The sequence below is a fragment of the Micropterus dolomieu genome, linkage group LG20 (genome assembly GCF_021292245.1).
Source record: "Micropterus dolomieu isolate WLL.071019.BEF.003 ecotype Adirondacks linkage group LG20, ASM2129224v1, whole genome shotgun sequence".
In the NCBI taxonomy this organism is placed as follows: Eukaryota; Metazoa; Chordata; class Actinopteri; order Centrarchiformes; family Centrarchidae; genus Micropterus; species Micropterus dolomieu.
Genome location: NC_060169.1, coordinates 29,519,553 through 29,591,641, shown reverse-complemented (window position 1 = coordinate 29,591,641; position 72,089 = coordinate 29,519,553). Strand labels below are relative to the sequence as shown.

The 72,089-nt window shown below is 40.2% G+C and overlaps 2 protein-coding genes across 4 annotated transcripts; both read left to right on the top strand.

The window, feature by feature from the left end:
• Positions 1-16,285: 16,285 nt before the first annotated feature.
• Positions 16,286-22,316, top strand: nod2 (nucleotide-binding oligomerization domain containing 2). The gene is made up of 11 exons (XM_046031763.1): positions 16,286-16,386; positions 16,659-17,208; positions 18,201-18,321; positions 18,619-20,398; positions 20,499-20,582; positions 20,675-20,758; positions 20,888-20,971; positions 21,059-21,142; positions 21,404-21,487; positions 21,625-21,708; positions 21,937-22,316. Exons 2-11 carry the CDS (start codon positions 16,723-16,725, stop codon positions 22,007-22,009), a joined length of 2,964 nt encoding a protein of 987 aa, XP_045887719.1. The 5' UTR covers positions 16,286-16,386; positions 16,659-16,722; the 3' UTR covers positions 22,010-22,316.
• A 691-nt stretch (positions 22,317-23,007) lies between these two features.
• On the top strand, positions 23,008-44,745 carry cylda (cylindromatosis (turban tumor syndrome), a). 3 transcript variants are annotated; one of them, XM_046032506.1, is made up of 17 exons: positions 23,008-23,352; positions 24,770-25,312; positions 27,042-27,353; positions 30,721-30,826; positions 31,673-31,774; positions 32,122-32,238; positions 36,061-36,449; positions 37,069-37,234; positions 37,327-37,468; positions 38,066-38,188; positions 38,310-38,401; positions 38,627-38,693; positions 39,712-39,844; positions 40,763-40,871; positions 41,112-41,230; positions 41,634-41,850; positions 42,434-44,745. In XM_046032506.1, exons 2-17 carry the CDS (start codon positions 24,821-24,823, stop codon positions 42,616-42,618), a joined length of 2,871 nt encoding a protein of 956 aa, XP_045888462.1. In that variant the 5' UTR covers positions 23,008-23,352; positions 24,770-24,820; the 3' UTR covers positions 42,619-44,745. The 3 variants fall into 3 exon arrangements, with proteins under 3 accessions (XP_045888462.1, XP_045888463.1, XP_045888464.1); XM_046032507.1 differs by lacking the exon at positions 32,122-32,238; XM_046032508.1 differs by lacking the exons at positions 31,673-31,774; positions 32,122-32,238.
• The last annotated feature ends 27,344 nt before the right edge of the window (positions 44,746-72,089 follow it).

The window sequence follows — 72,089 nt, the reverse complement described above, 5'->3', positions numbered from 1 at the left end:
AAAAACACAAGGGAAAAACAGAATCACAAGAAAAAAGGAGAAATAAACAGGACACTCACCGTCAGCTGGGCTGCCACCACAACACATTTCTCTGAAAGGTTTTTCTTAATCAGCTGATGAAGTGGCATGTTCTCTGCTGGGATTTACATTAATCTAGAAGTCAGCAGTCAACAACAAAGCAATCAGAAATACAGCTTTTAAACTATTTTTAGGCATTAGATGCACTTTTAAAGTCACCCCCTATGATGAGACAGACTTACTTGTGCTTATCCTGGAGATTTTTCTTTTTCAAAGACATAAGAGTGGGCATATAGTCCTGGCTTGATTTGTACCAATGCATACAAATTACAAACAATAAAGGTCTGAAGCATTAAGTCTATTAAACAGCACAGGAACTCTTGCAAACGTGTGCTACCCATTAGAAAAATAAGTCAAGAAATCACATAGAGCTTTACAAAGTTTTCCATTTAGTGCTACTTAACTAACTTTGAAGAAAACATCTTTGCACTGCTAGTATCTTACAGTCTAAACAGTTGTATTTTCCTCATTTATTAAAGTTGTTAGAGGAATATTATAGTATAATTTAAGAACGTTACAACTCAGTAAATACCATGTCTGTCGCAACAACATCGCCAGTTCACCAAAGGTTTTTTGTTAGCGTTGTTGAAAGTAGACAGAGGTAGAAAATATGTTTGAAGTGATTTAAAAGACAGCTCAAGTGAGCATCACTCAGTCAAAAAAGAAATAGCACTGTTTCATAAGCTCTTGGCAAGTCTAGTAAATTCCATGGTTGTTCAGCATAAAACTGCTTTGCTATATTTACCTAATGAAAGCCGTGACTGCAGAGTTTCACAGTCTACAGGGAGACAACAATGGTCCCATCTTGATGTATTAAGACGAAGGCATTTCAAGAGATAAACATTCTCAGAGCCCAGCAAACAATGATTAACCCTAAACTATGTTGGAGTTATGACCGTCTTCACTTGATTTTTTTCGTCTGAATCACAGGATTCTGCTGAGTGCATGTTGAACTGATGACACATTGTTTTGTTGTTACCGTGAAATGCAGATTGTGCATTATAAGGCCAGGATTCTCTTTGTCCTCTGCAGCGATCTTTTCTTGCATCTTCATTGCAAGTCTCAGATGCTGTATAGCTGAAGGGGCTATTTCCTACTGTATCCTCCTGCATCCTCTCTTCTCTGTAGCCAGGCATAAAACTTTTTTTTTAAACTTTTTTTTTTGACTTTGACTTTGATCTGTACTCCTTTCAACTCTTCACATATGTTGGTAATAGCCTTGGTGTTCATGGAGATTTTCTTCTCCAGTGCAGAGTAACGGTTGGATAATGCATTCACGCCTTTTGAAATGACAGCGCTGGAGACAGTGTCCTTCCTCTCATCTGTAAGCCTGTCTCTGCTGCTCAAGCTCTTTGGTTCGAGACTCTTCGTAAGTGTGTCAGGTAAAAGAGTAAGGGGTGTAGAACATGTTTTACAAGTTCAAACTAAAGTTTGCTTTGAAGTTTTGAGGAAAGATGGTCTACACTTGCTTACTACATTACATTACATTTAAACTGCTACTTAATAACTACTAACACTTACTGTACAGGCATTGTTTTGGCATCATTGCTTTTTTTTTTGGTGGAAGCACAGCAGACCGTAGCCTAGTCTGTGTAGGCTCCTGTAGGTTAACCTGTGTAAATAAATTATTGGTACAAACAGTGATTCTTTTACCATTTCAGGTTCAGGTCCAGGGACAGGGCTCTCTACAGCACGGCCCGAGCTAAGCTAAAGAGAGGCATCAGAGAGGCCAAATCAGATTACAGGAGGAGGATTGAGGACCACCTTGGCAGTAACAACAGCAGGCAAGTGTTGCAGGGAGTCCATCATCTCATCAACTACAGGGCCAACCTTGGAGCTGCTGAAGGTGACATCTCGTTAGCAGAGGAGTTGAACCTCTTCTTTGCCCGTTTTGAGGTGACACCACCAGAGACAGCCACACCACACCTTACAGCCCACAGCAACTTGAGTTGCACAGTGGAGGAGCACAAGGTGAGGCGCACACTGTGGGCCATCAACCCGAGGAAGGCTACAGGGCCTGATGGCGTTCCTGGACGAGTGCTGAGGGACTGCGCAGACCAGCTGGCTGGAGTCTTCACCAGGATTCAACCAGTCCACTGTAGCACCGTGTCTGAAGTCCTCCACAATAGTCCCCCTGCCCAAGAAACCCCACATTTCCAGCCTCAATGACTACCGACCAGTTTTACTCACACCAGTGTTGATGAAGTGCTTTGAAAAACTGGTCTGGAGGCACATCACAGCACTCCTGCCCTCAGGCCTTGACCCCCACCACTTTGCCTACACCCACCACCAAGTGTCAGACAAGAAAGTACCGTTCTTACAGTAAATAAAAACAAAATTACTGTACATTAAATAAGACTAAACAGACTATGCCTTATACAGTACAGTCTCCTGTGGCATAAATACATACTGGTAATATAAAAGTGTTTTTTCTGTCCCTCTCAGTGATGCTGCAGCTCCAGCAGACCACAGCGTAGAGGATGGCTGACGCCACCACAGAGTCATAAAAAGTCTTTAGGAGGGGCCCTGTCACTCCAAAGGACCTCAGTCTCCTCAGGAAGTACAGCCTGCTCTGACCCCTCTTGTACAGAGCATCTGTGTTGTGAGTCCAGGCCAGTTTGTTGTTCAGGTGAACACCCAGGTACTTATAAGTGGCCACTCTCTCAATGACCATTCCTTGGATGTTCACCGGAGGGGGGAGGGCAGACCGCCGTCTGCGAAAATCGACCACCATCTCCTTGGTCTTCCCCACGTCGATCAGGAGGTGATTTCGCAGACACCAGTCCACAAAGTTCTGTGTAAGTCCTCTGTACTCTGCGTCGTCATCATCAATGATGAGGCTGACAATGGCAGAGTCATCAGAGAGCTTCTGCAGAACACAGCTGTCCGTGTTGTGTCTGAAGTCTGCCGTGTAGAGGGTGAAGAGGAAGGGGGCCAGGACAGTCCCCTGGGGGGCGTACTACACATGAGATAGTCAGACACACCGTCACGTGCTCTCACAAACTGTGGCCGGTTCGTGAGATAGTTCAGGAAAAAGAAAACAAACATTCAACCACTAATCATCAACGGGGACTGTGTGGGGCGGGTGGCAGACTTCCGCTTCCTGGGAGTCCACATTGAGGAGGGTCTAACCTGGAGCAGGAACACCTCTGAACTGCTAAGAAAGGCCCAGCAGAGACTTTACTTCCTGAGAGTACTCAGGAGGAACAACATCACACAGAGCCTCTGTGTGATGTGTCCTTCTACCAAGCCTCCATAGAAAGCATGCTGAATGTGCACATACTGCATGTGCGTGTGGTACACCAGCTGCACAGTGGCTCACAGGAAAGCGCTCCAGAGGGTGATCGACACCGCACAGAAGATCGCTGGCTGCCCTCTCCTCACACTGGAAGAACTACACAGTTCCCGCTGGCCCCATCTAGGCCACCCCCTGTTTGAACTATTACCGTCAGACAGACGGTACAGATCCATAAACAAATACACTCAAAAACAGCTTTTACCGATCAGCAATAACTGTAATCAACGTTGCTAAATTGAACTGAACCGATTGAGGGATTGGTGCAATAAGTGTGACTGTGTATATAAATGCTTGTTCATGCTTTTAGTTTCTATTTATTTACTCTTTTAAGTTATATTTTAGGAATGATGCACTGGCTGGTCTGCACTTTTGACATTTCATTGTACATGTGACAATGACAATAAAGTTTTTCTATTCTATTCTATTTTGTAGCCACAAATGCACATTGGGTTTTGAGTGAAACGTACTTTCTGAGGAAAATGTTTATTATTGCTCACAGGAACTGCAGCTCCGTAAAAGTGGAACCTTAACAAACTTTAGCATAACCTTACTAATAAAAGTAGAGTGGATCATTCCTTCAATGGTGGAGTGTCAGAGTCTGCCGAGACAGGGTGGGGTGGGGATGGCGCTGTGGATGAGACATATTACTTTGGTGTGGGAGACACTGAGCAAGACACTTAACCCCCAGTTGCTTCAGAGGCGTGCAACCTCTGAAGCATAAAAGCTAAATAAGTAAAATGGAATGCCGAGTGACAAACAGGTTCTGGGCCCAAATGCAAGACGCTACAACCGGCAGGAGGAATTCTATAATTTATTTAAGTCCAAACATATTAATCCAACTCAAAACAGTGTCTAGGAGGTGATGGATGAATAGAAGTCCAAACACACACAGGCTGAGAACTAATTGGCAGAGCTGCAGACAGACGAGCAGGATGTGGCGACCCACACACAATGAGAGGAGGCAAAGTTCCAGCGAAGGCAGAACAGAACAGCAGGTAATCAGGGGAGGGAACAAACAGGTGGGACACAGGATAATCAGGGCAGAACACAGACAGGAAGTGAAACACAAAACAAACACCAGGAACAGACGATCACCACACTAAAGCAGGAAATGGAACAACAGGCAGAAACAAGAACCGAACAGACAGAACCCACAGGTCCAGCTAACTAAATGGAAACAATCAGGAAATAACAACCGACACAGACAGTTTGCCAAAATAAACCCAAAACAAACAGGCACATGGACATTTTACAGATCAGATCCTGACAATAGGAGACAAGAAGTTTCATTTTAACCTTACAAATGTGAATGTGACTTACTGTATGTGAATGTGGAAAAAAATAAAGTACATACAGACAGGATTTAGATCTAGATTTAGACTATCAAACCTTTTGCTTTGAAATCATATTATACAAAATACACAAATGTCTTCTACTGCATCCTTTTAACTGACTAACATACTACCCACTGCAAAACTTTGCCTGGGAATATCTAAATATAGGCTCTTACAGTCCGTGAAAATCATTTTGTCAGATTACGTGGCGAATCTGACCTGGTGACAAGCATCTAGGATTGTTAAATAGAAATAGCCAATCTTCTCGCTGATGGTCTCGTTTGCTTACATAGGTCATGTAGAGGCATCAGTATTAAATTGAGGCTATTAAAAACTCCTTGTAGTTGCTTTAAGTATTTAAGCTTTTTAAAAGTTACCTTTAACAGCTAAATGCTCCACTATGTTCACGTGCTAGTCTCTAACAGTGTCTGTCTGCTGTTTGGTGCTGAGCTGGTAGTGTACAGTGGGTTTTAGAGCTTTTTCTCTGAAAACAGCGGCCTGCTGCAGTCAAAAACCAACTTCTACGGTGAACCGTAAAGTTAGGCGCCAGACAACTCAACAATGAGCTGAAACTCACGATGACGCTCCATAGAGCTGCAGATTCAGGTGATAATTTTCTGTAGGTTCAACATTACGAGCGACCTCTTTCACATTGTCATTTAATACATTGTTATTATAAAAATATGGATTCTAGTCTCTGCTTCCACCACTGCTAAATGTAGGGGAATTTACAGTGAAACACCAAACTACAAGGATGTACATAGATATTAACAACTCATAGTTATTCATACTTTGAATGCTAAGCAAAAGAAAATTAGCTCTTTAATGGAGAGCTTACCAAAGAAGTAACTAACAGCACATGCTAAGTATCACAACCTGATTTAATACATTTTCAGCCAAGTGAAAGCTGTTTAACTGCATTGTGACACAATTATTATGTTACAATTTAGTTCATCTGTTATTAAGTGCTACAGTCATAATCAAATCCTTTCCCTTTTGGCCTTCTCCAAATGTACAGTGTGAAACTTCACTTTCCCTGTCTGTTATCTTTTACATATTTATCTCAAAAGCAGGAATACTAATATCCAATGTCCAAAGTCCAATGCCTAAAGCTATCTATCTATATATATATCCATAATCCCAGTGGGCAAAGGATATAGAGGTGTTGTTGGATCCCTTGATTCTCAGCAAAGTCAACAAAGGTCAGCAGCTTATGACACAGTAAGTCATTACCTGAAAAAAGGGTACAAGGTCATTTATGCATGAGTGTTACACACAGCAATTACAGTGAGCAATTACTCTGGGGACCTTCCACTAAAGAAAATAAAATACAGCAATGAGGAGAGTAGTGCTCTCCCGGTACTGCATAGCAGAGGTGTCTAAGACTACAATCCGAAATTTAATTCCCTTGCTTTAATAACTCTGCCAGTGCCCAGGAGGATAGTAATTTGAATTATGGTAAGTACAAACTGTGTAGTGTAATTATAGTTGTCTAACAGGTTAATCAAGGTTTAAGGAGTTCACACGGGACTTTCTTTTGGCAAATCAAAGATTAAATGGCTAGTTTAAGCATTCATCACATTTTTAATTTCATCTAGTTACATTTTTCAGAGAATAATAGCCATGTCTCTGGCTTTTCTAAGTTTAGAGTCATGAACTGTGAGCTTGGTGACTGTCATGGAAAAATTCAACATTAGACGGGACTATAATGGGATAAACCTTTCCTGTGCATGTGTACCGTGTTGTATTTGTGTTGTTGGGAGACACGGGTTACAGGGGAAGGGTCTTTTGGGTAGAAATAAACCCTATCTCTGTGTTGTCACTGGCAAAAAAAAGCAAGGATGTTGACTTAAATGTGAGGAAATGAGAGGCTGCCATAATATGTGCTGTGTGCTTTGTTTCCAGCACATAGGCACAGAGCTTTGAAGTGCGAATTGGCACAGCAGGGTGCTAGCTTCTGTAAAGGCAAGATGCTAAACGCTAAGGGATGAGAAGGACATGAGGTAGTCTATTACCAATACAGGAGCAAAGAGGGAAAAAAGGCAAATCCAATGATAATGTACATCTGTTCCAGTGAATTTATAAGCTTTGAACATTTTTTTCATGTGGGATAAGTGGATCCTTTTTCTTACTGAATCTCAGAACTTCAAAGCAGATTTGCTTTGGATAATGCAAATGATCGGAATATGCCGGTTCCTGCCTACTCAAGAGCATGAAAAGAAAGGGAGAATTAAAGCTAATTGGCATGGCAGTCTTTTATGTGTGGAAAGAGAAGGGCAAAAATAAAACACTTACTTTATTGTCAAGTTCATTCAATTAGGAAACAAGCTGACAAAGTACTAAAGTTCGGTGTCACTGACCCGGCAGCTATTTGCATTAAATGTCACTTTTCACTGTTGGCATTCCTCTTGTTATATCTGATGAAATTATACTTAGCAAGATTAAATCCACCCTATAATCACCAAGCTGGCACTGCAGGCAGTGGCTGCTTTGTTTAGCCCTGATGCTGTGATGACCACGGGGCCTGGGCTCATTCATCTATTGGTCCAATATTTTGCTGTTCATGCACAGAGCTTGTACTATTAATCCCATGACCTCCAAATATGCCTAAAGCATTTTTATATAAAAAGAAATCCCTCTATAAACAAAGCAAATTAATGGAGAAACAGCATGTGACCACCTCCACAGGTGAGAGCTGTAGTCAATATGGAGGTGACTCGACATGCACTGCAAGTACCAAATACAGGCATGTGATTGGCAAAGGGCAAAAAAATATATACTGAGACCCCCCACACCCCGATAAAACTGGTGGCGGCTCTATTATAACATATGGATGGTAAAGCAGTGCCCATGACAACAACTTATTTGGTGGATGTGTTGCAGTGGGAATCAAAGACAAGTGTCTATTCCATTTTTTACCAAACTTCAACAGCTACATGTGCAACATGCAACATGAAATAATTGAGTCTATAACTAAATAATATAACTACTAACTTTCAAATTAGTTTAGCATAAGTTAATAGATTATTTTTAATGAATAAGAGACAGCAGCAAAGGTCGCTGCCTGTTTAAGACCTGGTGGCCTAACTGTTAAAAAAACACTTCTATTATTCAGGAAACTCTGATCAAACAGCTGATCAGTCTCTGTCTATTGATGAACTGTAGGAGAAAGTTTGGTGCGTTCAGTAGGGCAGCCTTAACATGATTAGTAACTGTAATAAAATTACTGTTTTTGGAAACAGTAATCCGTCACACTATTCTTTACTGGGAAAAGTAATATTACAGTATTACTGCCCAACACTTTATGTACCACTGATGCCCAACACGTTACGCAACACACTTCAATACTGGGACGAAAAAGACAAACAATGTTAAGTTGATTGCTTTTAGATAGCCTAGATTGGCATGTGCATATGTCAGGGTGAGTGTGATCTATTCTGAAACCAAAGAAAATGTGACTACTTCCTCATATACTGTATCTCTAACAGATTTTGATTGCACTTCCTTGTTTTTAATTAAAGTCAGGTGATATTCGATTTTTTTTCTTATTGTAAGACATCAAGGAATTGATCCTATTTTTGTCTATTACTCTCTTTATATCCAAATCCTGATTTATCTTATTCCTCTGTGCCACAGAGCTCCACTGTTGTCCATAAACTATCAAGAAACATCAGTGAGTTACACTGTTGCACCTGCTGACATGTTCATGCGTCATAACACAGCAGCTGTAGTTTATCTTTAGTCAATCCTACATACGCTGTCCTGCTGCTGTAAATACAAACTTGCATCTAATGTGTATTTATCTGCTGCTAAAAATAGTCCCCAACAAATGTGCCAAACCCTTTCCCCCTTCTAATGATTTACATATAGAGTAGGAATAAATGCACATGGGGCTGAGACCCCCCAGACAGGTGAGGGAAATAGGATAGCATTTAGAGATGGTTTGGTCTTTGATGAGATTTATTCACTTTCACAAAACTGAAGAGTAACACCAGTCTTATCCTGGTGGCAGAGTGGCAGAGTAACATTTAAACAATTCTCAAAGTTTAAGCCAAGCACTGTCATTTTCAAGGGTGCTATGTAAGTTAAACCTTTAACCTGGGATACTTAAAACTTGTATTTAAAACAAAGACATTGAGGATATTGTTATTAATGTACTTGACTATGTAATATAAATTAGGATATTATATTAAAGGTCCAGTGTGTAATATTTCTGAGGCTCTATTGACAGAAATGCAATATAAGATCCATAACTATGTTTTCAGTGGTGTGTAAAGACCTTACATAATGAACCATTATGTTTTTATTACCTTAGAATGAGACATTTATATCTATATAACCGGGGGCACCCCCTTCAATGGAGGTCGCTGTATTTTGTCGTCATGTTTAAACCATAGCCATCAACAAACAGCACAGCGTTCTTCTTCTGCTTGTGTAATTCCGGTAGTTTAGATGCCCGTCACTACATTGAATACTTACAAAGAAGAAAAAGAGGGAATAATAATAATAATAATAGTAATATACAGTCTCCAAGTAGTCTTATGGTTTATTGGAAGTAAGAAGAGAAGTGACATTTGGACAACTGAAGGAACAAACACCTGTTATTTAGCACAAGACCGACAGCCAGACAGAGTTGGGACACACAGCTGATGGCAGAAATCAAGGATTTTGTGGACTATAATGTGGGATGGATGGTTTCTAAGTGGTGCTGAAGTTGTCTGTTTTCTGCTGGACAGGTAATTAACTTTGTTTGTCAGACATTAGCGATGCAAATGAAAACTGTTGTTTGATAGCTATTAGCTGGCCGTAATCACAGAGAATCGTGACATGTTTCCCCTGTCAGTGGTGTAAAATATGGATTAATTTCATGGTGCCTACTTATTCTCCAGCATGTGGTTTGGCTTTGCCGGTTACTTAGCTAGACAATCAGCTGATCAGTAGTTAATTGGCAATAAAACCTTAAGGTTAGCTTAGAGCATGGAAGGATCAGCCAGCTAAACTTTTACTGACTGGTAGAAAAACATTTATTGTTAGTTGGATTGGTTTATTCTCCAGCGCTGTGCTTTGGCTTGTGGTGTTATGTCAGTTGGATTCATTTCATGTAGTTACTCTCTCTCTGTCTCTCTCTCTCTCTCTCTACAGCGCTCTGTTTTGGCTTTGTATGTTACTTCATGAGGATCAGCTGATCGCTAATTGGCAATAAAAGGGCAGCTTCCAGCATTGAAGCTCAGATCAGCCAGCTAAACTTTGAAAAAATATGTAGTTGAATTGTAACTTCATGTAGTTCTTCTCCAGCGCTCTGTTATGGCTTTGTTACCTGGACAGACCTTCCTGAGACAAACAGATGATGAATGTTATTGGTAATGAAAGGTAACAGCAGGGAATCTGCTTCTTTCACCACCCTGACAACGAGTTTTTTTGATGTAATTATGTTGTTTTTTTTGTGCTAAACTGCAAAATGGTCAAAATTCATACAGATTGTTCATAAATTGAAGAAACATAAATAAAAGTTGTTTTCCTGCGCAAAATGTGTGTCACTTTACTTAAAGCAAACAATTACATGTTATAAGGTCTTAAAATTAGCTCATATGGTATTATGTCCACCTGTAATATCTTATACAGGGATAGATATTTTAACACTTTACTTAAAGCAAACAAAGACGTGCTATACAACTTTAAACATTACTATAAGCTATTATTCCATTTTATATCACTAATTGTAAATGGTGACTAAAGTGTATTCATAACGAGGCAGAGTCGGTGGTTATAATGTGTTATGGAACATCGTTGGAGATTCTTGCCCACATTGATATAAACTGGTATTACTATTAGTTATAAAACATTAAATCAAAAGGTCATAATACATTATGAACTTTGCTATGGCGCCTAATGCATGTTTGTAAGTGATTATAACAACTGTTATAATGTCTTATGGATGCATTATATCGTGTTATAAATATATGCATAAGTCATTGTAGCGATGACCTTCATAGAAAGTGTTACCACAAATACTTTACGAATTTGCATTAAAAAATGTTAATGGATATTGCTTCCCACTGTGCACACAAATATGTAATTTGTACTTTCACATGCTAAATGTCCATTAAAACGTTGCACCGTTTTAACAAAAGCTGAAATTATGGCTGTCAGTACTACTTTGTGTTTCTGTTGTATTTCAAAAAATTCAAAAGAAATTTTGGTAATATTTGCATGCTTATCTAATTAAGCAAAGTCAGAGGAGCCTTGATCCTCCCCAGCCAATGCCTTTGTAAACTTCATGTATTATGTGGTTTATGTGGTGCAGAAACAGAACCAGTGAGATAGTGTTTGAGAATTTCTTCATTTACTTTGGTACGTTAGTCCAGATGAGCCAACCCTCCCAAGATGTAAAATACTGTATTACAGGAGACATCATGTAGCACTTCATTTCTTCATGTGGCTGTTGTTTATTAATGAAAAAGTAACAATAATATTCAAAAAAACATTTGGTTTTACATAATTTATATATTTTCTTAACACATCTATCTAAAGAAACCTAATTTCTTGAATGGCAATCTCTTTTATCTCATAGATAACATCTTTGTTCTATCTCAGGCACCATAGCTATACTGCTCGCTTGGGTAGTGGAGGGGGGGAGCAATTCACAACCCTCACCACTAGATGCCACTAGAACTTACACACCTTTAAGAAGAAGTTACAGTCTTAAAACAAATATGATTACTGTAAAACTTTGATTAATAGCCCAGGCTAAAATCATTGTAGTGACCCTGCCTATATTTGGGACAGGCGTACACATGGGAGAGACCTTTAATTTTTCTTGCACAAAACTGAAATAGGCTAGTATGAAACAGTTTATTTTTTTTCAAAAGAATATTTCTTGTATAAAGATTATCAAATTATATCAAATACATGTCATTCATTTGATCTAGCTCCAACAGACTGAAAACAACAGGGTGCAGCGATGGACATGACAGGATTCATAGCTTGGATTCATTTTTATGAAAAGCTGTTTGATTCTTTTGATCGGTGGACACTTAAAGACTAAAGGAATATAAATAATCAAGGAACGGACACATTCGGACTTAAGGAGTCCTTCAAAGGTAACACGAGTTGGCACTTTCTTGTACCATGCCGGTTACACTGGTAAATCTATAAGAATTAGACTTTAGGGCTTGTTGTTTCCGTTAAATGAACTGAACGATTGAATTGTGGAAAATCTAACTGATCTAACGATGTGTAGTATGTTCATATTGACATATTGATCATACTTTTAAACATTAGTATTTGTATTAACAATCAGCTTAGAAGCAGCTAAAGCGGGCGACCATGCAGGGTTTAAGAGGTTTTATACATCCAAAGAACTTATATTAAAACCAGACCAGGCGTTTAATGGAGACCTGCATTTATTTGTCAAAATGTGTTCCCACACCAGGCCAGTAAATGGGGTAGGCGGCTATTTGGGACTCGGCTAATTGAAGTTTTCCGGTATTAGTGATCATTTGCTGGAATCAGAAAATGTCCCCAGTCAAGGGTGTCACAGTCATGTTTTCATTTTCATCCATTAATGCGCCCATCAAAATGAAACTCTTTATAAAGGGACATGTTGACCCATGTTCTTATGGACGTTTGCCTTTTAAACCTGAAACTCAGTGTCCCTTTCACCTGTATAACATATGCTGCTCACCATAGGAAATGTAATGCTGAAATCACAAACCCCACCGTGGCAATATAAAAGGTCGTAGACTGTCTTTTCACCAGTTCACTTCATTTTGAAAAGAGCACTATTCAACTTCTCCAAATTACAAGTCTGCTGTCTGGACTTCTAGAGACTTACTCCAGACTTCTAGAGATAGTAAATGAATAAATCAAGGCTCCAGAAAGTTGCATTGGTTTTTAGTAGATCATTGGAGCTCTTTCTTTTTACAACATCAAAGGCAGCCGCAGCTCTTTGATGTGGCAGCATGCTGTTTAAGGTACAGAGTGAATGGAGAGATGTCAAGCTGCAAGGTGCCTCTGTAGTTTACGTTGAGTGCTGCAGAGAGCTGCAGATGAAAGGAGCAAACAGAGTTTGATAATGAATGTCCAACAAGTAGGACCCATCTCAGACAGCGCAGACTCAGCGGGGTGCCTGCGCTAACCTTGAGCGCAGCACCCCAAACTTTGGGCAGATGCTGGAGACCAGACTCCTTCAACTTGGCTGCTCCTGAAAAAGGGGGCTCTCAGATGTGAGCTTTAATCTTCCTGTCAATTAAATCCCGATTGAAACACACACACACACACACACATACTGTCATGCACACATGCTCCCCCAAAAGAGATGCCATCCACTTCCTCTTGCTTGGTGAGGAATTTTCTAATTATACACTAATCCTTCTAATGTATGTGTTCATGGCTTGAACATCTGCATTGCTATAGTATTGCTCTACATAGCGATCCTTTTACTGTTAATGTCTCCATTAATCAAATAAATTAAAAACCTGACTTTATGTGTCACCCCTCTGTCTCAGAGGAATATGAGATCACCGGTTGTTAATGTATGACACAGCATTTTATACTTGACACCATTAATAAAGTGGCTGTCATTGTTCTCTGCATTAACACCCTGGTAGTAAACATTAAGCTCTTTATGTTGTGTAAAGGACTGTGTAAATAAATGCACTGGACAGAGAGGACTGGGAATCCTCATATGAGGACTTATCTCTGAAACCAAACACTTCCGGACAAACACCAAGAGGAAAATTCTTGCTAAAAAGACTGCTCTGAATAAAGACCGTGGAGTTTGTCCCCAATCTCTGACACAGGAATGAAAGGATATAGGACAGCACCCAATAACTAACTAAATAATTTGTAAATCTTACTGTTGCACATTCTTTCATAGTATCAAAAAACAAAGGATTATTCCTGAACATGTGGACAGTTGGTCATGTATAACAACTTGCATGTGGAGTTACTCCATAACATAGAATTCACAGAGGATGAGACGTGCGGATTTGCTTCTGGGAGTTCTGTGTCTCTGGCAAACCAATCGGTACACATACAGTACATCAGTGCACCTGGCCTAACACTGAGCTCACCACATGTGCTTTTGATATCTGCAACAGAAAGAATGCACAGCGATGAAAGTATTCCATCTCTGCTATGAGAGACGGGTGGGTCCAGCACTGAACCACACTGTTATTCATTGACGTACAGTTTAAAACTGACTTGGGTGGACAAGGTTATTTAGTGCCGGGCAGCAGTTTCACTAGAGTACACAGAGCTGAACTGACTCCATATGGAGCAAGACTTTCATGCCCAGTAAACTGCAAGCTGAGGAGTAGATCCTCCAGGCCAAATTTAAGTCAATCTGTCTGTGTGTCAATGGTGGAAAAATGAGTATGATCTCTTTGCTATAACAATGCAAAAACCTTGTTTTGCGCGAAAAACAATGTTACCTCAATATATATGATGTATAGCAGTCTGACCCCCTTTTATATTTACAACAAGATGACAGACTATCCAAACTAATATATAATATAAATATATAAATATAAGTCAGACTTTATCAATGCTTTTTTAGTTAGAGATCCAAAGTTAATGAGTTACAGCCTTTGGCCACAAAGCATGTGTTTCTTGGCTAGTCCAGTCTGACAGGTCCAAAGATCTCTTCATTAATAACGAAGAAAGCTATATACTCCTAATGGATGAGATTGGAGCCACATATGTTCCTTGCTTGACACAAGGTGTTAAGAATTCTGAATTCAGAAATGCTCAGAGATGTCTTTTGGGATTAGATCTGTATTTTTTTTATTGACAATTTTTTTTTACCTTCTTTCTTACCTGTCTGGACCCCCTGCTGTGATTTGGATGACAGAAATCCACATTAGAGATTCATGTCGGATGCCTGAGAGAGAGAGTACTCTGCATTACACTCCTCTTGGTGGAGTTGCCAGTTTCTTAGACAAGAAGAAGAATGGAAAAAAAAAACTCACTTTATAAAGTTTTATTACAGTCTGTATTTGATTACTCCTGCCTTTGTGTTTGAGGATTTTCTCCTACAGGGCACAGTGAAGAAACTCTGTAAACTAATCACGGTACTCTGGAGGGGGCTATAATAACAATAAAGAGAAATGACCTGACTGGCCATCCAAAATGTAATTCTTGCATCATTTTAACATCTTGACATCAAATGATATGAGGACAATAAGAGACAATCATAATATGAACCGTTTCCTGCTGATGTGTTTTATATGCACTTTTTGAAATGTACATCACATACACAGCACGCTGGCCACGCTGCAGTGGCTACAATATTATTAGTATTATAATAATGTTGAATTATTACCTTACTAAGGATATCATCGGGTGGTGATGGAACAGTGGATAAGACGCGTCCACCAATATGTGCCTGAGCAAGATACTTAACCCCTAGTTGCTCCAGAGGTGTACAACCTCTGTCATATACAACAATTGTAAGTCACGGATAAAAGCGTCAGCTAAATGAATAAATGTAAATGTAATGTAATGTGCAAAAACCATCAAGACCCATCCATAACAGCGAAGGATTCCCAATGAAAATTAGCTTTACATTGTACACAATGATGATGATGGTCAGCCTCTGAGATTTAAAGAGGAATAAATAAATACAAAAAAGGAGAATACAGAAATGTGTCAGAAGGGGAAGAGATGTCCAAACCTCTTCAAGAAGGCAGGTACGTTTATTTATGCAGTAGTTCCACCAAGTGGTTACATGACCAAATTGCAACCGGTAAGGAACCACCCACTTGAAACTGAAGATTTCCCCTGGAGTCTATTTCAATCTAAGGAACTAGGTTTATCTGAAACCAGCTACCCTTATATGCAGCAAAACTTTACAAGCACCCAATTATACTGTATTACGAGCTGGTTACAAGCTGGAAAAAAAAAATTGCTCCAATGCAAACACTTTACAAACACACTCTCAAGGCACTGGACAAAAATCTGTCAAGCGAGCATTATTTTAAAATCGATCTGAAGTATCATCTCCTGACCTTTGGCAGCTTTGTGTGTTCTGACTCCTCCCCCATTAAAAGGGTTCACGTCACTGCACTCAGATGTGAGTGGTGATGGTGTGATACAGCACAGATCTGCTGAGTTTGTGTTAGAGTAATACACTTTTGGAGCTTAGTACCAAGTTGTACAAGAGAGTCTGCAGCTTTACTCATTTTAATATCAAGATGAAATTGTGACTAAAATCAGCCCAATCATGTACCCATCATGTATAAAAGCAAACACTTCTTGCAACCACAATCTTGTTGTCAATGTATAGTGAATATGTACTGTCTTGTAATCATGCTTTTATACTGCATCATATTGCAACCCAGGGACAGGGGTTGCAAACTATATCTAAATAGGCCTATCAAGCAACCAACTGTGAAACATCACTTTTTTTTATCTTTAGAAAATCAAGGAAGTGAATTAGCATAACTGTTGCATTGTGATGTGTGAACATGTATTACAGTGTGCTGCAGGCCTGTCCTGTTGATGTGGAAGTCTCATTTCATTTGCCAGCATGGTTTAGCTCACAGGATTGACTGGGAAGGAGATGAAGTTTCGCTTTCAGCTGTGGAATGAGGAAGAAGTAAGTCCAAAGTAGTGCAGCGTCTGTGCCCTAATGACAGGATGGAGGGAAGAAAGCTCTTTGTTGTGGAGACTAACGTAAGTTGTAATCTTACAATGGCATTACTGTGTGTTACTTGTCTTTGAAGTCCTTTAGATTATTGGTTTGTGTTTGTACATGTGTTAAATGACTGTGTAATATTTACATACTCAAAAAGCCAGTGTCAGTGTGTGTGAATCAACAAAACAAAAAAGCTATTGTGTTAGAAAGGATACTTATCCTGTGGTTTCTGATGAGAATGTCCAAAATGAGAATGAAACTTGTGTTGCCCAGAAGTAGCATGATATTATGTGCGTGTTTATTGTGCCAGATTGTGAAAGCAGCAAAGCTACACGCTGGATATTCCTAAGTATGGACACTGACATGCAAAAAGCATGTTTGTTCAGGAGCTTGTGCTGAAACAACGGGCAGAGATACTGCATGCACTGTGCAGCAGCGGGTCAGCTGAACATCTGGAGCGGGTTCTTGACATACTGCTGGCCCAGGAGGCGCTCATATGGGAGGACTACCAGAACATACAGGTACCGGGTAGGGCACTATATACCAACGCCAGGCAGTTGCTTGATCTGGTTTATACAAAGGGTGTGGACTCGTGTGGGCTCCTCCTTGCTGCTCTCAAACAGGTCCTGCCTGAAGAGCAGGGAACTGGACTATCATTTTCAGGATGGTGTTCAAATCTAGAAGAAAAAGAAGAATATCAGAGCTCATCTACTCAGACTCTCGTGACTCAAAGACCAAGCCTGGTCAGCAAGTTACAAGGCTGCATTGATGGTGCTCTAAAAACTCTTGTTGGATCAGGACACTTCACCTCAGCAGAGTGTGATGAAGTGCGACTACCTATACACACCCCCTCTCAGCAGGTACTGAAAATTTTTAAATATACACCTTTTAAAAACTTTGGTTTGCTTTACATATTCAGTTATCTTGGAAAGTTCTTTATGTAAGTCCGTGTTATATGAAACTTGGGATGTTTTACAGGAACTGAAGCTAATTCTGGCTTTATTTTAATATTGCTCATTATACCTTCAACCTTTTTTTGTTGCTCAAAATAGATACGATACTATCATGCCTTTTACAAGCTCTCATTTCAAAGGAATAGTTTGAAGTGAGCTTATTAATTTTATTGTCGAGAGCTACACTATTAGTCAAAAGTTTTACAACACCCCCATTTTCCTAGTTTGTAGCATTGAAATATTAGTAGTTCAATTCCCAGTGACAAACCTTTAATGGTGCAAAAGTATGCAGCAAACTGCCAAAGTTAAAAACAACATTTACGTCACCAAAACCTGAAAATTGTATAGCCTATCTTTGAAATGTACATTATTCCTTAGTTTTGCTGACCTAAACTTTGTTGGATAAAACTTTGGCAATGGATGTAAATAAGGCAGCCTGTTAGCTTAGCTTAGAACAAAGACATTGGGAAATACTAGCTCTCTACAAAAGGAACAAAATCGACCTACCAGCACTTCTAAAGGTCACGTCTTTTCCTGACTGCAACTTGCCTAGAAATAGTCCACCACATAACCCCCTGTTAACACCACAGTGTGTTTAACTTCAGAGTTTACATGTGTTCAACAAATGAGATATATAACATGTTAATTAGTGAACTTTAGAGGTGCTGGTATGTGGATTTCTCTACCTTTGGAAAGAGCCAGGCTCACTATTTCCCTGTTCCAGTCTTTGTGCTAAGCTAAGCTAAGCTAAGTGTCTGCTGGTGCTAGCTTCATACTTTATACTAGTGTACAGACAGCAAAGCAGTATCAATCTTCTCATCTAACTCTTGGCAAGAAAGTGAATCATTGTATTTCCCAAAATGTTGAGTTTAATCAGTTGCCATTCACATGTCAATCAGGCAAGACGTTTGCTTGACCATGTCAGATCCAAAGGAGAATCAGCTGCAAAACTTCTACTGCAGTACATTCAGCAAGAACAGGAATCTGCACTGAACCAGGAGAAACTGACTCCTCCCAAAGGTATTTCATTATTATAATCATGCTCAGAACTATTACCAGAATTATTCAAGCAACTTAGATTCTGTGTGCAAGCTAAAACCTATAGCAGTTGCACCTCCTTGTTTAAACTTGTGCCTGACTTGTCTGAAATATAAAAAAAATTACGGCAGGTGGAGTTCCAAAAAAAATTGGTTGAAAAGTGACTCATGCAAAAAAGACAAATTGTCAGCACGCCACATTTGAAATATATGGTATTTATCATTTTGTAGTGTTATGTATTTATTGTAGTTTGTCTAATTTGTATGCTTTCGGTCACAGAGTTCCTAAAGTATCAGAAGAAGCTCAGCAGTTCTGTGTCTGCCCAGTCCTGCTTTCTCAGTACTTATGGAGGGACCAGCCACATGTCTCTGGATGACATATACACTGAAGGCCAGCTGGAACTTGCTCAGGAGTGTGTTGATTTCCATGGACCTTTGGGCCTGGAGCACATAGTTGGTACGGCGGGTATGGTGAATGAGGAGGCTGACACAGTGCTAGTTTCTGGGGAGGCAGGCAGTGGGAAGAGCACCATACTCCAGAGGCTCCACTTGCTTTGGGCTAGGGGGGCAGCCCTCCAGGACTTCCTACTTCTGTTTCCATTCAGCTGTCGCAGGTTGAACTCTGAGCAAAGGGAACTGTCTGTCCAAGAATTGCTGTTTCAGCACTGCTGCTGGCCAGACAGGGAGCAGGAGGAGATTTTCCAGTTCATCCTGGACCACCCACATCTCATCCTCTTCACTTTTGATGGCCTGGATGAGCTCAAGCAGAGCTTCTCAGATGAGCACAGGCTCTGCTGCCCCACACAGCGTGCACCTGTTCACATACTACTGTTCAACTTAATCCAAGGTTCTCTAATGAAGGGAGTGCAGAAGGTGGTAACTAGTCGCCCAGAGGCAGTGGGCCCTTTGTTGAAGAAACACCTTCGCAAAGAGGTCCTCCTGAAAGGCTTTTCCCCTAGTGGGATTGACTGTTTTGTGAGGAAACATCACAGTGACTCCACTGTGGCAGCTAAGGTTTTGGAGTCGCTTCAGACAAACACTGCTTTACTTGGACTGTGTCATAGTCCAGTCCTCTGCTGGATTGTCTCTCAGTGCCATACGGAGCTGCTAGGCTGTGGAGAGGGCAGCCCGCAAACAATCACAGATGTTTATTTAATGATCTTACAGCACTTTTTACAGCACCAAAGACCACTGAAGAGCAGTATGGGGCTAAACTGGATTCAGGAGCACCTAAACACAATCCTGCATCTAGGGCAGCTTGCCTTTGAGGGAATAGGGACCACCTGTTACATCTTCTCAGGTACAGACCTGGAGACATGTGGTGTAACTGAAAAGGATATCTGCATGGGCTTTCTCATTCAAAGCAAGGACATGTCCTCCACCCACAGTAAACACTATGAGTTCCTCCATGTGACTGTGCAGTGTTTCTTTGCTGCTCTGTACATTGTTTTGTCAAATAACACAGACCGTGCAACCATGGCAAAGCTCTTTGAGTTGAAGGACATCAGTGGGACAGGTCTGAGCAGCACATGCTTCGGGGTCTGCTTGCCTTCCACTGCCCAACAAGAACAGGTTTTAGAGGGGGAGCCTACAGCAGCTGAAACACCAAATCTGCAAATCACAGCCACCTTTGTGTCTGGACTACTGTCCCAGCGCCATCGAAGCCTTTGGCTCCACTGCTGCCCCAATGCTGTGATGGATAAGAGGGTCAGGCAGGTGGTGAGATGCCTGTCCAAAGGCATGCAGAAACACTTTAAGTCCATTCCTCAACCTGTAGAGGGGGAGAAGAAGAGCATGCATGCAATGCCAGGCTTCGTCTGGCTTATCAAATGCATCTATGAGATGCAGGAGAGCAGGATTGCTAAAGATGCCATGAGTAAACTGGAGGTGGACCACTTGAAGCTAACCTACTGTAACATTGGTCCTGTAGAGTGCACTGCACTAGCCTATGTGCTTCAGCATTTAAGGAATCCTGTAGGCCTGCAGCTGGACTTCAACTCTGTAGGCGATGTTGGAGTGGAGCAGCTTCTTCCCTGCATGCACATTTGTAATTCTCTGTAGTGAGTATAAAAAGGTTTAATTATTTGTGAACAAAGCCTCCACAATAGCATTTACTGAAAAATACATGTCGTGCTTAAGTGTCTTATTTTCCTTTATCAGCCTCAGGAATAATAACGTTACAGATGAAGGGATCCGCAAACTGATTGCTAAAGGTATCCAGTGTGACAACTTCCGGAAAATTGCGTAAGTATAGTTAAAATGATTACTAACGCTAGCATGAAGTTACAAATGGTGTTTGATGAATTGCCTTTCATAATCATTGTGTTTCGTTCTAGGCTCTTCAACAACAAGCTAACTGATGCTTGCACCCAGCACTTTTCTCACCTTCTGAAGACCAAGCAGGATTTCCTTGCTCTAAGGTCACCACAGCATGGTTTCACAGTATTTTCAGCACTCACCAGACATGACACTAATATGGAACTACAATAATACACAATATGTCTGTGCAGCATAAAAAAATGCAAATGAACTTCTCTATTGTCTTTCAGGCTAGGCAACAATAATATAACAGAAGAGGGAGCAAAGCAGCTGGCAGAGGGACTGAAATGCAATCATTCACTGCAGTATTTAGGGTAAATGTCTTGGCAGAAATCCATACATCCTATTGGTGGTGTGCTTGCATTAACTAGTAGTAAATTAATCTTTCTTTGTATTCCCAGGCTTTGGGGCAATAAGATAGGTGATGCAGGAGCAGAGGCCCTTGCCAGAGCCCTAGAGAGCAGTCAATCTCTGGTGTGGCTTAGGTAATATTTGCTTTAAATATTAACACGTTACAAAGACAGTGTGGAAAATGTATTACAAATATGAAAGTATTAAAATATGTCCCACTTATGTGGGATGTCACATAATGACCACAATTATATGTACAGTATATATAAGTTGTACAATATGTTTTTTGTAAGTTGCCAAATATACATCTCTGCACCTGTTTGCTTATTAGCAATATGTCTTCCTGCAGCTGAGTTACATAACTTGAACATAATTCAGATTTTATGTGATGGCAGCCTGGTAGGAAATGGCGTAGGGAGTACAGGAGCATGTGCCCTCGCCAACATTATCAAGAACAGTACGTCACTGGAGGAGCTTTGGTAAGTGTTGGAGTCAAGTTATACATGTATTGACAATGCACATGACATTTGTATTTTATCGAATGGTTGAGTTGACATTTAAGCACTCACTGTGCGGTAATGCTTACTTTGCTCCACCCTCTTATTTCCTGTTAAAGGTTAACAGAGAACTGCATAACCAGAACAGGGGTGGAATGTTTGATTCAAGCCCTAGAACATAACACGCATGTGAAATCAATATGGTAGGTATGTCTTAAGTGATTGTGCTTGGTGGTTGTTTACATGGTGGATTTGGTGCAATGCATGGCTGTACTGCTAGTGTCACTGCCAAGAAAAAGTATTATAGTTGAAACTGCATCCTATTTTCACTAAACTAGATAATATTGTTATTTTGGCTTTAAACTTCAATTCCATTTTCAAACTCCTTGTGCACTGTCAGTGATTGATGTGTTTTTTCTATTGCACCACAGGTTGAGAAACAATGACCTCAGTTTGGAGGAAATAGAGGAGATGTCACAACGTGAATCAAGACTAATCTTTTGACTTTGTGTTAAGGTGGCTAAGGACTGTGTATTGCTTCAAGATCTGTTTCTATTTATTACAGAAAATATTTTACACTAAAATGTGAAATGTGTTAAAAGTGTATCCTGGTTTCTGCTTAGATGATCAAAATGCTACTTTTCAATGTTTATCCAAATACACACAATATATCATCATGGGTGTCTTCTGTGGTGTAGGTAGTGGTAAGATCACATAATAGCATACCACCACAACTACTACTGTATTACTACTAGTACTATAACTACTAATAAAAATGATACAGTTCGAAACAAGAACCTTGTCTCTACTGAAATAAGTTGCTTGGAGTCATCAATGGAAAATGACAAAATAAATTCACTCAAGATGCTTGAGTACAGTTTTGAGCTACTTGCCTTTCTAGAGCATTTAAATTATATGAGGGAAAATGTAAAATATATTATTTATAGTATAGTTTCTATTTTGAGATTAAACTTTTCATCCAAATAATATAATAATAATAATAATAATAATAATAATAATAATATAAATATAAAAACCTCACAACAGTATACAAAGCAGTGGTACATATGTGTACCTCAACCAGCTGCAACATTGACATGCTTCATACATATGAATCTATCATTAGTAAGAATCCAAAAATATGATATATCACATTATATGACACTCTAAAAACGGCCCATTCTGCATATTGAGTGCTTTTACTTTTTTTTAACATGTTTTTTCTTATTTAACTGTTGAGCGCTTACCGTTTTTTTATGATTTAGTATTGCTAGGTAAATACTCAACAATAAGTAGCCTACTTCTTCCATCCCTGCCTGCAGTTGACAAGTGACAGCGTCGTCTGGCCTGAAAGCAACACTTCAACCTAACTATGTGTTCTGCCATTCATGGGAAAACCCCACGGAGTGGGACTTCGTTACAAACACTATGAACAGCCAATCAGCGCTTGAGAATGAAGCGAATGACCAATGAGCATTGAGGGAGTGCAATGACGTTGTACATTAAGTTTTGTGAGGTCGTCTCCTGTAAATAATATATCTAATAGCTATAGCGAGACACTGTATTTTTCCACGTATTTCTAATGGAGAACAGATTTATCTAAATGTTGATAGCATACTGTAGAGGGTGGCAGTCCTCTGCCAGCCTGCTTGCTGTTGACCAGCTCGCTAGGCTAACTTTAGTGTGATACTTGCCGTGTTAGGACGCCAGCATAAGCTAGCCATTTAGCTAATCAGAGGTTATTGCGGGAGGAATCTAGCTTGTTTTCAGAGGCCACTATCTCATTGAGATGGACATTTGAAATGACAGTCAACTGTAGCTTCTAACTGAACTGACGCGCATCAAAGGTAAGGTGTCCACGTCGTTAGCACTGAACATAGATGGCTATTTGGTGCATTTTAGCTGAGCGTAGGTTAGCTACTTCCCTCTCCTCAAGGGCCTTTGACTGACAGCTTTTTGCCTGGTGATGACAGTGCTGCTGTGGTTGTCAGGGAAAATGTTCACGAAAACGAGTCATGCTATTGCTGTCAGTCATGCCGACACTGGAATAAACAAAACGTTGTGGTTGTCACCTCAGGGAACACGCTAAATAAATGTGTGATCAGGTCAGCGCTAGCTCATGCCAGGTTGAAATTACTTTCAATTTTCCACCTGTGTTGTTACTTAACCCTGTAAGGCGTTAGACGTCACAATATTGTCTTAATGTTAATATGTTGTTATGCTGATGGTACAAATTTGTTTGGTACAAATCATTTGTCGAAAACAACCGTATAATAGGTGAATATTGTAAACCAGCCTCCGCTGTCATGCTTGAAACAAATGACGGATTTAGTGTGTGCTTGGTCATCATATCTGTGTGTCAGATCTAGTGTCACGCCGGTGTCATTAGGGGAAATCCATTTGTCTGGTATCTGAGTCTTGCCCTGGGTGTCAGAATAAGTCAACTGTCTGTTCACCGTCTATTTTTAGAATGTTCAAATCAGTAGATATGAGTAATGTCACACGAGGTAAGTTACTGGTCAGGGATGACTGGGCAGTAGAAAGGGAAAAAAACACAGCCGAGACCATCATGACATGTAAGATTTCTCACAACAAGCAAACTTGACCATTGACCATAGATCAGTAATCAGCTAATCTAAAGTTACCTTGCAAATTTAAATCTATATTTCTGTATTGCCATTATTTTTCTTTCACCTTAAATGCAATGAAGACTGTTTTACTAAACGTGCCATCATGGTTAGTGGTTTCTTATGTTAATATGGATCACCAGCCATCTGTTTACAACTGATTAATGAAACACTTGTTTATGCTGAAGTCTGCTTTTAGACAAAGAAAACCCTTTTTACTTGGTTTCAGTCTGTGCTAAGTAATGAGATATGCAGTGGTACTAACAGAAACACAGTTGTGTGCTGGATTGTATTCAGAGCAGCAGTAATCCCATATATTCAGTTTGCCTGGTGTATTGTTTTATCTGTGTTGCGCTATGGAAACAGTTTGTTTCCCCAACCACAGGATGCTTCAGCTTTCTAAAAAGAAACATACAAACTGTTAACATATGTGGAGCTATAAATTATGTGTGCAGTTGGGTATATTAGTAAACATTTACTGTCTGCCTGCCAACTAAGTGAAACTTTTTTGAGGAATATTATATTTTAATTTATCAAATAAAATAATTAAAACAAGCTTTCACTCACATAATTTAATTTGTATGGATTTTCATGGATTTGTTTTTTAATGGTAATCCTTTGTTACTTGTTCGTACAGACCACAGGTCAAGCTTGCCTTGATGTTGGACCTCCTGCCTAGCATGCAGCCATGAGCTCTACACTGTGGAGCCAGGAGAAGCCCAGTGGGGGCTTCAGGGAGGACTGGCGCTTCTACATGGTCGTAAAGGAGTGTACAGTGGAGAAGCCTCCCCAGAAGACTCTGAGGATCCCCCGTGGCAGTCTTGGTCAGGCCTGTCAGGAGCGCAACAGCCTGGGGCGAACACTGCCCCCATGCAAGGGCAAAAAAAGTCTCCGCATCCTGGATCAGACCAATGTGGTGCTGAGCCTGGACGAGCGGGATGTCCTGGAGCTGGATGAGAAGCTGGCTGAGCTGCTGTTTCCCATTACCAACTGTGAGGAGCGATATGCCCTGCTCTGCAACAAGTCACGGCTGGAGCGCGTCCGTGACATTGACTGTGGTTCGAAGGTGCGCGTCCAGCTGCGCTCAGGGGATGAACCGCTGCCCGGTGTGGTCCGCTTCAAGGGCTCGCTGCTCCCTGACAGAGCCCTCTCTGGAATCTGGTTTGGAGTGGAGCTGCTGGTGAGAACTCTTGTGTCCTTTTTTTGTTTTTTTGGAGAGGGTAAAATGGTTATTTTGTGTTTCCTTTGTGATCGTTGCGCATGAGAGCTCCACTACAATAGAAATATTCATTTTCATGACATGAGCATGTTGTGGGTAACCAGTTCGAACACAGATGGTATCTGTGTTTGTGTGGCTTGTGCAAGTTACCTTCAGTCATATCCCAAACAAAACTAGCAGCCAGGAACTGGTTCTTGAGAGCATTCTGAAACCAGGTGATTATGCTTGACCCGCGTAACCTATTCATAGGTCAGCAAATGAAAACACACACACTACTTGCTGTCTTTATGTGTTAGGAACAGAAGTACCGCCATTTTCACTTCATCAGTGAAAGTGCTCATAGCGCTTACAGTGCAATGAAGTGTCTGTACTCATGTTCCTGATAAATAAGGTAGAAAGAAGTATGTCATTTTGTGAACGGCACCGTTCATTTTCTGAAGTGTGAGTCTGGTATTTTAAACTCAGACTTTACTACCTACATCACAAGGGGAGAAAATGCAACGAGTACAACTAGATTTACTCATCCAGATCCTCTCATGCCGCTTTCATGTGTGACTTGTCAGCCTGCACTTGCACAGTGTTGGAAAGACGTAAATACAACTCTAAGCACATTTGGAAAATGACAGAATGGACCAGGAAACAAATAAATGTTGCTGACTGTTGTAGAGCTATTTTGGTGTCAGTATAGAGCTGTCTGTACAGAGCACAAAGTGGTGCTGCCAAAGCCGAATGAAAGCCAAGTATTCACATTTGTTTGAAACTTGTTATGAAAATGTCAAATCTCAGCACCTTGTGCATCGTATACATTTTGACTTTAAAATTCTTGAGTTATATTCCACAAATTTAAAGTTTATGTTGCACTTAATTATCTGTTAAGTTCTGTGTGTGTTGCTTGTAGAGACTACAAATTTCGTTTTCGTTATTCAACCTTGTTCTGTATAATCACAGATAAACAACCTTATAATTGGTTATTTCTGCCCCTTCTTAAGCTTTGACTGGTTACAAATGCTGTTTTAGAGAAGGCTGAAGGTTTGCCTGACATGAGGGCGAACAGATAATATCTCCATTTTAACTTCTGTGTTAACTGTCCATTAACTGTCAACACTAAATGTCATGCCATTCAGTCTGTACTGTGTGCACAGTGCACTAAGTAACAAAATACAAAGGATTGATTATTGTAGCACAATGTTGTTTTTATTCTGCTATAGTCCAGCTGTAGTCTTCTTGAGTGGGCTGGTGGAGCTCAAGCATGTAGACTGAAGGCCTCAGAGTTTGCACATATGCTTCAGAAAAATCAAATGTCATGCCCCATACCAAGTCAAGATTCCTTTAGCTAATTTATGCCGGAAATAATAGTAAATTGTCACTTTTTCCTATCTAAAGTCTGTGTGTGAGACAAGAGGCACAATATGTTACAGAATGGCTTGTGAGAGCATCCAGTCTCTGTCCCAGAAGTTTTTGAATGCCTTTATCATCTCATCGCAGTAAGTCAAGTCATTCCTGCTGCAGTAATCGATCATATGCTCTCACAGCTCTATGATGACTTCCCTCCACTGAACAATGCTGAGCAAGCAGCCTCGCTACCTGCCCTACTTGTTATGACAATAGGATGCTCATCATTACTTGCTCCTGTCCTGTCTCACTTTCTCTGCACTTGTCTCATCATCTTTCCTTTACTTCCGTCCCCCAGGAGGAGGGCCGGGGCCAGGGCTTCACGGAGGGCTCCTACCAGGGCCGCCAGCTTTTCCGCTGTGAGGATGAATGCGGCGTGTTCGTGGCCGTGGACAAGCTGGAACTCTGGGAGGATGACGACGACGAAGCCTTGGGTGAGCTGGAGGTGGACCATGTCAATCTGGTGGAGGAGGACCAGGACTTCCCTCCATTGGAGATCAACTCCAGGGTGCTGGTGCAGACCAGGGACGGACCAGAGAGAGGCACCATCATTTTTTGTGACCTGCTGCCGGGCAATGAGAGCCTGGGCTACTATGTGGGAGTTGACATGGTAAGGAAGGCTCTCTCCAAACAGGTAGAGTTAACTGAACGTCTAGACAGGCGCAGGAACAAATAGTAAATCGTGACGTGCAAAATAGTGCTGAGATCATGAGAAATTGACAGACAATTATTTGTCTTTTATCGAGCAAAAATTCACTGCTTCGAGCTTCTCAAATGTGAGGATTTGTTGCCTTTTCTGTTTCATAAAATCATAACTTGAATAACTTTACAGGTTTTGGACTGTTGGTCAGACAGAAATATCAAAACGATCCCCTTAAGCTCTGGGAAATTTTGATGGACATGTTTCACAAGTTTCTGATATTATAAAGATTAAGCAATAAATCAGTCTGTTGAAAAAAATTAGTGATGGGCAAAGTGAGGCTATGTGAAACATTGAACTGTTTGAAGCAATTGTGCTGGAATTGTGTCAAGGCTTTTGAAACACTGCGACACCCGTCTCCATGGTGACACCTACTGGTCACTTTTGATATTGACACATCTTGGTAGGGGTTCCATTGAAACAATGACTGACCCGCGTTTACAATTCTAAACGTCTTATCAATACATGAACAACAGGATTTCGGAGAAATCGCCATACAACAAACGCTTTCAGATTGTCAGAAACAGCAGATGGGGATTGTAATAAAAGTGTGTTTAAATTAAACACATCTGTTTCATAAGTAATCGCTCATTTAGCCGACGCTTTTCTCAAAAGCGAATCACAATTGCTATGTCAGGGCGCACCTTGGGAGCAACTAGGGGTTAAGTGTCTTGCTCAGGGACACATGTATCACACATGGGAATCGAACCCTACTTCTTAACCACTACTCCCTAGAGACAACTTGATCATGTTCAGAATTGGAATACTTTATTGATCTCTTTGTTGCAGATACTTGCAAGACATAAAAGGAATAGAAATAATAGGTAGTTGAAGTTAGTGAGTAGAGAATATAATAAAGTATACAAATCTGAGTATATAGCCTAATAATAAATTATAATAAATGTGGATATCTACAGTATTATACAGTAGCTTATCAACAAAGATGTAATGATAATTAGTAGGAAAGATATAGGCCCTAGTGTAATAATAATTGATATTAATGAGTGCTGGCAGTGATGAGGTGTAATGGGTTAAAAATCTGTAACTGAGTAAAGTTGAAGTTGTTTCAAGAATGATAAATGAAAAGTGGAACAATGTCTCACATTTGTTATATGTCAAGAATTGTATTCAGAAATATTCAGCTGTTTTGGAGCTGAGTCGGGTTATTTTTCATAATTGACTCCCCCAGCCTTGGAAAAATTTGGTCACATGGAACATTTGTTGCTGGCAAAGATAAGTATTTTTTTGCCATCATAGGCCTACAGGTGTGGATATACTACAGCACGTCGCTCCAATAAATCAAATGATTGTGTGTCCTTGGAACAAATCTGTCAAATGAGTTAGAGGCTGATGTGCGGTTTGTTCCAAACACTGTGAATCAAGCATAGAAGCGGCAGGTCGAAACGGGTGAAACGCACTGAAGCCTCGCTTCACTATGGTCACGTGACATTGACGTTTTGAACCACGCTTTGGAGCAGTGTTTCGAAATGTCTGTACTTCGGGATCTCGACACAGCACTTCTAAAGCTGTTGATGTTGTATGACATTTGTTTAATAAGTACAAAAACCTTAAGTGTAAAAACAACGAATTGCTATTTCAAGGGCTGTTTTAGTCAGACAATTTATTGGTAGAGATCAGAAACCTCTTGGAGTTTCAGTTCAGTTCTAGTTCAGTTTAGTTTATTGTCATTCAACCATGTTAAAACATGAAAGAACAAAATCTGTTCAGCAGTGTACAGAATAAATGACATTTTAAGATAAACCCTATAATAGAAATAATTAAAATGAAACAAAACTATAATGATAAACACATAGATTAAAAACCATGCAGCATCATTAAACAACATCGGCAGCTTGCCCGGCAACTGGTTCTAACAGGAGAAAGTGTAAATTGTTTGTCTTTTAATCACAGTTCATTTCTGATGACTGCTGCTTAACATGTAGTGTTTATGGGCCACAATAAATAACTTTTTCAAACTCGTTCATTATCTGACAACAGAAAAATATGTGACTGAGAAAAACTATGTCTGGTGAATTCGACTGAATTAAAACCCAGTGACGGTGTCCACAGAGAGCAGGAGGACAGGTGCAGTCTAGTCACAGGCAGGAGCTAACTTTTTCTGTGCTCACATAGTGTTGTTTGCCAACCGAAAAGCGGACAAAAAAGAGTTAATTTTGCTGTTTTTATGTCATTCAGATGTGGACAGAGGCGAACATGGCGATTTAAAATTTAGAAGGCTTAATGTAGATGTAGTCTATCTATGCTCTACCATTCTGGGTCATTGCTTTAGGTAACAACTCTCTGGCTGACAATGCAAATTATGTGTGTTCAAACCAAAGCTGTCACACAGGAACGGAAACTTTCCTATAGTGTAAAATCCTGTGTTACCTGGTGACATTTAGATTCAGATAGATAGATAGTTCAGAATAGAATGAGATGATGTTTGAATCACGCTGTGTTGGTGGTTCCTCTTGCTCTGCCATCTTTGTTGTAGTTCGATCATCAGTAGAGGGCAGCAATGAGCACGTTCCACATTTCAGCTGTAATGCAAAGTGGAATTATCAGAGCTAATGTTTGAGGTTTTCATCATAACTTGCTTGTGTTTTTTGTTTTTCTTATGATCGATCCTCTGTATACTGAGGGAACATGTCTTGTTGTCTGGGATCACAGTAGCTGGTTTCTATGACTACTGTTGTCAGGCGGGAGTGGCGTTGTAGTCATAGAGAGATTGAAACACATAACTGAGGCATTTGACTGCTGATCGTTAGCAGCAGCGCCAACAGCAGCAGCAGCAGCAGCAGCAGCAGCCCACTCAGTGCATCTGAGCCACCCACACAAAGGCAAGGCAGTCACGCGGGGAGTGAGGTAAAGACTTAGTGCTGTATGACCCAACAGCGTGGCAAGGGGCCAGCAGGCAGCTGAGGAGAGCCCACTGCTCTGCCTCAGTCTGCGTCCAGCCTCGCCCTGCCTTCTATAGCTAGTGGCACTGGCCTCACGCTTATGTTAGAGTATCCCTCCCAAGCTGGATCCTGGATTCCAAACTAAAGAAGAAGTATAGTGTGGTGGTGCTTGCAGAGAAAGTAGAGCTCTCAGGTGGAAGGATATGAGGTGGATGATCTATTGTTTAGGTGGAGAAGATGAGATGAGACAATAAGACAGTAGACCTTAGTAATCACCAAGAAGACACTAGCAGAAGACGCACTTGTGATCGTCAGTTTTACAGAGATGAAGAACGCCTCTCAGGGTTATACGGCTCTCCTGTCTCCAACTCTTTCAGGACAATCCTATTGGGGACTGGGATGGCGTGTTCGATGGGAAGCTGCTGTGTAATTTTGCCAGTTTGGAGCACACTCGACTCGTCCCCATCTGTGACGTAATGCCAGGTGAGTCACAGAGTAATTGTGTTTTCCGAAAAATTCAGCTGTCCCTCTCTCGGAGCAGCTCGGAGTGTTGTGAGTTTGTGTTTTTCTTGCAGCGGGAACAGAGAGCCTTTTGTATTGATGGCTCACTTGTTTTTGAAAGTCAAGTGAGATACTCAGGCTCTTTGTTCTCCACATTGGCATATTGATTTGTTTATGTGTGCTACTGCCACCTCCCTGACTATTCAGACTGGCATCTAGGAAATCTTGAAGATTGGGATTTATAATTTTAGCAAATTTGTCATTTCTCTTCTCTACAACCCTTCCTTTTGCACTGCCTACGCACGTTGCCACTGAGTAGAGCTATGTTAAAATCTACCCCCAAACAAGATTTGTTATTCATTGATTCCAAATTTGTCCTGCTTGTGAGAGTGGACAGTTAAACTCATGCTTTGAGACTGTCGGTCTGTGTGCAAAGTAAGAGGCAAGGAAACTTGTAGTTAAAGTAATCGTTAATGTGCAGTTAAATACTTTAACTTTAGCTGGAACTTTCTTTAAGCGACTCACAATTTGTTGTCATTGGCTAAATGTTGTAGGCCAGGTTATTACTTCGCACCATTCCACAAAGCAGATTATTTGAGCTAAAGTGTCTTACATTTAATTCTGTTTCCCAAAGTTGAAATAGAGTCTTGAGACTTAATGCATATTTAAAAGTGTTTATCGAACTGCAGTGACAAATTTAAATCCATAAAGGAAGGTCAGTGTTAATTTACATACATTGCAAGTGGGCGGCGGAAGGCTTTTGGTGCATGGCAGTTTAACGATAGGAGTGTTGTGCCTCTAACGTGGATGTATTTCTGGGCTGTGCAGAATATCCCATGCAGGACCAAAGGCTTCAAAAGCACAGTTTTGCCCCCAGAGGCACCAACAGTGACAAGTCGACCTCTGGCCAAAGCAAACCAAAGAGCAAAGGTACTGCACTGCTGTTATGATACAAAGCTAGCTGATGTACCCACAGCGTGGTGTGATGATAATCCTTAAAGGGGCATTCCATCAAAATTGTTTCACACAGTTCTCCTTTTCTTTTTTTTAGAGAACTTTTTAAATGAAACAGGTTGTGATTTCTTTTATTTTCCTTTTTTGTGTTTCTTTCATGGAGAAAATTTACTAATTTACCTAGGATTTCCTACCTTTTTATTTATCACTTGGTCTGCTGTTGCAAAATAGGGTCAAAACATGGTCACACACACACACACACACAGACACACACGTACTTTATTTATCTCTGTGTTTTTTTCATGTACCTGTGTTATTTCCAGGATTAGGTCATCAGTGTGGCAGTAGAAGCAAGTCTGAATTTTACTATACTTTAAATGGCAGCTCTGTTGATCCCCCAGCCCAGTCCAAATCCAAAAGCACATGGTACATTGATGAAGGTAAAACACGGGTACTCATGGGATGCCAATCATCTTACCTGCAAGCTACTGTTTACAACAAGCTACATACCAATCCGGTTTGCTAATGCACACTTTTATAGATGCTGTATAATTTTTATTTACTAACATTGGCAGGATCAGGGGTTCCATTTCTGCTGTACTAAAAGACATGGGACTGTGGGTTGCTCTAAAAACTAAGTGTCCTCCAAAAGTAAAGTAATAAAGATAGATAAATAGTTTAGCTATTAAAGTAAAGTAAAGTTGTGTATGGGAACCCATTTCTCCCACCTGCTGAAAACCATTGGCACATCCTTTTTACTCGGATGACTTAAGGTTTTCTCATAATTGTGAGGTATAAAGTCACAATTATGAGACTTCCTCATAATATCTTATAACTGAGAAACGTATTATTAATCATTTCATGAATACTTGTACTTTATCGTATTTCTAATCTAGTATAAGGTATAACTCATAGGCACAGTATCTCATAAGCTTGACATGTACTGTAGTCTCTCATAATTATGAGCTATCCACTTCATATTATTTGTCCAGTAGTTGACTTAGTTGGGAGCAACTGAAAAGAGCTGTGGTGCTGAAACAGCGTCAGTCAGCTGTCTTCACCACGTAGGCTGATATAAGAGAAACCACCAACACAATTGATATGATCTGTGAAGAAAAATAGTTTTTCGGTATGTTACAGAAGAGGTACATGTTAGATGTATACAGGTGAAAAGCATGGATTATTGAATAATTTGTTCCCAGTAAAGATACTTTTTTTTATAGATTTCATAGTGTAACTGGGCAACTTAAGCTTGGACTGTAGATGTAGTTGATGTGAAGCTCACAGCATGACATACGCAAACTAGGAGAGTTATTTTTGATGTCTGGTTCTCAAGCTGTGTAATATAAAATAAATAGACTTGCAAAATAAAAAAAAATTGAAGTATTGCACGTTGATACACATCTCCCAGTTGGTGTGGAGTGACACATTTGTATAACTGGAACTGTATTTGCTCTGTAAGATGAATTCTGACATTGTACCTCTACAATTCTGAGAAAACTCAGAATAATGAGAAGTGATGTGATTTATCTTCATACCTTTTTAACAAGTGAGAGAAACGGAGTTCCAAACAGAATATATTGACTGTACATATGTGTAGGTTATGTGCTATTATTAATGTACAGGGACAAAAAAAAGCCCTCCTTCATTTTGCATAAGGAAAACAATAATCAGTAGTTTGTTGCAGTAGCTTGCTATAAAGACCTTTCCACTAGTCATGTCCTTCATCACCATTTTAGCGTTATATTCCACCTGCATGGAGTAATTGGTGTTGTTGCCCTAAGGCTTTTAATAATGCTCAGTTCTGCAAATGACTCCATAACTGGCTGTTGTCTTGTTTTTGCTGCAGATGCAGATTAACAGCTCTGTGTAATACTATTTGCAGGCCAAAGCATCAGTAAAAGCCTTTATTTCTCGTGTCAGGACTGACTGATATAGTCAGCACATTGTGTCATTTTTGTACTTCCATTTTCAGGGACGCAAGTGTCATTGTGCTCTTGTCTTTATTACAGAAATTGCATTGCTCATGTCATCACCAACACATGTCAGTTGAGAAGAATTTGTTGAGCTGTAAAAATATCAAATGATAATGTCTCCTGTAGTCAAGGCAGATTATCACTGAGTGTGTTTTACATGTACACAGCATTCTGGATGCTCACTCATTGTTGTGTTTATGGTTGCATTCGTGATACGATTCATGTTGTAATCATGAATAAATGCATAACTGTGAATTTTCATCAAAACCTGGAGACATCACAGATCAATCTAAAAAGAAAAAGAAGATCCACAAGAGGTTATGTACCTCTGTATCATGGCAAATATTAGCATGTGCAAGCTCTAAAATTTAGACTACTCATAATCCAAATGAGGCCTGTGAAATGACTGTGCTTTTGCCACCTGCCAAGGCAAAGCAGAACACTTGAGTGCCTGTAATAGTATTTCAACACTAATGCAGAAATTAGGGGAGGTCTGTCATAAACGGCTGACGGTGCTGTTTTCACAACTGCTCACTCATCCTGTGAATGTGTAATCATTTTCATCTTCCTCAGGATCACTTTCCACATTTTGGGTTTTTCTTTGTGATTATGGTGCTCCTGCGTTTCTCTCGGTGAGGAAACAGTTGAACTCTATTCAAGAATTTATGTTGTCTGTCATGACAGTTTAGTCAGTACTTGTGAGCTCGCATCGTCTCTTTGTGAAAGTTAGAATTCAGAGAGAAAAACTGGGACGTCAGAGGTTTGCAAAATCAGGCACTGCTCAGAGACAGTAAAGTTGTGGTGACTTTTTTTGAGCTGGATTGCTAACAATAATAAATCAGAATTTAATATTTATCTGTAATGTATGGTTTAATTAACATATAGTGACCACCTGCGTTTAAAAAAAACTACATTATATGATGTTGATTAGGTTGTTGTGAAGCATGTGTCCTAGGTGACAATACCAGTGAATGCCTGTGACGAACAGGCTTCATATTTACATATTACTGTAATTTCACAATTTAAACAGCAGAGGAAAAGCAGAAAAGCACGTCCTCTGACTGGAATCTGGTTACATTATGATGGCAAATATTTGGAGTGGACAGCATTTCAGTGACCTCTCACTTTCCGAAAAGGTTGATGTGTAAAGCTGCTTTTCAGCTTTTGCTTCAAGGACTTGCACAGCCATCACAACCTTACCAAAAAGTTGGTATTATCAGAGCAGTGCCAGATATGGAATTCCAGTGACATCACAAACATCTCCAGTTTTTAGCTTTAGCAAAGAGTGTCTGTTTAGTGACTCAACTGTCCTGGTGCACAGGGAATTCTTAAATAGAGTTACACTCCCTTTTAACAAACACATGGTTTTAAATGGAATAATCAGTGTTCTGAAAGTTGTGATTTGTTCCTCAAAGAACTTGGGCACAGCCTGCCTATACAAGATTAATCAAAGAAATCTGACTCCAAGTATGACACCTCTGAAAATTATGAATTGAAAACTGCTCAAAGCACTCATAATTAATTAGGTATGTCAGCTCAAAGCATATTACGGAACACCATCAGATGGGAGGAGGAGGAGTCTGCACACTTCACATTATGTCTTTAAGGAGGTTCATCATAACTGTTTTTGCACTTAAGAATCTCTCTCCGTCTGTCGATTCACTTAAATATCAAGTAGACATTTGATCTCTGCTACAGACCAATCGCTCCACAAGTAAACACCTTTTTTAATACCTTAACAATTCTGAGACTTTTACTTGTAGTTGTTCAGATATTGTTATACCTCAGCAATCATTTGTTGTTGTCACTTGTGATGGCTGTAACACATCAGAGGAAGATCTCCTAATGCCAAACAGTAGGCAGAATTTGCCAGTTGAGAAGCGCACCTGGAAAAAACTTTGTAGTTGGCCCAACTGTGAAAATGCCCTAAAACTCTTCACTCTTAACGATTTATGAGAACAGTGGTCTCTTGTGATTTGAATTTAGTTCCTCTTTAAAGCCAGTTGCCAGTGTGCAGGTTCGTTTCTTCCTTCAGATAGTGTTATTAAACTGTGACTCAACACCATCTGAAAATCCTGTTTTTGCTGACCTCCAGTGGTTGAAGTTCTCACATTGCAACAGGCGTTCAACCAGAAGTGGTCAGTAAAACAGGGATTTTCAGTCTGGTGTTGAGTTTCTCTTTAAAGACGTCTCTGCCATAGTAAAAACAGTCTGCATGACGTGATTTGTTTTTACTGTAAAAATGGTCATTAATCACCATTTTGGTTTCTGGTTTCTCTCGTGCAGTTGGGGAGGATCCCGCCAAGTCACTTACTGACACGCCCCCTGACTTCAACCAGTCCTCCCCACCCTCCAGAGCCCCGCCCTCTGCCTCGTTGTCCAGTGACAACAAGTTCCACTCTCTGCCCTTCAGCCTGAACCGGAAGACCGGGCCCATTGACAGCATGAGCCATGGGCCTCTCTCCCTTTCTGTCCAGTCGGTGATGGGAGAGCAGCCCGAGCCCCCGTCACCTGCTGCCCCTCCCTCACCGCAACCTCCCACGCCTCCCCGAGGACAGCCAGGTCTGGAGGTGGGCTCTCTGGTAGAGGTGAAGGAGAACCCCCCTCTGTGTGGTGTCATCCGCTGGGTGGGTCTGCCTCCTGGCCTGCTGGAGCCTTTGGCTGGGCTGGAGCTGGTGAGACAACACAGCCATGTAATCTTGGAAGTTAGATTCAGATTTTAGTATCAGTAAGTTTGAGAAGAATTGCAGACACCAGGCGATATTGGTGGGACACATAATGTAATCAAATATCAGGAGATGGTCTGTTGAAAAACATTATTAGTAGACTGATTTAAATCGTAACACATTCTCAGTTGATCTATCTTCTTCTTTGTCGGATTGTGTTTTTGTTTGCATTTAAAAGATGGTGCTTGTAGAGTGATTATTTGCTGTTGTTATTTTCAACTTTAAATACAAATTGACAGCTTACATAAACACATTTCTGGAGCTCTTACTCTAGGTTCAGGCAGTAACACCAAGTCTTTAGTGTCCCACCCAGATCAGCTGATTATCATCTGATCTATCTTATTAACACTCACCGCTCTGACTGTAATTTATATGTCAGTTAAAGTTCTGTAAGGTACATCTGTTGTTGTTGGTTGCTAATCACTGGCCAGTTATTGCAGTGCATTGCAACCTGACACACAGCGCAGAGTTAGTTACCATTCAAGTAAGTTTTACTACATTATATTCAATGTTTTATACTGTACACACATGCAGTACCTGACAGTAATCGGATGATCTTCTCTTTCAGGAGGAGGAGTGCCCTGGTTGCACTGACGGCACCTTCAAAGGTACGCGATACTTCACCTGCCCCCCCAAAAAAGCCCTGTTTGTAAAGCTTAAGTGCTGCCGGCCGGACTCCCGCTTCCCGTCCTTGCATCACTCCTCAAACCCCATAGAGCGATGCAACTCCATCGGTGAGTCAGTAGAACAGGGATGATGAAAGGCACCACATTAACTATTGTTCCCAAAAGCTGTGTTTACATTTGTGCTGTGTGTGTTTATGCAGCATTTGGGGGTTACCTAAGTGAGGTAGTACACGAGAACACGCCTCCACGCACAGAGAATGATGGTCTGGATGTCATGGTGGGAAAAAAGAAAGGCATCCAGGGCCACTACAACTCCTGCTACCTGGATTCAACCCTCTTCTGGTCAGTTCTCTTTTATAACAGTAAATAACTTTATCAGCTACAGTGTATGCCATGATATATTAACATCTCTGGACTTCAGTCATATTGATTGACTATATGGAGCTTCCCCAGCCAGCAGTGCTGCGTTTGCCCCAAGTCAGAGGCTTATTAGTAAACTGATTTGATTTTGCCCACTGGCTCTAACAGGAGGGTGTATTCCTGCTGTGAACAGGCTGGTGGATAGTGGTTCCGTTGTTTCTGCCAACAAAACCAAAGGGCCATTGAACAGCAGTCAACCCAAACTAATTCAGCAAGCTCCAGTTTGCCTGCATGGCTTTGAATATGCTTTGAACCAGTTTGGAGTTTTGAATTTGAAAAACAAAAAAAACACTTTCAAGTAAATTTAGATTCTATTGGAAGTTCAGGCTTTCCATAGAAAGTATTTTTTATTAACTATACAATAAACACAAAGCTGCATTATATTCATCATATGAAGATGGATGATATCTGTTTTTAATGTTGTATATAAGGCATATATCAGCCAGAGGCCATGGTTTGTCATCATTTATCCTATATAAATGAGATGTATGAATATTAATTGTAATCCCTGCTCTGCAGTCTTTTCTCCTTCAGCTCTGTACTGGACACGGTTCTGCTGAGACCACGCTCAAAGACTGATGTGGAGTATTACAGAGAGACTCAAGAGCTGTTACGCACAGAGATAGTCAACCCCCTGCGCATGTGAGTTCAGTGCATACAATGCTCTGCAGCAGGTTTTTGACATTGACTCATATTGTGGGCTTTGACTTGACAGATGTGGCTATTTCACTAGCTGGTAACTTGCCTGTTTTTTGTGTTCCAGACATGGGTATGTTTGTGCCACTAAAGTGATGAAGCTAAGGAGGATCCTGGAGAAAGTCGAAGCTGCATCTGGGTTTACCTCTGAAGAAAAAGGTAGGAGAGGGCCCCCCCTCGAGAAACTGACGTTTCGCTGTGGTTATTATTGAACAAGCTGCTCCACTGATTGAATAGAAAATACTTTTTGAAAATAAAACTGACTCTGCAGAAACATATTCATCCTATCAACACTATAGTTTTTTTTACAGTGTTTGCACAGGTTAGCAGCATTTACACAGGAATGCTACCTTACATCTCATTTAAGCACATCTTGTACTGCAGATCCTGAGGAGTTCCTCAACATCCTTTTCCATCACATACTGAGGGTGGACCCGTTGCTCAAGCTAAGGTAAGGGCCAATTGTCTTTTGAAAAAGAAAAAAAAAGACACAGAAAAGAGACAAGCACAATGTTGAAATTTAGCACAATTACTGTTATCACTGCAACAGTTTGTTACATTGCTTTATAGTAATGTTTTAGTTACCTTTTTTTTCACTGAGTGAATGGCTGAAATACTTTAAATACACAGCTTTCACAGCGGCTTAATGAAGACATCCTTGATTGCCGCTGCTTACCAGACTGCAAATATAGTTCCAAGCACATGACTGCTAGACCACAGGCATATACCAGAGCTTGTCCAAAGCTGCAAAATGTAGATTTACACAGTTACAAAAAGTTTCACTTCTGCTGCAGTGCTAAAGCTGGAGATGTGATGGCAGACAGTGTGGGCAAACTGGTTTAACTGTAGGAGGTTTTTTTGGTCATGTTGTGAAAACTCCCTCAATAGTCAAATGCAAGGATCTTTAAAATTCAGATGAGCAGAATGAATGGCTCTGACAACTAGACCGCATCCTGTCTACTGTACTGTACCATTATGCAGTAGTATTTCCATAGTAGTTCTATAGTGAGCAACAAAACCTCTGTTCACTCTTTCCTACCAGAGCCATGTCATATAATGTGACTAATGTGAAACTTGTACCTGGCTTAGAAATGAATACTTCAGCACTGTTGAATCTGTCTTCACAGTTTATCAGGGACATGATCCAAATGATAACAGCTTTAATCACTATCTGCTCATAATTGCTGTGCACAGTACAGGGTTGGTACAGCTATTGATTGCTGAAGGTAGTCTCTGGTATGAAGTTGTTATAATTACATACAGATTGGCTGGAAGTGGGTATTTATTTATTTATTTTTTCAGGAAATGTTTGAGCAGATCTGCTTTTAGTTAAGATACATACTCCACTTGTGGGTACTACAGAAAATGCTTTGTTTCCTTTCCTGTTATCTTTGTTCTCTGAGAAAGGAGGATGTGAATCTAACTTGAAAAGATAAATGAACAAAGACTTTGCTGTTGTTATTTTCCAGGTCAGCAGGGCAGAAGGTCCAGGACTGTTACTTTTACCAGATCTTTATGGACAAGAAAGACAAGGTTGGTGTTCCCACCATCCAGCAGCTCCTGGAGTGGTCCTTCATCAACAGCGACCTAAAGTTTGCTGAGGTGGGTTTCATTTAGTTTCATCTTTTTTTCAAAACAGATTAGCTTGAGTTAAGAAGAAAGATTGGCGATATTGTAGCTTGATTAGTCTGATAGCTCATAGGATTATACATTATATACGTCTTTGAACCAAATCTGAGCTTAATACACTAGATCACCTATTTTTTCAGTTGCACTTGATAATAATACTGTAATAATAACATTGTGTTAATTAACATTTAATGAAATTAAAATAGGGGCATCATCATTTGAGTGAGAAATGCAATACCAACATTTCATACCTTTATGGTGCTGTTATCTCATTCAGGTAAAGTGACATCACAAGTATCATGTTATTATTTTCAGTGTGGAAGTGTCTCCCTCCTGTTGGTAATTGAAAAACTACACTTGTAGTTTTTATTAACGTACATTGGTGTATTTGTCGTTAATGTTCCTTTTCTAACTCAAACTAAACAAAATTAAACCCATCTATTGGTTGTTGATGTTGATGAGTAGAACAAAATGCTTTTTAGGTAAGAAAGAAAGGAACACAGAGAGTCTTGTGTAATGTCTCCTGGCATGGCCCATGCGATGATTTACAGTAAGAGCTGTGAAGGGAAGAATAGAGATCACACATTGAAAAGCCACTTGTCCTGAGGCAGCTTACACTTTATATTCTGAATTTTACATCCTAATTTTCTTACCTTTTTAATTATAAGAAAATATAAAACTACTAGAGCCAAAATTGTCGGTCATGTGTATTTACTTTTAAGGACATAATTGTTAAGGTCTGTAATGTGTTGGATGTCAAGTATATTGTGTCGACTCTGCCCCGGCAGCCCTTTGGCCTCAGGTTTCAGTTCCTGTGTGCCGTGAGCTTTGCTGATATGTTGCCATGCTGCTTTGTTGATAACTACATAAGTTTTCTCTTTCTCTCCCCAGGCTCCCTCCTGCCTTATCATCCAGATGCCCCGCTTTGGCAAGGACTTCAAAATGTTCAACAAGATTTTCCCCTCACTAGAGTTAGACATCACAGACCTTCTTGAAGACAGTGAGTTGTAACTAATAATTCTTTTCCCAGTGTTTTAAGTGTGATGTGTTCTTGCCAGTCAATGGAGATTCAGAGCTCTGCAGCATTTGGTAATGAAATCCCACTGAGTTGTCACGGCTACTCAGCTGAGATGAAGCAACCCTTTTTTCCTGCTTTCAAATCTGCTCCTAACTTTTTAAAAGAAATACACTTCTGTGCAGCGTGTCAGCCAGTATAAAGGTATGTGTTTTTATTATCCAGCTCCACGAGAATGTCGAATCTGCGGAGGCCTTGCTCTCTACGAGTGTCGAGACTGTTACGAGGACGGGGATATCACAGCTGGCAAGATTAAACAGTTCTGTGAAAAGTGCAATACACAGGTAAACAACAGAGGGCATTGTTGCATCACTAGTTCATGAAAAACAAAAGGTTCTAAAATGTGAGTCAGGATCATCCATTTGGTGGCGCCAAATCCAAAGGAATCGTCCTGCCTCATGCAGAAGTTATAGTGCAGAACAGTGGCTTCTACAGTAGATTGTAACACTTGGTCCGTTCATTTAACTTGACAATACTCAGTGTATTTACTGAAGTTTTGTTGGATTTATATCTTAATTGCCCATCTGGCAGTATGAATCCTTAAATGTACTTCAAAGCTTCTGTTTTTGGTGATGTTTAGTCTATATGTGATAAGAAACATATTTAGTTGAACCTTAGGCCACATTAACAAACAGTCTGCGTGATGTTGTGAACTGTGATGTTGTGTACCTGCTTATACTGATTTAGGTTCACCTCCACCCGAGGAGGAAAACCCATCGGCACGGCAAACTGTCTGTTCCCAAGGAGCTGCAAGAAGGTATGGGGCGGCAGGGCAGTTTTCCCCGCCAGAGGATGGAGCTGTTCGCCGTGCTGTGCATTGAAACCAGTCACTACGTGGCCTTCGTCAAGTACGGCAGCGCAGATTCCGCCTGGCTCTTCTTCGACAGCATGGCCGACCGTGATGGTAGGTGTCATGGCCTTTTGATTCTGCGTTTGTTATGACATCAAACTGATCCTTGAAATGAACATGTAATGTACAGGATGTCCAGCAAATTGGTATTGCAACACTGGTGGAAAACAATTCACAGTGCTTTGTGAGAAACCCACTGAAGAATAGACTATGTTAATTAATGACTACAAAGAAAACATCCATGCACTTTAAATTGTTTAAACTGTTTAAATTTTGAAGCAAATTTTAGTTTCTCGTGTAAGTCGCAAATACTCAGTATAATGCATATACTTTTTTCCTTGACATTTTTAAGAGTTTTACCTCTAATTACTGTTTTTATTAACTTTGGCCAAAACACTTTAGTGTGTCATTATATAAGTCATATAAAACAACATAACTACTGCTGGAAAGAAAGTAAGTTTGATTGAAAAGTATTTTTATTTAAGTACTATATTTACATTCATATCTGCCTTTGGCACCCTCTGGTATTTGTCTTATTTTCCAGGCACTAAGACTAAGTTGTGAGTAAAACGTGACTGTGGCTTTGCTGTTAGAAATGATCATGTTGTTTCTAATTATCATGCATGTGGCTTTGCAGGAGGGCAGAATGGTTTCAACATCCCCCAGGTGTCTCCCTGTCCGGAAGTGGAGGCCTACCTGAAAATGACCCCCGAGGAGTTGCACGCCCTGGATCCCAAGAGTATCCAGGGCCAGGCCCGACGCCTGCTGTGCGATGCCTACATGTGCATGTACCAGAGCCCGACCATGAGCCTGTACAAGTAGAATCCTCTACCCAACCCCCAACCCCTCCACCCCTGCCCCTCAGCCACACCACCTCCCCCTCTCCCAGGGCAGGAGATTCCCAGAAAGACCAAAAATGAAAAATAAACTAAAAGAAGAAAGCCTGCAGGGGCGGTGTCCGGAGTTAACCCTCTCCACCCTACCTCTCCGCAATGCCTGGTTGGAGAGATGAAAGAGAGGGGGAGAAGCCTATTTGCACTGTGCATTAGTTGAAGTGTTGTGTTCTTCATGTAGTCCTATGTAGCTTCCCTTTGTCACACAGCTGAGCATTGGTGGTGGATGATGAAGCAAAGGTAGGCCTTATGAAGGTTCACTCCCTGTTCAGAGAGGAAGGGGGAGAAGATGGGCGGGAGGGCATGTTAGCACCATCGTGGCTGACAAAACATGCGCAACAAAAACAAGATGAGCTAGTGGGAGGACCTTGGCCACCTCATTTACCTTAAGAAAAGAGGAGTCCTGCTATTCTTAATCACTGTAAAAGACGGGAGCTTTCCATAACGCCACATTACGGAAGCAACACAGTGCGCATATCCTCATCCAATCTGTGTGTACTGTTCTAAAAACTTGTGTAAACTCTCTTAGTAGCATAGATTTCTCCAGGTAGTAACATCAACAGTATAGATGTCAACCTACTGTGCAGTTGCATTAAGACCAGAGTATTCTGCTCTTTGTGAACCGGTTTGCATATTCCCCCATCACGCTGTGTCAGTGTCTTCACAGTATATGTTTTGCTGAAACAGATGTAGCCATTGTAAAAGTCTCACATTTTACTGCATATTGCTCAACCAATACTGCACTTTTGCTCTATCCCCAAGTGGACCTATCAGGAAACATTAAGGTTTTGCCCCCCCCCCCCCCCCCCCCCACTCCCATTGGAAGTCACAGTGAGTGTCTAATTTGATGGGAGACATCAGAGTTTTGTGTTACAGAATACAAATTTGCTTTTCCTCTGTAGTTGTAAAGAAAACTCTGCATTGCTTATGCAGAGTAAATGCCAGATAAATGCATGAAGGGAGACTTGTACAATGGCTCCTGTTGTAAAGCTGGTTGGTGGAGCACTCCATGCGTTCATAGGGTCAATGAGGTGAAATACTGGAAAAGTCCGGTTGTTTCCTTTAAAGTAAGAGTGTAAGATGTGAAGAGTTTCACATACAGTGTTTTTTAAGTCTCTGACTTGTCGTGTTGATGACTAAATCTAAATTATATTTTATGTTTACAAAGCCTTTTTTTCTGCCCGTCATGGCAAGTATTGACTCTCGCTGCCTTCCATGAAGATGTGACATGCAATGTTTCCAGCCATGCACCAGATAACAAAACAATTGTGATCAAATATTATTTATTATATTCTAATCATATTACAAACTTGTATGTCGTCCCTTTTTATGATAATGAAACAGGGTTGATGATACTGCAGGGTTTGGGTACTCCTTGTCCTCTTTCACTGTATATTGAAGTGAGTAATTGTAGTTTACGCTGTTCTCATAGCAACTACTGAATGTTAATAGTGACACGTTGAACAGTGTAGAGTTAAAAAAGGACGGATAATGAATGAGACACAAGGTTGGTAACCTTGGGGCACCAAATGTATGTATTTAAAGAAACAAACTGAAACCTTGATTCCATTGTATTCCAATTTTAAAGAGTACCTAAAGCATACCAATCATGGATCAGAATATTACGTATTGTTTTTTATATATCTCACAAAATTGGATAAAATCAACTAACAGCACATGTTGGCATCAGCATTATATATATTTTTCTTACGTCACAACATAATCATGGATTTAGTAGTTGTGAGTATAAAATACGTGTGTAAAGGCGTTTTTATAAATTAGGTTCCAGCTGACGACTTCCATTTTGCTCTGTGGTCGTTTCCACTGTCCCAGGGATCCTGACAGGGGACCTTCCTGTGTGAACTTTTTCTGCACTGCTGAAGCTTGTCACTGACTGGAGCCTTGTTCTCTGTGAGAGAAGTCTCAGAACGGAGGATGGGATTTAGTTTTTTTTTTCTGTTGCATCTGTACAATATAGACATATGTAACGGGTGGAAAATTAATGTCAGTGATGTTCCTGTAAATGTTAACAAAATAAAGCCCATTTTGAAGGGTACGCAGCATCTTCTGAGTGGTGTGATGACGCATCTTCTGCGTGGCCAGCATAGATGAGCATCAAGGATTGAAGGTAGCCTTCTGCAGATGCTCTGGATTGGGGTTTGGAAGGGATTTGTGAGCATAATATAAGAATTTTTTCAGTAAGTTGTATGTTTTTGCGGGAAACCACACCACTTTTTCATAAATGATTTCACTTACACAGTACAGACAGGTTGGTTGTAAATATTACTATACAATAATTTATATTGTGTTGAGTGGTGTCACTATTTAACAGCAGTGCACGATGGGTCCAAGGGGATATAAATCACAGACCGGTAGAGTGATTTACAAAAAAAAAAAAATCTTTTTGATGTAACTAGTTACTTTTGCGTTATGCTAGGTTTCATGTCAACAAGTAACTTTGTGTGGTACAATCAGCAGCGCATAAAAAGAATAATACAGCACATAAGAAATGAATGGGGACATTCTCTTAAATTTGCTTTTTAAATAGCAACTTAACACCAGCTGAAAGTGATGTAGAATTGTGCTCCAGGGTGTGTCACTACCGTTGATGGAAAATAACTAAGTACATTTGCCCAAGCACTGTACTTAAGTAACATTTTGATGTACTTTTACTTTACTTGAGTATTTCATCTTTATGCTACTTTATACTTTTTACCCCTCTACATTTATTTCACAGTTATAGTTACTAGTAACTTTTCTGATTAAGATTTTACATAAAATAATATAATAACATCATGAAATTAAATTCATTGTTAAATCTTAAATTAATCGGTCCCAATCTTTTTGGCTTGTGACCCCAGAAATCAATGTCTAGACGGGGATCCTTATCATGTTTCAGATGTCTGTAAGCAGTTCCTCTGTAGAGACATTTCCCTTCAAAGGTCTCACATGGTTTCATTTAAATGAGGCCTGAAGAGGTACATTTATTAAGTATTTCACAAGACAAAAAGATTAGAGAAAAGTCCAAAACATAATTATATACTTTGTGTAGCAAAACTTATGACCCCTCTGATTTGTCTTGTGACTCTTTGGACGGTCCCAACCCCTACTTTGGGAACCGCTGGACTCCACTGCGTAACTGTATCTAAAGTGGTTAAAACTAACTAACCCCTGCAACAGCTGCAACAGTAAAATGCTTACACTGATGCATCAGTATCAACAATCTAACAAAAATATCATATATAATAATACATCAATGACATGACTTTTTTTTCTGTGTAACTAGTAGGCTACTTTTAGCTTTTGATACTTTAAGTACATGTTACTGATAATACATTTTTAAGTTGTGGTATTGGAACTTTTACTTAAAAAGTTAACTGTTTTTCAGCGAAGCTGCGAAACAGGGCTACCATGTAATCCTTGCAGGCAATTGCATCCAGTCAAAGTACATCCACTGTGCTTGTTTTTGTCACTGACAGGCTCAGATTGTTATTATAAGTGACTGACAACATCATGGAAATGATTCCTACATAGACAGACCTTTTATTAAGAGTAAGACAATTTTTCTTTAACCAGAAACAGTCGCTCTGTCGCTCTCGTCCAAAGCCACCAGACTCCATTGACCAAAATAGTCCCTCGCAGAACACAGGAGTAGCTGACCTATCGCTGCCTTAATTGGTTAGTTTGTTTGTGTTATTGTGTGACTCTGGACGTAGTTTGACGATGCGTAATTCCCTGCAAGAATTACATTACAGCCCTGTTTCAAAAACAAAAACATGGGGAAATAGGCTCCAGATTAAAAAACACCAAAGTTACCCTTTAAGTATTTTTTTTTGAGTACTTCTTCCACCACTGGTAAGTACATCATGACATCATTGTTATGTGTGGTCAGAGTTACAACTGACTTGAGCCATTCAATCTGAGATCACAGTGAAACAACCTTTTATTAAGAAAACATGAGTGTATGTTCCTGATACACCCACACATCTAGCGACTTATGTACTGTACGGGGAAAAAAATTGCTTCCCTCACATATTAAGCCTGATAAGGCTTTTAAATTCTTGAATTTTGGAAATTTATTTTCATGTACAGTTTGTACATGGTTGTCTGGCTGTTATGGCTGAATTCATTGCATGCATAACTGCCACTCGTGCTGACAATGGTCAATACTGAAAGAGACTTGAGAAAAAAACTGATGACCTCCTAAAGTAGCGTTGACAACTATATTACAATATACAATATTGAGTTATTTCTGCTGAGATAACTGCCCTCCAACAAGTTGACATGCAGTATGCTGCAGCAAGTTTCACTGTAGACAGTTATTTTTTTTTTTTCTGTTATTGATGCTGCTAAAACAGGACATTGGTGTGTGTGTGTGTGTGTGTGAAAACAGGGTGCTTTAAATTTAATTTAAGTTTTTTTATTATTATTATAATATATATATATATATATATATATATATTATTTTTTTTTTTTATTTTAATTTTAATTTTTTTTTAATATAGTTCCTTTGAGTTTTTGTAGGCTATAGCAGTAAATCATTGTAAAAAAAAACAACTGGCTTTTTGGTGTGTTTTTCAGTGTTTTTCAACGTGTATCATCCACTCCCACAAAGATCTAATTCTTTACTAATAGGATTGCTATGATCAAGCCCAATTTAGGCTTCTGACACAGTGATCATCCACTGACTTGTAAACATTCAACAACAATGTGATCACAGCTTGTTACGCTTACAGGAGGATGAGAAAGATTACAATAAGTGTTGTTCTATCTGGCCTATATGTTCAGATTAAGTCTACATCTAGTGACCCAATTCTCTAGACAATCTTTGATGAAACAATACCCCGGGATAAATCAGCATGTATTATACATGCATCTCCCCTCTTCCACACCTTACCCCGTTTAGTTTTTTGTCAAACTTGAAACCAGCTTAGCAAGCTGACTTCAGAAGTGCCAGATAAGTATTTGTCAACAGAACAGCTGGCACACAATGCCCTCTTGTAGCTTTATGCCACAGCATATGCCAGCCGCTCGTAGCGTGTGGTAATTTAGCCGGGGTTGGTTCTACAGGAACAGATGGGCTCAAGTATTGTTATTCTCGCTCCAGCTCAGGGCCCCTGGGGGGAATCACTAAATAAAATCAAAGCAGATGGACCTCTCTGGGCTAGGCTGTGTTTATGATAAACAGCCAGTACGACCAATGTCCATCTAACACCTTAACCCCACCCTCCAAACTAACTCACAGGAAACAGAATTACAGTAGTTTAAGCTCACCTGTGCTGGCTTTTCGACTCTCCATTCACCCAAACAGCAGGCAAACCCAAACAGACAGAAGACAGGAAGTACATTATGACTTAACCTATTTCTATCAACCATAACAAGTCCTCTTTTACCCCCTTGACCTTGAACTGAAAAATTCTCCCAAAACAGAAACTCTTAGTTTGTTGCTGATTTAGGAATGTCTGACTTCCCTGTTCTGTCTCCCCGACAGAGGACTGTTTTGTTCTTTTGTAACCTTGTCAAGATTTCATTGCTGTGGTTCTCACACCCATGCTATGGACGCAGGCCTTGGTGGCAGTGTGGTCATAGTAAACACCATCTCATAAGGTAATATGGTGTCCCACTGATGTTATACAGCACATGGGAATGCAGGACAGTTCTCATTTAGCACTGAACTCTACTTTCATTCCCATGGGAAAAGACAACATTAAACAAAGGAATCCTATCAGTGCAGAAGTAAGGTAAATGTTTAAGGTCATTAAGACAACAGGAAAGCAGTGATTTCCGGCACTAAAGATGAAAAAGAGTGGAGAATGAACGGTTTTAAGCCAATCAGTCCTAACTCAATATACCACTTAGGTGTTGTTTTAACTCCATCATGATAACCAGTTTTATTTAGTGTCTTCAAAGGTCAGTTTCTGATGAAGTCAAAGTAGTGTAATCAACCAAATGTTTATAGCCAAAAGTATTAACTCAGCAGTTACTCAGTCACTGTAAGCCATCTTAAAATCTTTGTTTTAGTTTTTCTTCAGGCTTCACCAGACAGTTGATTTTTCATCATTATCCAGATCGGTTTTCTTTCTGTGGACACATACCCCTCCAAAATTACACTCAGTCAGACATTTTGTCTATCTATCTATTCATCAGTAGCGGGACACAAGTGCCTCTGGCTCTGATGTTGTCAAGACACAAAATTAGCATCTTGTCATTGTTGCCTCTTGCTTTTTTAAAATCAGTGAGTGTCGTCATTTACACGTCTAGCTCTAAAACAGCCATTATATTTTAAATACATATATATATATATATAATTATAATTATATATATATATATAATTAACAAATAATTTTATCGTGTTTTTTAAAAATCCTGTTAGCATTCATAAATTAGATACAGTAAAATTCCTTTCCTTCATTTTATCCTTAAAATGTGGAGAAATGAATTCAAATTGAAGCAATTAAATCCTCAATTCTAACACTTTCTGATGTCTTCGCTACAACTGAATGCCAAAAGTTGTTGTTGTCAGTTTTGTTTCACCAGTGGGTATTGTTTTGATGCTACTAAACTGCATTGTAATCTTTACATTTGTACTCATCTAAGTAACACACAAGTCCTTCTCCAACATTTTCAGAAAGAACCCTGGCCGCTTGGATGAAGAATTAATTGCCTCTAAAGCAACAGCTACCAGATGTTGTTGCTCCTAAGAGCCAGGTGTGGATAAATTGCATATGCAGAATGTGTGTAAAATATTTAAAGTCGTATCTTTCACTTAAGGTGTGAAGCGTTTTTATTGCCCATCACTGCTTTGAGTATGGCGAGCGGAAAGGCCGGCAGCCCCCCTGGGTCTGCCATGCTGGAGCTCAGCACCTGTAGTGTTAAGAGTGCTGATGGTGAGGCTGAGTGTGAGACTTGGCATAGCAGTGTGTCAGGGTAGGTGCGTGTATGGGTGGAGGGTAGGGGCGTCCATCCACCTGTTCACCCTCTAATTCCCTCCTGGCTGCCACCTTTAACACTGCATTATTTACAGGTGCTCTCTGGATGGAGACACAAGCTGCTGACTGCTTTAAATATGGATGGATGTGTGTGTGTGTGTGTTGTGTGTTGAGATTGCTTCTGGAAGAGTGAAACAGAGTCATAGCCACACTAATCCAGATTGGCTTTTCATCAACAGTGAAACAACAAAAAGTAATTTTTTTGGAAAACTCTTTACAGTGGATACACACTGTGGATGCATACAGTGGAAAGACTGTTTATCCAATTTACAGTGGATAAACTTAAAACTGAGTGTGGGTGGTATTGCATCAACAGAAAAGACCATTTTAGATAGAGGAATAGATTTCATTACTGTTGATGTGCTTCAGGGTTGCATTTCAGCTGACCACAGATGAATGATAGTGGTCACCAGGTTAGCTTCACTATGGTAAGGTAGCTAATGTACTACTTTTTATTTTATAATCAACATTTTTATAACAATGTATTAAATGAGAAAGTGAAAACAATGTGACATTATGAAAGGCGTTGCTCATAATGAAGAACCTGCAGAGGATTCTCACCTGAATCTGCAGCTCCCCTCTACCTCACAGTGAGTTTCAGCTCGTTGTTTAGCTGTCCGGTCCACAAATTTACTGTTTTGCTTCACTCTCACTGCTCTCATAGTGTTCTTTTCAGCCACAGAAGGCAGCTGTTGCAGGAGCTTCAGCTCCAAAAATCCGCTGTACACTACCTGCTCAGCACTAAACAGCAGACAGACAGTTAGTGGCTAGCTGGTGAACATAGTGCAGCATTTAGCAGCTAAAAAGACTTCTCCCTCAAACGTTGATAGAGACCAAAAAAGGAGCTAAAAGAAGAAGAAGGTTCAAATGGTCCAAAAAAAACCCTAGCAAACAAAAAACAACAACAGTTATTCCAGGTTTAAAATAAATTATGAGAGGACTGTCCAATGAACACTGTGTATCTCCACATGTGGTAGTTCCACATTTATCAGAAAATCACAATGAAGTGTTTGTTTATGGGTTGAGTAAAGTTTTCTACTTCTTCTTATGCTAAATAAACATTTAAAAAGGCATTGAATTATCTGTAAAGTTGATGTTTTGGAGATACACACTGTTCACAGGACAATGGCAATATGTGCCTGCTGTGTCCCTGCACTCTGCAGGCTGCACACAGCACAAGGAGCGGTAGGAAGGATCTGTGACCATCTACCTATGGGACCATCAGTCACTCCTGCCACTCTGAGGACATCTCTGAGACTGGCCTGAGACAGACTTTAAATTATACATTGTGCTCTTTTGTGAACTACAAACTATCATCCACTGTAATGAGTACAAAATGACCGTTAGGGTTACATTAGGCTAAGTATGTCCTGTTCCCATCATCAATGACCTTTTATAATCTCCCTGACTATTTCCTCTCACAAGCTAACCAACAATGGTCAGATTGGACAGATATGTAGGGACTTGCAGTTATCTGAAGCAAATGAACATGTGATGATCAAAGGCACATGAAATGGTTATTCTGAAAGTTTGCTTTTAATAAAAAGCAGATGGAACATGGGTTTGGAAAAACTCACACAGGCTTTTAGTTTGCCAGCTTTGGGACATCATTCATTAACATTTTATTGTATTATAATGTAAGAACCTTAATGTATGTATTTTGTCATTAGGTGTCATTCCAGTGGTTAAACAGCTTCATACACATCTGGACATTTTTTCCAGAACTTCAGAAAATGAGTGAACAAAAACAGATGAAAGAAAACATTTGACCCTTTCCCATATGACCATGTTATTACATCACTTAATATTTTTTTCTAGGAGTACCACTTGGTACAGAATCTCTCTCTTGACTCTCTGCTGCCTGCTGGATGGACGAGGTGCACCCTGTACAGATAAACGCATAAACACTCCTTGTACCCAAACAAAGGCATCAAGCAGGCATTTCATTAGACCATTGTGTGATATGGCAGGCCGCTGCGGTGAATGTATTTATTAGTTTGCGATACATGCCTTTTCCTGTTGTTCCTGGGGCACTGGATAATGCTGGTTTTGTTCACAGCCCAGTGTGAACGGCGCCTCGGCTGCCAGCTGTCAGGGCTGATACCGTCTCATTTGGATTCCCAGCCTGCTTGCTGAATGGCTAATTAGATTTGCCATTTTCAATCCACTGATTGCTATACATGGTAGGACAAAGGAGCTGACAGCGTGTAGCATTCAAGTCCAACTGTAACAATTAATAACTATGGCAATTAACATGTGTGCTGGGCACAATTGATTATGACACTACCTGCAGAACGGATGGCCTGGCCCCTGCCATTTCATCATGGAGCACAGATATAGACTGTTATTAATAAACTGCTCTCTGCAGCTGAGAGGAGGTTATTAATTACACAAACTAAGCGGGTGCATAGGGTAATCAAGTTAAAGTGATTTTGTTCACAATAATTGATCTAATTTTTACTGACCATTCCTGTTGGATCGTGTCACATGCCCCAGTGTGAAGAGAAATCACCTCATTAACAAAAGTTTAATCCTAATCATAGTTCTTGGTCTGCCTGGCTTTAAGGTCATATCTGAATGTCAACCATTTGAAATTGATTGGTGGTAAATTGAATCAATGTCATGTTTAGAGAAAACAATAACAACTAATGGATGGTGCAAGCCGGCCCAAAACAAATAGGTTTATTGGGAGGTGTGGGAAGGTGTGCATGTGTGTGTTTGAGTGTGTGCAGAGGGAGGTTGAGCTTGGTCTGACACTTTCATAATTCATTATGTGCATAGTAAGAGAAATGTCAGGATCTGGGCAATTAGCAGCAGCTGCAGGGACCTGTTGGTTGGTGGTAGCGGGGGTGGGTGGGTGGGTGTGTGTGTGGGGGGGGTGTTGGATAGAGATGGAGCAGAAACAACTACAGTGAGACTCTAGCAATGAACTGAGAACTTACAGTTTTCCTTTTGTTTTACAGATTAACAAAAGTTTTACTTGTCAAAAATGGCATAAACAGTAATAGTAAGTCCATTGTGTGATGTCCTAGTAGCATTCTTCTCTATGTGTATCGTTATACAAGGCAAGTATTCATACAGGAGCCCTTTGCAAATGTCTACAGGATGATGTACTTGCACAAATGATAGCTACATAAGCCATCATACAGTAAATCTACAGAACTATCTGACAGGCAGAAATATTCACTAACAGTTGGGTACATTTAAGAGGAAGATTACAAGTCTGAAACAACTGTCAGAACCATGCATGTGGAATTTTTCTAATTGTTTTCGACCCAAATCAAGTGGCAGACATTTGACATTTGGCACAAGTTGTGGTCGACTTGGCCACAACACAGCCCAGAAGTCCCTTTCCTTTAATTGGCTTTTCTGTTTCAGGTGACGGGCAAGCTGCCAGCAGAAACAAATCCTCTTGATCCTCACAAAGCTGCAAAACATGAAGGGAAATGGCCAGTCTCGGTTTTTCTGAAGGGCCCATGGTGTAGTTTGTAGTAAAACCTGCGTCTCCCAACCCCACAACATATTGCCTCTGCTTCTTTGCACATCAACAAATACACAACAGATTTCTATTTCCCCTCCACCTGGCAAAACAGCAGCCATTTTCATCATCCGGAGCTTGTGAAATTTCACACTGATTTTTCACAACACATATTTTAATATGCACTGCTCCTTTTTTCTCTTTCCTCTCCCCTCCCGCACATGAAATCCTTCCACTCTTGGCTGCCAACACCAAAAGATGCAGCCAATCATCTTCAAGCGATGGCAGTTACAATTTTCTCTGAACAATTTGCTCCCTTAAGAGGAAAATTGCTTTCAATATAAGCTCCCTTTGAAAGACAGCAACAATAAAAAGATACAACTGTAATGCCGTTGCCTCTGTCAGCACTTGGCTGGGACAGCTTCAGTGGGAACGTATGACTAGGGGATGAGGTGCTTACAAGTCAGCCTTCTAACATCAGCATCTGTGTGAGACAGTCCTGGCAAATGAATCCCAATTTGAACATAACAGCTTGGCATCACATGAAAATTACTGCCATGAGCAGTAGTTGTCAGATATGCTCTTGCCATTGTGATGGTGAATTGTCATTTATTATATGTTGCGCCTGCCTCTGTCAGCTCCTGTTGACCGTGTGTATTGATTTGCAAGAGCAGAAGGGTACAGAGGTCACTTTGATCAGCACGGCAACACACGGGAATCACACCAAGCTGACATTCCATTACCTGAGACAAAAAGGACTCAAAACAAAGAATATGTTAAGGAACACTGGACTTCAATACAGCAATATGACTATATTTAACAGAGAAATGGGTGACTTATGTTGAAATGGCTAGAAGCCGTTTGCTCCCTGAGGCTATCGTGCACTGGAGACAAGTGCAACGTCTCCTTGATATTACATGCTTGACCTTTTGGCTCTACTACTCTACTTGCAGGCTTGTTGCGTTTCCCGAGCTTCTTCAAATCAAATACGGTCCTTTCAGGTGCTTTAAAATCACCAGGCAGACCAAGCAAGGCTGTGATTGGACCCATATAGGTACAGACAAAAAACACTATTTTCATTTACTTGTATTTCACTTTGAGCAACAAACATATAGATACATATAGATACACAGATTTCAACAGTCAGAAACATTTTGTAATATGCTGTGTTTGTTGGCTTCCCAGTAGAACCACAGAATGATTTATGAGGTAGAAGAGAAATGGAGGGAAAGGTCCTGTACAAATAATAACAACTGTATTGTATGTAACAGTGAGTTATATGTATCATAAACTAAAGCCAAAGGTACATCTTTTCAGAAAAAAATTATTTCTTTTTTGTTTTGAATTCTGCACAAAAATCTTCTGGCTGATTTCTGACTAGGTGGTCCTGATACTAATGTGATGCAACACTGCAGCTTTTCACTTTGATATTTTACATTAGGCATGTTATTTCTGAAATGCAGAGGGAAAACTAAACAGCCATTATTTTTGTTGCTGTTGCTGATTAGTAGAAAATTCCTTACAGATAAACTAGTTTGTGTGTATGGTGAACATCTAATGCTCAATTTATAGCAAGAGGAGCAAAACACAGGGATTTTTACAACAAAAAAAAGAACCACTGTTTTTATTTGCTAAAGCTAGAGATGTTCAGGTTTCCAAACATTTAGAACAAACATAACCCTTATGTCTGAAATAAACCCATTTAAAACGCATTGTACCATTTAGAAATGTATGTTTGTTAATGTGAAATCCTGTGCTACTGATCTGATGGCAGCAATATGCTTTTATTTATTAACAAGCTGTTGGCAATGATTAGGAGCATGACTGTGAGGGTAGGTGTTTACTTTGACTGCATTGTTGCAGATGAAACGCGTGTCTCAGTGCTGTGCTTTGAGCGAGCGCCTGGTTGACTGGCGTTATTGCGTGGGCCAGCCCTGCTGCTGTCTGTCGTGCCTGTCAAAGTCATGAGAGGATCACTTTATCATCGTTTGTCTGCTGTGTCTGACGCTATTGAGTAGGAGGGAGCCCTTAGGGAAATGGGGGCAGGCTTCTGTATTTGCTGTATGCTCTGTTTTTACTTAGTTGCTAGCTTGGCTTTATCAGGATTGTTGTTCCAGTCTGTCAAATTGCTTGGTAAGGTTTGTCACACGGCCCCAAAAAAACAGCAGCCTGGCCTCATGTTGTATTACTCAGTATGATGGCTCGTCAAGGCCTCAGTGGCATTATAACAAAGCTGCTCTGTAAGGCTTGGCTGCATTTACACACAATCAGAAAATATGATCATACATCCCTTTGATTGGTCAAATATTCAGTGCAACTGTGAGCAATTTCCATTGGTTTGCTATGTTGCATACATACTGTAGAAACAATGAATTTACTTTTGAAGCTTTCTTTCTTCCCCTTGGGATTATATTATTTTTGTGTGGTTAGGCAACTACTTTGACGGAAAAAGAACTGTTGCTGTAACAGGTAAGGCTGTCATTTGGTGCTTTGAGCTAAATGCTAACATGCTCACAATTATGAGGCTAATGTGCAGATGTGCAGGTTTAATGTTCACCATTTTAGTTTAGCGTTTTAGCATGCTAACATCTGCTAATTATGATCGGCTAAAAGATTGGCTAAAAATCCATAAGTCCATAGAAACAGCTCCTTCTCCCTGGATCACCATAATTTTATTTATTTATTTTACATAAAACAGTAGTATTATTACTATGTTTTAAATTCTTTGCAGTCTGACTCGGGTGTTTTCTGGATAAGAGAGTCATGAACACAGAAGCTCAAGCAAACTAGCAGATGGACAAACAGATCTCAGCTTCTAAAGCTCTGTAACATGACCAAATATAGTCTGTCTCCATCACCAGCAGATGATAGTAGCAGTACTCAACATATGAAAAGACGACACAACATTGGGAGCTCATTAGTGCAACATTATGATGCAGAGAAGCAAATTACATGGGCTGCGAGCCTGAGCGCAGGAAATCACAGTATTATTCCGGTGCATTACACTCAAGTGAAACTGTGTAGCTTCCTGTGAAACTGAATAGTCATGCTGCGGCCCCGTGGAATGAGGTTAATGAGTTCTGACTGGTATTAACATTAACGGACCATGTCGGCTGAAGCAGACCAGTTTGCATGACTCAGACAAACTTCAGCCTGTTTATGAAAGATTATCATGAGTAGCTCAGTAGGTATTATGAACTAAATAGGCAGTGACAGTCTTAGTTGGACGATATGGATGATTCACTGTCAGTTAACACATGTGCGACTGCCAGTAAACAAACATGCCAGCTGGCTCTGCAGATTCTTTGTAATCATCCATGAGAAAGGTCATGTCTACAACTTTGAAAAAAGTGGAGCATCATAATGTGAATTTCCAAATCAAGCAAGGAAAATATATTCTCATCTAATGTCAGCTAGCAGAAGCAAGACTGTCCTAAAAAGGATTCCAGGCTGAATTGCAGCACATAGGTGGTGTAGCTGGGATAAAGGGAATTAGCATCAGAGCAACTGTTATCTCAGTAAAGATATATATTTTTTAAAGACTTAAGAGTGGGGGCATGGCCGTGCATGTGTGCACTTCATATGATAAAGCGTAGTGATACTGGGTCCTCAGAACGGCGCAGCCTCTCCACGGTTATCATCAGAAGTTTGAGTGGAGAAGTGTCTGCATACATCCATCCCGGCAAAGACACTGCATGTATTACACACTGCTCCGGGGCAATCCACAATGCAAAATTGATTAATATTTGCTTTCAAAATGACACCGCTTGATGCATGGGGGCTCTCACATGTAAATGAACACTTTAAAGGAGATGAATAGCCTCAAAGGAGGATTGTAAAGTTCAAGCAGCAGATTTGCATATTTATATTACAAGTTACTGATAATAAGCAGGGCAGGAAGAAGTAAATGCAATCCGTTTGTCAATGTACAACTCCTACATAACAAAACTAGGTCTTATTAGCTTCTGTGAACTGATATGTTCAATTACTTGCCATGATAGCTGTGCTGAAGATGTATTGTACTGCATTTTGACTTTATAATACAATTTAGATTAAGACGGAGACATGAGACAATTGATGATTCATTTAGGATGCCATACCGAACACGGAGAAAGAAAATAAACCTCATCTCAGCAGCATTATGTTATTTTTTTGGTTTATAAAAAAAAACAAGTAGGAATTGAATTTCACAATCTGCCAAGATTAAAAAGAAACAAACAATAGTGTAATGAAAGTGCTTTAACATATTTCTGTGTTGTGTGCTGGTACACAACTTATATTTTTAAAATTATTGCAGCTGTTCAACCTGACCAGCCATGTATGACAGCATTTATGTTAAAAGGGTTTTCTCTGCAGTCATCACTTTCTTTTGGAGTACACCAGCTCGCCTTCAGCATGGATTTCCTGTGCCTGAGGAGAGATACAAAGACTGGACACCACTAGAGAGGCAAACTGCCATTATGTTTTGTGAGGGGGAAAAAAAACAGGAAGCTTGTGGTGTCCAGTACTGTCCAGGATGATGTCACTTTTCTCCCTTCAGCACTGTGTTATTCCAGTGTTTCCAGTGCTCTGTTGTCTCTGCTGTTGCTTCATTGCACTGTAAGAGGGAGAATTGCAGGCTACAGCCAAGAAAGTCTTCGGTTTTCAAATGTCAGTTGGGTTAGTTAAGATTCAGACATGGTTATGTAACTAATTTTAATCAAAAGTCACAAAGGCTATGATTACACCCAACACAATGAATAATAGTTGTAGTACTATACTACCACTAGGCTACCACATAATAAAATCTAGATCATCCATTTAGTGGCTATTTATTATGCTGTAAAAAATAAAATGAGAACAACTAATACTGCTGGCTCATTTAACAAAAACAGCAAATTATCTTATATCACTCATACGTGCCTGCTAAGAACTCATCTGTTCATACGAGTAGTTCTTGCATGAGGCCCAGTATCTGCTTAACATCCGCATGTTAACATTTTTATTGTGTGCAAGTTGATGATAGCATGTAGCTCAAAGCTCTGCTGTGCCTAATGCTCAAGTCTTGAAATGTACCAGGTGACTGGTTTCAACAGCCCTTAAGAAGATTTTCTTCCTCAACAACTACCACTGAAGTGCCATTGTGCAATGCACTGAGCCCCAGTGGTTTCAGTTTATGTGCTCGATTGCTCCAAAAAAGATTGCAAGTAGGTGAATGCGTTGCCATGTTAATAACAAGTTCACAGTCAACTTTTTTGTTTTAATAGGGATGCCAAAATATGTTACCTGTAGAGCTAGTGGTCCTTTATGCATATATAAAGTCCTGTAATAGCTGCTATCAGATATCAAATAGACTTCAATAGCTGGTGTGATATGAGGAATAGAAGAGAACATATGTTGCATGAGGCCATTGGATGAGAAAGATGATACTGCCAAAACACAACATATGAGTAATCTAATATGTGCCATATGTTGACCATACATATAGGACCTCTCTTTGCTGAAGTGAAAATTGAAATCAAATATCACAAATGAGGAGAGGCCATTAAATTAAGATGATACAGACTAACCGTAGTGTAACACACACCATCCTTTGAATAGGACATTTTTGTGTTTGGCTGACACTCAATATCTCAAGTTGGTTTCCCACCCCCCACTCTTTTTCATCAGGTGAATTGCCTCTATTGGGCTCCTTAACAAGTCATTATAGTGTGGTGGTTGGAGAGGGCTTAGTCAGGACTCCAGGTGTTAAAACGCACTTGGCTCTGCTTGCAGGCCAGACCAGCAGGAGAGTCAGTCAGCCAGACTGCTCCTCCTCACCTCCTCCACTTCTTCACGCTGTGAGAGGGAACTCCGCTTGACACACTAACTCACACACATTCAAACACATATTCTGCACACACGCTATTTTGTTTACTATACAGCAGCCTACCATAAGGTGAGGACATTCATTTAGAACATTAAAAACCTAAACACTAACCATATAACTATCTCTGCTATATGCCTAATCTTAACATTAACCCTGGTGCGAACAGGTAATCCCCCCAAATTATCCCTAAAATGTTATTTAGCTCCTAAATTTACATCAGTATCATGAAAAAAAGACCCTGTAAATCGTCATAATGAGAAACTTTCTCAAAATAATGAAATAATAAACTCATAATCTTAATATCATTATTTTGAGCTACTAAATCATTAATTCGAGAAAGTTTCTTGAATGACTTACAGAATATATTTTTTATCCCATTGATGCAAATGGGCTTCCATGTTAGAGAAATGTAGAAGTAGTGTAAACATACAAGACAACACACACACACACACACACACACACACATTCAACCATAAATCCACAAGTGGGGGGCCAACACTTACTCAAAATGCTTATTACAATATTAAACATGTTTCCTCCTAAAACACAGCAGACATTCAGTCTCATGCTCCACTATGCAGCACATCCACTCTCAGGATCTAATAAGAATGTTAGTTTTGCTAATGAATTGTACATAAAAATCTTCAGGAGACGCATGCAGATTTAATTTAATTTGGTACAATTGATGTGACTGTTGGAAAATGAAACATTTTCGTTGGTGTTTTTATGAAGCTGATGTTGGTAAAGACAGGCAAACGGTTGAGACCTTGTACTACGGCCAAGCTGTAAATCATCATGTTAACAAGAAGAGACAGGAACCAATTTGTGAGATTTATGGCTTTTTTTCAAATATGAATGAAGGACAGACATATCTGTGAAGCAATGTGAATAACACTAAATCCAATCAGAGTGGAAAATTAATTTTAACGGGCTTGTCGTTACAGTTTCAAAGTCTCATAAGGAGCGACTCCTTCTGTCACGTTAATTCACTTCCCGATCATAATGATCTCCATAGAATGCAGAAACTGAACCATAAAGAGGGGCTTTAAGGGCAAGCATTGCATGTTTGAGGGGAAGAGATATGTCCAGTAATTGAATAATAAACAGTGTCTAAATTGCATTATAGTCCTCCAGAGTAATTGGATTAGACGAAAAAATGCAAGTAAACCACATAATAATAACATATAAAGAAATGGATTGAGAGCAGTATGCTGGTCATTGATGGGACAGTAAGGGTCTGTGCTGGGCGCTGCTGTAGCTCTCTGAATGTGCCACTTTGAGCCTGCCTTGTCTACAATAGAGGTTTCATAGTCAAGGCAAATAAGCATGGACAAGCTCGCTCACACATGCATGCAAACATGAGCCACACTTTAACTGTAAGTAAAAACATAGAAAATTAAGTGTCAACTTCAGGTTCTGCACATGAAAGACTGTTCCTTCACAACCTCTGATTCCAGTTGAAACTCATATTATTACACCAGAATCCTTAACATAGTTATTCTTGTGAACTCAAAAAAGTAGTATTACAAAATTCTATTACAGATGAAACAGGCCCTGACCTCATTATTTAAATGAAAGAGGACGTGTTTTTATCCCAAAGAAAATGAAAACCACAAAACCATAAAACAATGTTAATGTATTGAGGTGGAAGAAAATGTGAAGTGCTCAATCCAATCATTACACTTGGGAAGCTCACATAAATGTGTTAACTAAACCAATGAGGGAATGCACCAACTTCAAAAAATTAATTTACTTGAGTCAACAACAAAGATATTTTCACACCTTCTGCACAAGAACCGGCCAAGTCACCATGTAGCTTTCAGAACAAGTGGACATTCTAATATGCCAGGATATCCAGCAGAAGTAACATGGATCTTTTGATTTGGTTCATCAATATGAGGATTATGGGATATTCTTATCCTTATATTCAAAAGTTCATATGTCAGAGCTTTATTTCACTTATCGGGACCTCTTATACGCGCATCAACTTATTACATACCTACACACACACTCACATATATATACTTATATATATATATATATATATATATATATATTGGACACACTACATGCACCTTCACCCCTTCACCACAGACACACCATTTTCCCACTGGAGGAATTAAGTCAGACAACCCGAAAGAGTGAATACCTCAACTCAACTCACCCAGCATGCCTTGTCGTGCATGGCGTAATCTGATAATATCAATCATAATTGTGTTAGATGTAATCCATCTGACTTTCAGTTTGTCGGGGTCAGGGTAGGAAGCAAAGCCCCACTTGCCATCAATTATCAGACATAAGAGAGTAGTGGATGGAGCTCTCCTCTATAAATAATATGGTGGGGCCACGGCGCTGCCGATCGATGCCGTACAGTTCCACTGTCATGGCTTTAATGGCAGCTGGCTTTCTTGGCTGTGCGGATCAATAGCGTGTCTCCTCAGGGCTCAGTCTGGGTCCAGGTCATGCCTGGTGACAGGGACGTAAATGACACCTCTGTTGTGATTGGAAAAATGCAAGCCTTTTGGATTATTTAGTCCCACATCGAGGTGCTCCGCCTTTTATGTCAGTGACTTGAGGGAACACCTGTTGAGATAAACTGAATCTTCTCTGATTATCTGCTGCTACCTTCTTCAGCAAAATATTTTAAAATAAAATCCCTGGTACTGTGGATTTTTTTTCCACTACCAAAGACCACCTTCAGTCATTACTTAATTCAGCTGTTTTCTATCTATTTTACTCTTTCTATTTGACTGATCACAGGATCTTCCTGTACACATGGGCAGGCAAACATCATGGGCACTGAGTAAAGCACAGTAGAAGGTCACAAGAAAAAAAGTATATATTCTTTCAGAAAAAATCCTCACACTACAGATTGTTATTCCCCGTGTTCCCAGAGTGTGTAAACAAGGAGTGAGCCCTTTAAATTCCAAACAGGGTGGTTTGAAGGGATGTCTAATTGAAAAACATGAAGAGGCACAGCTGCTCAGTCTGAATGTCAATGGTAGCAAGAATGACAGACAGCACAGCAGGCAGCCAGGCCAAGATTGCTTGGCCAAGACTTACGAGACACATAAACAAACACACACAAGTCGAGTTAACATGGAGACAGACACAAAGCCAAAGTAGGTGGTATCAAAGTACAAGGAGCAACAGACAAATAACACCAAGAAGATGGGGGCATGGCTAAAGTGTTACGCCTTCAAAGGAACACGAGGATAGAGGTTAAAAAAACTAACCCTTGAAAACCAAGATGTTTATCATAAGGACATAATGTTGGTTGCATGTAAAGTACTGAAACAATTAATCAATATCCGCTGCGCACACAGACTTCTAAAGTGTTTTTTCCTTTAAAGAAAAACAGGAATAAATAATCCACATCAGGCTAAAAGAGATGCAGCAAAAATATGATATTTAGCATGAAGAAAACATGTTCTCAAATGTCAGCGTCACATGTAAAATACTGCAACAACATCTCTAGGGTGAACAGATAGACGTGAGATAAGAGTTGTTTGTGTCACGGAGAGGCCACAGAGCTGACACAAATCTGAGCTCTTGTCCATTTTTATGGGGGAAGCAGCCTCACTGAAAGGGCCGGGGGTGTGAGAGATAAACTACATTTGTAATTAACAGAGATATGGGTCAGTAGACAACTGAGGCCTTGTTTGCCAGTTGGCACTTTCTGTTGTTCTTTTTCCTCCCCGTTGTTCTAAAAGGAGATGAAATGAGTGATCTTCCAAAATTCTAACATTTATGTTTCATTATGGCTAAAGAAACACCCCCATGTGAATGAATCAACCTCTGGTTGGAAGCACTCAGGGTGGGGAAGAGCTCCAGAGAGCATGTTTGACTTTGATGTTATAACAATCCTTCTTAATAAAAATGTGCTAGACAACTTTTGTTCTCCAGCAGTTAAAATTCTTAGACAAAGTAGTATTATAGAGGTGCTTCACACGTAATACATCTGTACTGATACTGGATCTGCTCATTACTCAGGTGCTGCACGGTAGAAGACAGGACAAAGTCATCAGATACCTGAAGTTCAGCTTCTACTCGGGGACTTGTCCATGTTGTGGAGACATGTCATGTGGTAAGAGTTCATTGTCTGATTGCTTTTTCAGTGATACAATACTTGGAATAAAGTACAAGCCTGACACTGTTCACAGTCAGCAGCCGACATCAAAGAGAAACATGCAGTAAATAGCTCTCAGGGCCTTCGCCACACTAGAAGCAAGAGTCAAGGTACAATTCCAATGCATTTTTCCCAAAAGCTTATATCACTACGAACAAGAAGAAACTTGTGTAAAGTATAAATCAGTGGTCAAGAGGCTGTGTTCATTGTCAATAGACCTCTTTCCTAGGGAAGTAATTGAGTGTGGATGGTCGCTGATGCTGGAAGAGAGAGAGAGTGCGTTTCTGCTCTGTTGCTGCTGTCGGGTACTCAGGGCCTGGACTGCCCTTGGAACTAATAGAGCTTCCTCTGGGCCGCTTTTCCCCTCAGATGGGCACAGCTGGGGTTACACCCCCCTCCACGCCCAGCTGCCGCCTCCTCTCCCCTGCTCCTGCCTCCCAGTCCTGCCGGGCCACTGCTGGGCCTTCAGCCTGCTGCAGAGCGCTCACTCCAAACAGAAGGGGAGGTGAGCGTGGGAGTTCCAGACGTGGGTGGACCACCGTGATGAGTAGCATCAGGCTCATATCTGCCCTCAGAGAAGGGCGGTTGCATTGCCCTTTTCTACATAGCAGGTCCCCCACACAGAGGCCAAGAGACAGGCATGCTTAAATAACACAGCCATCTAACTAGGGCAATGAAGCCGACTATTTGTGCTGGACCAGGGGGTGTCGGCCTTTTGATAAGCCTCTGTGGAGCAGCCCTGTGGGCTCACTCAACCCTCCACCTCTTTGACATTTTACATGGCCTAGGAGAGAAGACCGGGAAAAAGAACCTGTGTCGTAAAAACATTACAACAGCGCTGTGAAGTAGGCACGCAGGACTGTTTGATGTTTTCACCCTGCATTCTTTGTCAACTAAAAAAACTGTCCTGGGTTTTCTACTACTTTGCAAATTTAACCCAACTTTATGAGCTTAGAAAAAGCGGTGTATTATAAATAAATTACTCTTCCATTAAATGCAAGTAATATTCACATACATGCAACTGCTTCACTTTGTTTGTCACACAACCAAGGGCAAAGTTTGTCAAGTATCATGCAATTTTTGGCGACAATCTTTCGTTAACAATACCACAAAGGACTCCCCTCCCACTTTGTGTGTGACGGATGGTGCGTGTGTGTGAGCAGGTTATAAAAAAGTGTACTTCCACACCGTGAAACTTGTAAAACATAGCGAGGGCTACACCCTCTGCAGCCACACAGCAGGATCCAATTAGGACTCTTATCTACTAATTATGTCCCTTACACATCTGCATTCCAGAATTTTAAAAAAAGCCTGCTATCCTCTCTCCGTAACAAGCTCTCGAATTAATGAGATTGCTCTGTAATTGAACCTCTTCATGGGTCCCTTGGCAGGGAAAATACGCTAAGTTAAATTTGTATTAACAGAGCATCAATCATAGCTGATCAACTGATAAACAGTGTTGATGATCACAGGCGCAAAGGGTTTCCACCTTTATGTAAATGTGCTGTCCCCCTTGGAGCATGAGGCAGTGAGGAGGACGAAGGTGTTGGAGCAACTGAGAGAGAGGAACAGTATCCCAGGCTAGGCCACTGTGGGGTGCTGTGCTCCAGATCACAAATGTAATCAGACAGAGCTCCCATGAATACACAAACACATCCAGTGTGTCCATGGTTTTGTGTGATAATGACACACACACACTCACGCATTCATACGCATGTATATGTGTATACATATGTGTATTTTGCTTCCAGACTGAACTGAAATACATGTTCAACAGAGACAACATACTACATACAGTGGTGGTGCTCTTTGTCTCTTTCTTTTTTTCTTTGCCTTAATTACTATATCGGACCACATGTCAAACATAACAAGTTGCTGTGTGCAAGGGGAACAATGTAAGGCCAGAACAGTTTTGTAATCAATTTCAGTACACTTTTAAGTTGTAGTTTTTTTTCCAATAATTCTGCACATTGTATCTTGAAAGTTTTTAATATGTGATTATATATTAGGATGTTGACATGACATGCCCGATGAAACTGAAATGGTAGTAGGGTTTAAGGTTCACATGGTAACACAGATTTGTGCCTAATAACATGAATTTGATCTCTGGTCAAACAAAGTCACAAGTTTCAGTATGTCGAAAAAAGGGTAGAGTTCATTCAGTTTCCATGAACATTTATTCCATGAATGTAGATTAAATCAAACAGGCCTTGTGTAATTTGACCTCTATGTGCACATCCTGGTAGTCCTGTACTATGCACATGTGAACTAGATACAAAACAACACAAGGTTACATAAGACTTAATATTTCAGTGAATAAGATATATAAGATGGAACATATGAAACGACCAATATATGAAAAAGGCCATTATCTTCCATAACCTTACAGCTACTTTTACACTCAAATACTCCACATTGTCTTTAAATGAGAGTAACAAGCTTGAATTTCTTGATTCCCATTACCAGCATTACAATTTCTTTTCATTTTCACCATAAAACTATTTTGCCGCATACAAAGAAGCTGGCAAACTGACTATTTCAAGATGACACATGAGGACACAGTCATGCAGTCAAGTGTTCTCACAGTTTAACACGTGCTTGAGACTTAAGAGAGGGAGACATGCTTACAGTGTGGAGGTTAGCACAGGTATGTAGAGTGCAGTTCCGGTGGTTAGCCCTGGAAAAACACAATGACAGGCAGACGGAATGTATTTATCTCTTTGCACGACATTTAACAGTCCGCTTTCTTTTAAACACTGTGCTGTTATATTTAAGTAAAGATTTGTATAGATTTATTAGGTTGGTGGAAAAATGTTAATTATGCAAAACCCTTATGTAGTAAACATGTTACAACAATATTTAAACAATATTTTTAATAAATATTTAAACAATATTTATCATTATCAAAGTTTATGTTCACATTTTAGAAAGGCTTTGCTTTAACATTCTTCTAATTCAAAAGGTGGCTTTTACCATCACTTTCTTTTCAATTGTTGGTGTTTAGCTGAAACCTGACCATTAATAATTGTTAATAGATGTGATCCCTGACCTGGACCTTGTGTTACTGATAGTCAGCCATGTCTCTCATATGACTGGACAAGGAAGACAACGGACCTGGAGGTGAATGGAGGAGGCTGAGGCTTTTGTGCAAGGCTGAGCTCACTTTATTAGCATTGATTCCCTTTTTATGTATTTTGTCACAGCTAATGCTATCGACCAGAGCTGCCACTCGCCATGCCCCCTTTAAAAGTTTAACAAATTTTTTTTGTGTGTGCCATTTAGCCTCAAAAGTGTCTGGTGTCCTTTTAGAGGCATTAATCATCCTTGGAGAGAGATTGTGCTCCAGTTACACACCATGGTGGAAGTTTAAAGAATGCTTTGATCAGCTACATCTGCTTTGAGTATTTAGAAAACATTACATTTTGCGAATGTTTAAATTATTAGATGTCCTCGGCAAAGAGATGCCATTCATTCCAGTCTAACTGTACAACATTTTGATTTCAGTATACAGATTTTGACTTAACATTAAGTCAGTAGATTCCTATTTCTTTTCACATATCATGTTGCATGTTTGTGATATTACCTTGTCCATGGTTGTTATTTTAGCACACCAGCGATGGAGATCCAGCTCTCACAACACTGTAGAGGTTCTTTCTGGGAAAAGAGGAGAAATCAAAGGAAAGCAGTTGGGTCTTAAGATCCGTGGCTAGTGTTGGTGTCAGCTCTCCTCTCCTCCCCGTGGCCGAGCATGTTGACAGTACAGCCACGAACAGCAGCTAGGGATCGAGCACAGTTCACATGTCCCCTCCATCTCAAACAGGATCCCCACTGAGGAGAAGAATAGCAATTAGCATGCTAAAGGTAGCACTAATGCGAGACCATCTTTGAAACCCCTCTGAACCAATCTGCCCATTACTAGCTGTGGTAATGGGCAGATTGGCTCAGTGTTTGTACAGGATAATCAACCATGTGGAGTTTAGTGAGCAGATTTCGGGGGCTAACTTGTGTTAAACTGAGGGTCAGCGAGTCAGTCAGCAGGGATCTGAAATGGAGCATCACATGTAGCCAATATTAAGGACATTTATTTACTAAAAGAAGGCCATATTATATGCTGCAGAGTTGATAATATACAGAATTGCAAAGGGTTTGATCTTTACATTGCATTTCACCATGGGTAAATTTGGGCTACCTATTTAGATAATCTCTGATAAAAAAAAAAAAAAATGTTAATGTGCTTGTGAATGCAGTATTCTTCTGTACTTCAAGTATAAAAATATGGTAAAGGATAATCACATATATGGTTTTCTACCCAAGTATCTTTGCACAACTGCATACCTTCACCTCAGCTAAAAAGTTTAGAGGAGCTGCTGAATATATTTCTTCACTTTTAATACTAAAAGCTTGATTTGTGACTTGTGGAAGTAAGGAGATAAAAACTATTACTTTGCGCAGAGTACCGACATGTGCTGACAGGATGAACACCTATCCAAAACATGACGAAACATCAAGGTAATCAGTAATTGTCTTGTTGCAGGTTTAGATATCCTTAATTATGTAGGTAATATTGTGTATTCTGGTGTAATTTTATACTACTCATATCCAGGGCACACATTTCCTGAATTTATCCGACCAACAGTCCAAAACCCAAAGAAATCCAGTTTGAAATGGTATAATACAGTGGGAAGCTGCAAATATTCAAATTTGAAAGACTAAATCAGAAAATGTTTGGCAGTTCTTGCATAGAAATTACAAAAATCATTAATTTATTGTTAAAATAGTTCCAGAATGACTTTCCTTCAATCAACTGATGGACTAATCGTTGCAACACTAGTCTCAGCGGGCTTGCTCTGTTGCCACAGATTCTCTCTGTGATTTCTTATTTTGTGTTTTGCTCAGACTTTACTCTCTAAAAATACAGCCTTGAAGGTTATCTTGTTACGACCCATATTTACATTTATTGTTAACTCTAGTGGCTGTAGTAATTATAACAAGAGCAAACAAGCAAGTCAGGTGAGGTAGTATAAAGCGCTACAAAGTCCGGGACACCGCTGTTTGTGTCCCATGTGATCTTGTTGTCATTTGTTGTGACCAATAACTTACAAGTTACGTTAGTGACTTATACAACTAAAATACTTATTAACCAAAACCATGATCTCTTCCTAAACCTAACCAAGTAGTTTTGGTGCCTAAACCTAACCAAACTATGACCATTTCACAACGTTAACCACATCTTTTTAATTGTTACTATCATTGGCAAACAACCTATTCTGTTGTTTGGGTATGAGGACGTGTTGGTTTTGTTAGAGCCAAAAATACAATACATGTTACAGTATGTGCAGCTGTATAGGTCAAATTAGTATTTTTATAATTTTGCAGTTATCTGACAGCATAACAATGTCAGAACAACTGACTGTGCCGTACACAATAGGAACTAGGCCCACTCCCCAATGAGAAGGCTGACAATCTTGTGTCAGCCTATTTGAAAACTTTAGGTTTTCATACTATAATGTGATGTCAATATTTTCAAAATGTATCCACTCCGTATAAATTCTATTTCCTGTGGTGGAAAGTGGACTGAAAAGGCTGAAACGGTGTAAAAAAAAGATGGGTTTTCAGAGTGATGTGCTTTGGAGACATGGTCTGACTCTCAGACATCTCTCATGGTGACATCAGAGCTGCAGATCAGAGTGTGTGGTGCTGAGACGGACTCGAGCGCTCCTCATCAGCTTATGGTAATGTTGAGAACAGTGTGACTGCTCCAATAGAAAGCCAGCTGACAGCCAGTGACATGGCGTGCCCGTCACCTGACACCTGCCAATAGAGGGGGAGGAACACACACACACACACACATATAAGCACGCGCAGACATACACACACACCTGATAATCATTGAATTATACACAGCGCGCCTCTTTCGCTAACCTCTCCTCTCCCGGGACCCAGCTGTTCATGAAATACCTCCCAGTAAGACAGTGGGGATGGAGGAGAGGGGCAGCTGGGGGAGGCTGGTGGGAGGGGTGAAGGGGTGGAGGTGGAGAAAAGGCGTAAAAAAAAAAAACCCATCACGCCTCACTGGCTCCCAATACCATGCACATTTTTAAGAGAGCCAAAGTGAAAAGATACAATTTCACTCAATGAGGCGGGCTGCAAAGGCAGGCACAAAGGAGACAAGATAGTGCAATCTAGAGGTCACTGACACTGCCTCTGCAGTAATTACTACACTTCCTTTAATACTTCTGCAATGCAACTGTTCTCCCACCCCCAACACACACACCTCTTCCAGACGAACATGAACATATCAGTAAGAGAACAAGTGTTCACTGTTACAGCTGCATTGTGTGAGCTCAACGCTGTCTCCATTTTCCCGGGATTGAGCTTTTTAATGTGCTGATCTTGTTGATGTTAGATGACAAAGAGAAGGTTTGTGACCCTTTTACCCAAATCTCTGGATCACGCTAGGAAACATATTCCCTATCCTCATTTCTCACTCCACTGACTGTCTATGGGGGAATAAGATACATAATAATAGCAGCTCTTTGGTTTCTGGTAACATGACTGTGGCATTAAACGTCAGGTCACAGAGTGGATCAAGAGTATCACAGCTGAAATAGGTAAACCAAACCTGAACACACACTAACTCAAATGGACATAAAGCTATTGCAGACCTATGGGTTTGGCCTGGTCTCCACTTTAACTTTAAAGTCTATTATTTGGCCTTATTCTGTGTTTGTTCAAAGTATAGGTCTACTAAAACTTCTCCTTAAAGTACAGGGTTACCGTCAGATTAATCTGGAACAGTTTTCAATTGCAATTCAGGTTCAAATTTGCAATTTTCAAACAGGAATGCAATGGTAAAGTGCACCTCCTGCTTGTACAATCCTTGACACTTTAGCATTTTCAAATCAAAGTTCTGTCCCACAAGAGAAATTCAAGGGGTGAGCGGGAATGAATCACATGAAAAAGCAGTGTGTTTGTCTTGTGTTCAGTTTTGATGTGTGTGCTTGTGTTGCTGTTTTAAAGGATTGCAAGCTGGGTAAAGGAAAAGGCTGCAGTCAACAAAAGGCATTATATACCGTGCCCAGCCAACCACTTAAGATATCTTTGAAGATGAATCAATCACTATATTATAGTGAAAGTCCACAAGGTGCCTGGCTCATGATCGAACACTGCGTCTGCACTTCATAGCAGTCTACAGGGCATTGATGCTCTGATTGATCGCAGAATGGAAGTGACTGGAAAGAAGAAAAGGATTACGCTTGTCAAATGCAGTCAATACACCAGGCCGGTGGTCAAATGTTTGCAGTAAATCTCAAATAGTGTCTGCAAAGCTAAAAAGGAAAAACAGGCCAAAAAAGAAAATTCATTTGCTCAGAGAACCGCATCCTCTTGCATCCCCACTCAAACTGACAGGCCTGCAAATATGCGGTGGGATGAGTAGCCTAAGGCTTTAGAAGATTAGCAATGCTTTAAACATCAAAACAGCCCTTTATATAATCTTGAGAGGTACCTGTCATCTAAAACTGAACAGATTCAGCTCAGAACTAAGAATACACTGCTTTATACACAATTAATGTGCATTATTGTTTCACTGCTGCAAGATTGTGATTTCAAACTTTTTTATGGTTCTCTGCCTTACACCACATATTGTGTCTCTTGACAGTACTGGTATTAAGTGTTGCCCCATTTGAAGAAATTATACTCACAAGTCAAAGCATCAAATCCCTGCGTTGGCATGAGGATATTGGAAACAGGTAACAATGATATCTACACATCAACCAAAGCTCAGTGGGGCTGCTATTGGGCTTAGTGTATTCGATGCGCCAGTTGCTAGAGTGTTATTTACAGAGGGTATTTCTTTTATGGAAAAATCAAGACGTGATTGATCCAGGTTAATGTGACTGCAAGCCAGCACCAAGCAGCATTTCAGTGCTCAGGTTAACAGAAAACACTAACTTCCATAAAGTGCTATGGAGATAAATCACTGTTATCCTGACAGCACTGACAGCAGTTTAAGCAGCGGCAATCATCAGAAGCACCTCGGGAGCCCCTGTGCTGCATTTTGCAAAATGTCATGGGGGGTTGATGGAAGGGGAGGAGACGGGTGGGATGGCAGAGAGACTTGAGCAGGGGGTGGGGGCATTGGGAGAGATGGTCATATCAACCACCCATCAGTGTGCAGGTGCTTTACATAAACATCCCAGAGCAGTAAGCAAATTCTGTTGACGAATAAAGGTAATAAAACAGAGAGAGGTTGGCGGAGCGACTGGTCCCAGGTGTATTACCCTCTCTGAGCGCTCACTCACACACCAGCTCACCCGAGTGAGATTATGGTGTTTGCTTTTATCTGTCAGAGATCAATATTTCAAACGTCCGATAAAAGAGGAAATTGAACTGGGAATAGTCTGAAGTGCTGTAAAAGTACAAAGCACAATTATCAAAAAGCACTTAAACTGCCTAATAGTATACACATATTAAAAATGCTCAAATGGATGTTTCACAGCCATAATGAGAGCTGATTCTGGTCTCTCATCCCCACTAGCCCCACTGCTGTCTTTTGATCACAACACAGTGCCCTTCTGGATGCAGTCACGGTGGTCAATGCACTCTGGGTAGTATATGGACCCCTGGAGGCTGCGCTCACTGTGTTTTAACACGCCGCCATTAGGTGTGAATGACTCTTTCGGCCTTTATGGGAAGTGCATTACGGATTTAAACTTTGCGTGAGAGTGCTAACTGTGGGGATACAAGGACATGTGAGAAACCCTTAGAAACAAACAGAAAAAGAGGCGAGTCCATAACCCCCTTTTGTTAGATGAACATTACTTAGTTTACTGTCATGGTCACTCCCCTGCCAAGATACTCTACTTTATGTCACAGCAGTAGACTGTTATGAGTGGCAGAACAGTGTAACTCAATGTGTAGAGTATGGCACATAACCCTGGGTAAGGTTTCATTC

Excerpts from the sequence above, each read along its gene's own strand:
- nod2 (XM_046031763.1), top strand. The coding sequence starts at position 16,723 with ATGTTTGTTCAGGAGCTTGTGCTGAAACAACGGGCAGAGATACTGCAT. Across the intron at positions 17,209-18,200 it reads TACACACCCCCTCTCAGCAG|GCAAGACGTTTGCTTGACCA; the intron begins GTACTGAAAATT and ends CATGTCAATCAG. Across the intron at positions 20,399-20,498 it reads CACATTTGTAATTCTCTGTA|CCTCAGGAATAATAACGTTA; the intron begins GTGAGTATAAAA and ends TTCCTTTATCAG.
- cylda (XM_046032506.1), top strand. The coding sequence starts at position 24,821 with ATGAGCTCTACACTGTGGAGCCAGGAGAAGCCCAGTGGGGGCTTCAGG. Across the intron at positions 37,235-37,326 it reads AGAGCGATGCAACTCCATCG|CATTTGGGGGTTACCTAAGT; the intron begins GTGAGTCAGTAG and ends GTGTTTATGCAG. Across the intron at positions 41,851-42,433 it reads CAGCATGGCCGACCGTGATG|GAGGGCAGAATGGTTTCAAC; the intron begins GTAGGTGTCATG and ends GTGGCTTTGCAG.